The sequence below is a fragment of the Euprymna scolopes genome, chromosome 13 (assembly GCF_053919585.1).
Source record: "Euprymna scolopes isolate OS-2025 chromosome 13, ASM5391958v1, whole genome shotgun sequence".
NCBI classification, from domain to species: Eukaryota; Metazoa; Mollusca; class Cephalopoda; order Sepiida; family Sepiolidae; genus Euprymna; species Euprymna scolopes.
In genome coordinates this window covers 27,367,858-27,439,946 of record NC_136494.1, presented here as the reverse complement: position 1 = coordinate 27,439,946, position 72,089 = coordinate 27,367,858, and the positions used below count along the sequence as shown (strand labels likewise).

The 72,089-nt window shown below is 33.9% G+C and overlaps 2 protein-coding genes across 3 annotated transcripts in view; one reads left to right on the top strand and one right to left on the bottom strand.

The window, feature by feature from the left end:
• The window catches only part of LOC145291955 (oxidoreductase NAD-binding domain-containing protein 1-like), a 169,602-nt gene extending 149,189 nt beyond the window's left edge, over positions 1-20,413 (top strand). The window contains exons 3-7 of one of the 2 annotated variants that reach the window (XM_080137883.1): positions 8,048-8,151; positions 9,766-9,907; positions 15,603-15,848; positions 18,691-18,781; positions 19,712-20,413. In XM_080137883.1, coding sequence (XP_079994009.1) covers positions 8,048-8,151; positions 9,766-9,907; positions 15,603-15,848; positions 18,691-18,781; positions 19,712-19,878 — 750 coding nt within the window. In that variant the 3' untranslated portion in view covers positions 19,879-20,413. The remainder of the gene's footprint in view (positions 1-8,047; positions 8,152-9,765; positions 9,908-15,602; positions 15,849-18,690; positions 18,782-19,711) is intronic. The other variant, XM_080137884.1, reaches the window with a different exon arrangement.
• A 5,365-nt stretch (positions 20,414-25,778) lies between these two features.
• On the bottom strand, positions 25,779-50,008 carry LOC145291953 (ubiquinone biosynthesis O-methyltransferase-like). Its single transcript, XM_080137881.1, has 5 exons — positions 49,688-50,008; positions 39,491-39,776; positions 32,552-32,794; positions 29,763-29,922; positions 25,779-25,974 (listed from the first exon to the last, which is right to left on the bottom strand). The coding sequence occupies exons 1-5, from the start codon at positions 49,993-49,995 to the stop codon at positions 25,856-25,858; spliced, it is 1,116 nt and encodes a 371-aa protein (XP_079994007.1). The 5' UTR covers positions 49,996-50,008; the 3' UTR covers positions 25,779-25,855.
• Between the last annotated feature and the right edge of the window lie 22,081 nt (positions 50,009-72,089).

The following is a 72,089-nucleotide window of genomic DNA, read 5'->3' as shown; positions in this document are numbered from 1 at the left end:
TTAGAGACCCATAAAACAATTTTAACTAGCTAGAGACCCATAAAATAATTTTAACCAGCTAGAGACCCATGAAACAATTTTAACCAGCTAGAGACCCATGAAACAATTTTAACCAGCTAGAGACCCCTGAAACAATTTTAACCAGCTAGAGACCCATCAAACAATTTTAACTAGCTAGAGACCCATAAAACAATTTTAACCAGCTAGAGACCCATAAAAACAATTTTAACCAGCTAGAGACCCATAAAAACAATTTTAACCAGCTAGAGACCCATAAAAACAATTTTAACCAGCTAGAGACCCATAAAAACAATTTTAAGCATCTAGAGACCCATAAAAACAATTTTAAGCATCTAGAGACCCATAAAACAATTTTAAGCATCTAGAGACCCATAAAACAATTTTAACTAGCTAGAGACCCATAAAACAATTTTAACTAGCTAGAGACCCATAAAGCAACGATCTGTAAAACATCCTGTTTGTTTTGGAGAAGATAGAGTTTGAAAATATGAAGACCGACAAGCAGACATATAGCCGTTTATGTATTAGATGAAAGATGCCACTGTGGAATTTCCACAGGTACTGCTAGTTTGTATTGTTTGAACTACATTCTCATTTTGAGTGTTGTTTTCACAACTTTTCGGCTAATGTAACCACCAACTCCAGTGTTGAACTTGAGAATCTGCATGGGAAAGTACAGGAACATTAATACTACATTCTGATTCTAACCCAAAGACTAGGAACAGCCAGCAAGACTAAAATTGAAACTGACCTTGTGTCAAACTTTTTCCTTCTGAATAGGAGATTTAAATTCCTCCTTTCACTCTCGAGAGACAATGGTTACTCTCTGTAAGGGTGTCTGTGCGAGGTTTCTGTAGTGAAACAACGGTTGCACAATCACTAACCACACCCCTCCTGAATCCGTATTACTCGTGTCCAGCGGCAAAAATGTCACTCGCGACTGAAAATGCAAGGATAAACGAAAATAAACTGGTTTATATTATTTGGACTTTTTTAGACTACTGTTCTCATCTTGAGTGTTATTTGCACAACGTTTCAGCAGATGTAACCTCCCACCTTCTCCAGGTGAATCTTGACAAACTCTGGAAATCTTTGTCCAACTCGGGAATCTGCTCAAAATTTCAAACGAAACCCTTTATTTAATCCATGGTAGTAACATGCTCTCATTCCGTCAGCCATGACCAAGTAGAATTTTGTTCTTAGTTAATTAACTATCTATATATCTCTCTCATCGTCCATGACTCTATGTTGATTCAACCACTCTAATATTTTTAATGTCTCTGTAAGTATATATAAGAGTGACTCTTTTTCAAATCTCAAGATCAATAATATATATATATATATAAAAAAAAATGACTCTTTGTTTTTTCCGTATAAATATTTTTAGCTGTCAGCTAAATAGTGTTTAAATAAATAAAACAAATTTTTTTTTACTTATCAAGGCCCGAATGCCACTAGAGGATAAGGATTAATGAATGTAAGGTAGTAGTAATCGTTAATGGTGTAGATTGGGTAGAATTAGGTGATGGTTCAATAAAAACTTGTTTACATTGGACTTGAAAGCTACCATATTGTAATCGGCGGGGAAGCAGGTCAGTGGAACAGTGTTCCACAGGCAGGCAGTTCTAGGAAATAAGTTTTGTTCATGGAATCTGCGTTTAGATTTAGGCACAGATAGAGAGTGGGGGAAATTGTTGATAGCAGCTGTTGTAGCTAGTCAAGTGTTATTTAGATTACAGTTCTTATTTTAATTGTTATTTTTCGCAACGTTTCGGCCGATGTAACCTCCGACCTTCTTCAGGTGTATCTTGCTGAACTCTGGAAATCTTTTTGCCAAACTCTGGAATCTGCACAGAATTTCTAACTGAACCTTTTCTATAGTCAATGAGAGTAGCGTGCTCTTGTTTCTGGCAGCCATGACCAGGTAGAAGTCATGAGTAATTTGCAATTGTATTTTTAGAATGCCTGAACCAAGAATTGAACCTTCAATCTCCAGAAGATTTTCATTTTGAACCGAAATACTTAGTACTTTATCCGTTACACCATGCAAGATGAGAACAATAGTTCAAAAATCCAAATTATCCAAATTATCAATCCTCATCTCAAAAACTCAGGAACGTAATTGCCATAATCCGTAAGTCTACCATCTGTCATTTAGCAATCGACCTATTCCTCACCCCTCTTTCACTCTGTTGGTGAAACCACTCACTAATAGTTTTTTTTTTAAAAAATATCTCTGTGATCATTTTGAGAGAAAGAGTTACTCCCTTTTTTAATGTTCCTTCTTAATTGCTTTCTTCATGTTGCTATTTAATTTACATGATTTGTTCGTACACACCGTAGACACGTATGTAAATTAAATAGCAAGAAATAAGTTTTTTTTATTTAAAAAATTTTTTTTTACTTCTTTATTATCCATATTATTGTTCCAGTTTATGCATTTTTAAATGAAATAAGAGGTTTTGACTCAACGGGTCAATGGTAGTCTACTACTATCAATGCCTCCGTTCCATATCAAGAGACAACGGACACCTCTGTAAAGGTGATTGCATGTGTAATTGTGAGGCAAGAGTTGCCCAATCTTCAACCACACCTCTCCTGAATCGACACTGCTTGGGTCCAGTGCCAAAGAAGTTGAAGACTGGTTGGAAACGAGTGAATAAGCGGAGAGCACATACAACACTTGGAATTCCCTAATGATCATCCATTTTAGTACTGACCATGATCAACGTTGCTTAACTTTGATGATGTAATGGGAATCTGTGTGTCAATGTGATTATAACTACTATATGTTATGCATATAAATATATATCATCCACTCTATATTAAAAAACCAATGTGCATTTTTTGTATATTTATAAATATGTAATTAAAAAAAAAAAAAAAAAAAAAAATATATATATATATGTGTATATATGTATACATAAATATTATTTATGTGCACCAGTCTCGTAGCTTAGTGAGTAGAACTGCTGATTATCAACTAGATGGCTGTAGGTTCGATCCCTGGCTTCGGATAAGTGCTAGTCTAGCCACACTGAAGAGATGTAATACAGTGAAACAGGTTATCTGTGAATGGCTATATGAGCACCTCCTTCCTTGGGTAAAGCACAGTTGTTAAACAATATCGTCTGCTGCTTACTTAGCGTAATGCAAAGCTCTTTGCTTATAAATAAACAAAAAGTGCACTTTAAAATTAGCAGTTAATGTTTGTAAAGACATTGTAGATATCTTATAGCTCAGTGAGAAAAACTGCTGGCTATCGATTAGATGGTTGGAGGTTTGATTTCTGGTTTGAGATGGGTGCTGGTCTAGTTGCACTACAGAGCTGTGATACAATGAAACAGTCGATCTGTTGATGACTATATATATAAATATATATGTATCCTGTCATACAAAAGTCAGTGAGTAAAAAAACACAAAGCAAAAAAAAACAAAAAAAAAAAAACTGCCAGACGAAACTATTTCAAGTGTTTAGGGGGAAAAGAGAGAGAATAAAAAGAAATACCCATCCCTCCCTTGCAATCGTTAATAAATAAGAAAGAAATCCTTTACTTTATTTCCATAATGAGACGTTTTTCTTTTCTTTTTTTTTTTTTTTTTTTTTTTTTTTTTTTACTTATTCATATACCGATAGATATATTTTTTCTTTCTTTGTTTTTACTTTCCATATTTTTTTTTTTCAGACTTTACTGATTGAGATGTTATTTTATAGTAATAAGAATATTAGTACTAACACAAGTGAAGAATATTTTTTGGTCCCCCGACAAAAGGAAGGTGGACCTGTAAATTCACCCTTGTCTGTTCGTCTGTCCACACTTTTCTCAATAACTACGCCTTGGAATTTTTTGAAATTTTTGCACAAACATTAAACATGATATGAGTAAAAAAGTAAGAGAACGGATTTTCCGGGAAAACTCTGGTTGCCCCTTAGAGGTGGCTTTCGGGTTAAAATGGCTAAAATTGCCACTTTTTGCTTATAAAAAAAAAATTGATGCCTTGGATTTTTAAAAAGAAACTTTCTGAAAAGTTGTAATTAACTAACTTTTTAATTTTGCTTGTCTATACTTTGCGATAACTCCTGGATGTGCTGCAGGGGCTCTTTTAGGGTTAATAAAAATACTCCGTTTTTGGGACTATTTTACCATATTTGTTCAAAATTTTCTGTGTATTTCTATTTAGCAGTTTTGCATGATGCTGAACTCAAATTTAAATATGTCAAGGCATTGGGAACTTTTGGGGCTAAATGGGGGAGGGGAAAATGATGGACTTAGTCATTTCTTTTTTTTGCATGGTGCAGAACTCAAATTTACATATGTTAAAGCCTAAAACTGTACCGTTTGTTCATTTTCACCAGGAATTGACGTCCCCGGGGGACTTTTGGGGCCAAATGGGGAGGGGGAGGGCAAATGCTGAACTTCTACTCTCATATAAAAGTCACTTTGTGTGTGTGTGAGTTCCTTCCTTATAGGTTCCGAAACGGCTGAGCCTATCTTTTGCAAATTTCACACAAGGGTAATTCATATGTCTGGCAGTGTTCTTAGATACGTTTTGTACAGAAATTCATCTGATAAGTATCGAAAATCCAAAAAAATCCGATCTTAAAAATAGTTTCTCCTCTTATAGATAAAAAAAGATTTTTTACAGGGGAAATTTTTACGTTACACCAGTGTAACCTTGGCTGGTGTAACGTAAAATATTCCCCTATAAAAATTCTTTTTTTATCTATAAGAAAAGAGAGACTATTTTTAAGATCGTCAAGCCCAACTATCAGCTGACATCATATTGTAAACAAACACAGACGGAATTTGATGAACGACATTATCATTATTATTTTTTAAATTTTATTTTTCGAATTAGTCCAGCAGGCAAATTATAACTCATAATATTCAATAGAGGATTTATTCTATAATAATGGAATCTACATATATTAAAATATTATGTTTAAGTGTATTGTACGACTAGATAACACTGCGTATCCAGCTAGTTTTGAATAAAGAGTTTTGAATAGTTAGTGCCTGAGAGCCCAGTCTTCTCTACTATTTAATTCATAGATGAATGGGGACTATATCGTTTTATAACAAAGGGCATTATTGAATGAATAATGATAATTGATAGGGAGGAAATATAAATGAAAAAATGAGAAAAAAAAGATGGCGAACAGCAATACTGCGTACAAACAATTTTTTCTTTTGGATATTTTTTTTTTTTTTAGATAAGGATTGAATAATTCAGACTACTGTTCTCATCTTGGTTGTTATTTTATTTACCTTTTCTTCAGAAGGTTAGACACAAGGTCATGTGTCAGTTTGATGAAAGTGCTTCTGTGGAACGAACTGGATTTGGACTTGACTACCACCGAGAGACAAGGCCTGTTAACTGAAAAATGACATCACACATAGTAGGCAAAGTTTCTCGGTTGTGGTGACTTGGCACACTTAGGTTTTTAACCTGTGTTGTTAATCACTTAGCTACGATCTTGGTTGTTAATTCCATCATGCTTTCAGCCCATGTAACTTCCAACTTTCGAAAAGCGTTTGGAAGCATTTAAACTGTCAGATGAAAAGTCATTAAAAATAAAAAAAATTTGGAAAAATTATGCAGTAAAATTTTTATAAAAAATAAAAAAATTATGCAGTAAAATTTTTATAAAAAATAAAAAAATTTGGAAAAATTATGCAGTAAAATTTTCATAAAAAATTAAAAAAATTTGGAAAAATTATGCAGTAGAATTTTTATAAAAAATTAAAAAAATTTGGAAAATTATGCAGTAGAATTTTTATAAAAAATTAAAAAAATTTGGAAAAATTATGCAGTAGAATTTTTATAAAAAATAAAAAAAATTTGGAAAAATTATGCAGTAGAATTTTCATAAAAAATAAAAAAAATTTGGAAAAATTATGCAGTAGAATTTTCATTAAAAATAAAAAAAATTTGGAAAAATTATGCAGTAGAATTTTCATAAAAATAAAAAAAATTTGGAAAAATTATGCAGTAGAATTTTCATAAAAAATAAAAGTCAGTTTTATCATATTTTATCAATCCACCATTGATAAGAGCAGAAATACCCATAAAGCAGGGGGAGATAACTCTGTCATTTAACGAAGTAATAATGAATAGCAGATGGACAAAATATGAAACTGATTTTCATTTTTAACTGGTCGCAAAAAAGAAAAGAAAGAAAACGGGACTTGGGTGGCATCACCCAGAAGCGATACTGAAAGCAAAATTTTGTTAGCAAAAATAAAAAAAGAAAACATGCTGCGTGTGAACTCGCATAACTTAAATTAGTAAGTGAATGCCTTATTGATGTGCCCACAGAGACATAGATGTTATAACCTCGCAAATTTAGCTATTTAAAATGGAAGACCATAACAACGGTTTGCACATGCACTGTTTGCAAACCGTGTCAGAAAGCAAGGTTTTTATCTGACCCTCCCCGTCAAACAAAACAACATTTCTACACAAAATAATTGACAATTTTTTTCTAATTTGTCCAAGAGATCACTCTTTCTAATGATATTGTGTTTGTGCCTGTATGATGCAGATGACAAAAAAATGCACACACAAACACACAGACGTTTGAGATTTATTTAAGAAAAGAAGATTAAAATTCTACTCAATAATTTTTCCAAATTTTTGGTGTAGAAATTTATTTTTCTCTGGTAAGAGTTTTTATTTGAAAATTTGATTTTCATCTGTGTCGCTAGCTGTATATTGCCAAAAAGTAAAATAAAATAAAAAGTAGATGTTTTTCTTTCCATTTTAATGAAATGAAAATAAACATGAAATTAACTTAAATTTACTAAAACAAAGAGATTACAAAATGATTTTAGAATAGAATCCTAAAAAAAATGGATTCCAAAATTTTGAAAACACAACAGATTCCAAAATTTTAAAAACAAAGTACAAAAAGCAGCAGGAACTTAGTTGCCAACCCAATATATTGACTACATTCCATCTCAATAATAAAATTTGTGAAATGCATTCTTATGAATACCTCAAGGGAGATCTTCAGTTATGCACTGCCTTCATTGTTGATTTTGAGTTTCACAGGCACATGTTCTGATAATGCAAAAAGTCAGGTTCTGAAAATCTATGACCTTTTCAACAACAACAACAACTATAATAATAATACAATGGCTAGCAATAATGAAAAGGGCTGAAATATTAAGGAAAACCCTTGAATGCAGAAACTAATATGCATAAACTACAAACGATAATCGGTCATATAAAAACTGCAAGAGGATTAAGAAATATCACGTGGATCCAAGAAAACGATAATCGGTCATATAAAAACTGCAAAAGGATTAAGAAATATCACGTGGATCCAAGAAAACTGAAGAGTGCTTCTGCTCGATGGAGATTAAAGTTCTTGAAAAGAAGGCCACTGGCCAAGAATTCTGGGTTTGAGAGGCAGCGATGGTGTATTCTGAAGCATGTTTCAACCTCAAGAGGGATAGAAGAGTTTATGGCTACTAGAGATGATTTAGAAATTTCTTTCTTCAGGTTCTTAAAGGCGTCGGTTTGTTCCTTAGTGAGGGGAAACTTAGTAATTTTGATTTGGAGACAGTTTTTCAGAGAAGTTAGATATCCCATTTGAATAGTGAGAAAACACTCCCATAGCTCATCGAAAAGAAGGAAAGTCTTGATGGAAAGGCAAGTCCATCAATCCTTTGAGCCTTCCAGAGTCTGGTTTCACTGAACCTTTGCTTACAGTATACCCAAGCAAGTCTACAGAAGCAAGAGAGTAGCGACACTTGCTTTCGTTCAGTGTTAGTCCATACTTTGCCACTGCCTTCATAAAACTTTTAAAATTAGTATCATGTTTAGCCTATTTTCTCCACAAACTGTAACATTGTAAATGGATAAAGTCGGAATTTTTTACCTTAGTGACATTGGATTAATAGGACGATCCTATCATTTTAAACGTGTGTGAAAGATACATACATACGAACATGAAATTCCCTTGGTGTATTAATATATAGATATTTTAATGCCATTTCCTTGTGTTTTCTATTTCTAGGCAATATACTCTGCCCAAGTAACGGATATATCTGATTTGTCACCAACAGTAAAGTCCATGTTGCTCCGTGTAAACACAACTACATCATACGAGGCTGGCCAGTGGTAAGTACCGCAAATTTCATTTTACCGATTTATTTATCAAAATCTGTTGCAATATTTTTGATATAAGGGTATGATTACAGAAAGTTGGAAGGTTCTACTTATAGACACTGGTGATAGGAACTGACCAATCAAATGGAGCCATGTTTTGCTAACAACCAATCAGAAACAAATATTGCTCCATAAAAATATTGAATCTTTTTGCGTTCCTGCACATTTTTTCGTGTCAACACAAGAAAGATCTTTTGCTCTTTGCCTGCAAAATTGTAAAGTCCAAAACTTACACAGAACACCTACCCACCGAAAACTCTTCCTCTCCAAGGGCCCTGTCGGTGGGGCATTAGAATATGCCGACTGCCCCCCCCCCCTGCAGAGGGTAAAAGTCCCTCAATGGGGGTCCTGTATATGACCTTAAACTATATCCAGTGGTGAGGCCCCAGCTTGTGGACTTTGGGGAGCGTGGAGCCACCCTTTAATTACCATTGCTCCCAGGTCCATTCTGACCTGGAGTGGTAGTACCTGTTAGGGTCCCAACTATGGGTTAAATAGAAACCGACGTGAAAACAACAAATATATTCTATTAAAAAAATTTTCTTCAAAATCTTTGGATTCGGCATTAAATAACCCGAAAAGGGTTGATATGCCGTAAAACAAAAACAACCAACCAACCAATCCTCTCCAAGACTTGTACAAAAGAGCTACCCGTCAGAAACTCCTCTGGAATTAAACATGGCTTTAAATTCAAGAAAATCAAACTGTTTTAGATCCTAAGTAACCCACAAGGATCTGTGGCATAACAGATAAAGGACTTGGTAAAATTCAGTTGTAAGTGACACTCTTCTAGAGGTTAAAGGTTCAATCCTCAGCGCAGAAGATACTCCAAATATAATTGAAAAACTACTTAGGATTTCTACCCGTTCATGGTTGTTGGAACATAGCATACTACCTCTTGTGGGTTAAATAAAGGGTCTATTCAAGATTCTGTACAGATCCCTAACTTTGACAGAAAGATTCCTGAGTTCAACAAGATACACCTAGATAAGAAATGAATGAAAACGTTGTTAAAATAAAACTCAAGATGAGAAGAATAATTCAAATAATCCAAACATGAAAAGATATTTTTGAAATAACACGAAAGAATTTGCATTCAAAATTTACAATTCTTTATTTTATTTTAAGTACATGTTTCAGGCAGAGAGGGAGAAAGAAACAAACAGTATTAAGTATTATTTTGATTCATCGGACTTCTGTTCTCATCTTGAGTGTGATTTTCACAACATTTCGGTCGATATAACCTCCGACCTTCTTCAGGTGTATCTTGTCGAACTGGGGAATGTTTCTGTCAAACTCGGGAATTTGGACGGAATTTGAGCAAAACCCTTTATTTACTTCACGGGGGTAGCATGCTCTTGTTCCATCAGCCATGACTGGATAGAGGGCCTAAGTAATTCGCAAATGTAGATTTTAGTCGTCCACACTGAGGATTGAACCTTTAACCTTCAGGAGAATATCACTTTTACAATTAATTTTTCCTAGTGCTCTAACCACTGCGCCAGACAGTATTAACTATTATCAGTTTTAGGAGTTAAAGTCACTGCTTGTTTTATTTTGTTGTAGGTTGGACCTGATGATTCCAGGTTTATCCAAAGTTGGTGGATTTACAATGTGTACAAGTCCTTTGCAATTTGACAAAACTAAAATTCTACAACTGGCTGTTAAATTCAGTGAACATCCGCCTACATACTGGATACACACGCAAGTAAGTTTATGCACATTATTTTTATGTTTATTAAATAAAAAAAACAGCATGGTGATCTCACATATTTACTGATCCAAGCGACTTCTGGTTTTGAGACTCGTCAGAAGTAAACAGTGTACTTAATCTTGTTAGGTAAATGCCGGGCAACACCGGGTAGAAAGCATTTATTCAGTTATCTATCTATCGGTCTATCTATATATCTGTCTGTCTTGGATCAGAATGGATAGCAAATTGCATTATTATGACTAGGGCTAGGACAACAGCATATTCTTTTCATTGCTTTGACTCTAGAATGTGTATCCGTTGATATCTTATATAATTTTATATACAGTGATGTGGTTCTCGGTTGATTAACTGTGTTGGATATATACTCGAGAGTCAAAACAATGAAAACAATATTCTGTTGTCAGAGCCCTTTTATAGCGCGTTTATGACCTGAAAGTTTGATCTCTTTTTTGTAGACATCGACGATGTGAGACTCTAAGAAAGCAACCTCTGTCATCGACATGTGCCAGGAGCAGAGATGCATCATTGAATTCCTGGCAAAAGTGCATTGAGAATGGTGTTGACTATGTAGAAAAATAAATTCTGGATCCAAATAGGTCACTAATTTTAATGATATCACTCACATCTTCATAGTTCTTCAACATTTTGAATTAAAAAGAATAGGAGGATTTACTTTTGGAACAACCCTTGTTGTATTTTGTTATTAATTATTATTTTATTTTTATGCGACTGGTGCTAACAGATAAGGCTGTCTGAAGATATTGGTTTCCTGAGACGAAATGCACCTAACATTGATGTTTTTTTGTTTTTCTATTCTCTTTTGCAAAACTTAATTATGTTCTGCAAAAACAAAAACAACAGGCCACCTTTTCCCCCCTTTTCCTTTTTCCCCCACTTTCCTACTGGTTTCTTAACTTAAAATGTACCAAACTATAACTATATATATATATATATATATATATATATATATGAGCAAACAGTTAATAAAACATGTTAAAAAACACTTTGAAAAGAGTTAAAAACATATTATCTGAAAAAGAAACACTAGATAAGTGGATAGTCCTTAATCCGCGGAGTTTCGAAGAAATACTTTCCTTCTCATCAGAGGGTAGGAATTAGCAAAGTGTTTTTTAACATGTTTTATTAACTGTTTGCTCGTATTATAAGCTCTATCTCCTATTTGGTTTTATCGAGCTTTTTACATCTTACATATTAAATATACTTTAATTTTACCATCTTGGATCATTTTGGTAAATTTAATTGTAATTTTTTATTTTATATATATATATATATATATATATATATATATATATATATATAATGTTTTCCCTCTCCCATTGCAAAACTCATTCATGTTCTGCAAGGCAGAGAACAAAAACAAAAAAATCCACTATAAAACAACCAAACCAAACACTACAAACAAGTGATTGAAGATACAAAGAGCTTGAAGAATAAAAACTTGCAACAAAATGAATGCAACATGAATAACGCTAAGGGATGGATGTACTATACTGGAGTTAACATTAAATAATCCGAAAAGGATTGATATGCCGTAAAACAAAACAACCAAACCAAACTCTACAAATAAATATTTGAAGATATAAAGAACTTGAAGCATAAATTTTTCCAACTGGATTTGGTGTTAAATAACTCGAAAAGGGTTGATTTGCTGTAAACAATCAAATCGAACTAAACATGCGACCCATGGACTGCACAGAAAGCAATTTAAAAAAAAATTAGGGGGAGGAGGAACCTAACAAAATACAAAAAAAAAAAAAAAATGTGAGAATTTCTGATCTGATCCTTATTTTTGGAAAATTTTTGTCAACATTAAATCCACTGATTGAAACTTTAAAACATGCTTTTTTCAAGCTATCGCTATGTTTATTATTAAGTTACAGGCAGTTATGTTATGAAAACTCAAGGGATTTACAATAATTCATGCAATTCATGCAGAAACTTTTTGGATAACTAGGTTGACTGGTCATCACTTATTTTATCATCTGATAAAACTCGGAACGGCACAGAAATTTCAGCCTGACAAACCAACGATTGTTGTCAAGCCTCGGGACAAAATATGAAAAGTTTCCATTTATGTGCACTGAATTTGTTGCTGCTGTATTCAGTCCCAAAATAGAATTTAACCATTAATTTAAATTTTCGTTATATTGAAAGCACACATTTATATTTCATTGTTTTCGTTATATTTTTTGTCAAGCTACATATACGTTTGTTTCTCTTTCAGTGGAGGAGAAATCTTTCACGACTTAGACAGTTTTTATTTTTGTACCTTTTCCCCCACGTTAAAAAACGACCCTGGTGTCTTACTCTTTCCTGTGGGGAGGCATTTTAAATAGGTACATATACGTTTGTACTTGAATAAGGCCAAACACAAATGACTCCTGTGGTTCTCATGGGGCTCAGTTTGATATGGCTGATCTAATCCAAGGGAGACAATCGTCATGTCATTAATATAATGTTTGGAAATTATTTTTGATGAGAATTGGTAAGAAACAAAACATCAAAATAATAAAAAAAATCTAATGAATTTTGACAAAAGTAGTTTTGACGGCATTTTATCTGTTTATTAAAAATTTCAAATTTCTTAAAGATACTTTCGAAAACTTTTGCTAGTTTTACGACACTACAACATCAACATGCTTAAAAAAGTTCATATAAAAAAATGTTCTCCATTTTACGTTGATGAATAACGTCTACACATTGCCTAAACGACACGAGACAAGGGCATTTCTAATTGCAAAAAAGTAAATAAATGAATAAATAAATAAAGGTAAAACTTAAATCAATTTAATGTTTTAACACTTTCTCTGATGATGAATATTTTATAATCCGAAATTTAAAAAAAAAGTAAAATATACAGGGTGACCCCCCCCCCCCAAAAAAAAAAACCAAAAACCAAAAGCTAAATGCAGGCCATCTAGAACATATGCTGTAGAACGGAAAAAAAGGCCAAAGATCCTTGTGTTTTGATGTGATGTTTTGAATATAATAAACTAGTTATGACCAAAGTTTCATTTCATTCGGACAAAATAATAAGAAACAGGGCCTAATTAGAGTTGAGGCTCGTGTTTTTGGGCCACCCTTTATATATATATATATATATATATATTTTTTTTTATTGTGGTTTCAAAGGAATTTTAATTGTTTTTCCAAATTCCAAATTTCTTAAAGACGTTACATTTCTGAATCTTTTTAGATGAGGTATGAATGTTTGTATCATTTAAATTAATCAGACAATTGCTGTCATCTTGAGTGTTATCTGCACAACATTTTGGGCGATGTAACTTTTGATCCTTATTAGGTATAAAAGTCGGCATGTTTTGGCAAGTGAAAAAGTTTCCAAAACCTTTTATCAAGTTTTATTAATCCTGATTATCCGGAGTACCGTTCCCATCACGTTTCGGCTGATGAAACTTTTGACTTTATTCAGGTGCATCTTGTTGAGCTCATAAATATTTGTCGCGATGGATAAAAGTAATAATCAGTTCAAAAGAGACAGTCTTTTAGACCTTGCAGGTTCAATTCCCAGTAGGAGTGATACTATGAATGCAACTAAATGGCTGACTGAACGAGAGAAATCTACTCTCGTGGGTTAAATAGCATGTTTATTTCAAAATTTCAGAACTCCCTATCTGTGTCCAAAACTAAACGAGAATTCCATGAGTAGAGTTTCTTTTCGTAGAAATGTCCATCTGTGAAACACAATACCATTTGCCTGCTTCCTAGCTGACTATAACATGGTTGGATCCGTACCAAATGATATATTATTTTTTATTGAAATCCTTTGGGACGAGTAATTTGTATATGTTTCATTTATTTACTTGCAGAATGTTATCCTCATCTTCAAAGTTGTTTCACGTTTTGGCCAACTATCTCTCTGACTTTCGTCAGGTGGTTAACCGCGACAGGATAGCCATGCTGATTCTTGTAACTGTATCCTCAGTAATTACTGCCTTCCATAGTTGTTGTGGTCTCACTGCGTTTGGATCAACTAATCCTCTTATCTGCTTTGGGTAGGATTGAAACTGTTATCTTCAGACAATGCTCACCTGGAACTGTAGAGATTCAATGCCTATATCCCCTGCACCACAGCCCTGAAGGCTGAAGAAGGCCAAAGGAATAGTTGGCCAAAATGTTGTGAAACAACAACAATTAAGATGAGGATAACAGTCTTCAAATAAATAAATAAAACATGGTTGTGTTCAAGTCTAATGTGAATAATTGCTCTCGTCTTGGGGAGGCTACATATTTTGAGCTTCTGGGCTTGACCTTTACTCTTGATCTGAAATGGAACACGTACATCAAATATGTTGCCAAAGTCGCTGGAAAAATGGTGGGATCCTTCTATTGATCCAGTAGATATCCCATTGCTGATGTATAAAAGCCAGGTACATCCAATGATAGAACACTGTTGTCACATAGCAGGAGCTGCTAGAAAAACCTTACCCTGCCTTGACAGTTCAAAATAGACTTCATAGCCTCGTAGTAGGGGATGCTCTTTTCTCTTCCCTGCAACTTCTTTCCCTCAGAAGAGACGTTGTGAGCCTGTCACTGCTTTATCATTATTTTCATGACAAGTGCTCGTCTGAGCTCCAATCTATGGCCCCCCCCCTTGCCAAACTTTCACGAGAAGCACTTGTCTAGCTGAAAACACTATCAATAATTTCCACCACTCTTTATCTGTGCCTAAACCTAAACGTAGATTCCATGAACAAAGCTTCTTTCATAGAACTGCACACTTATGGAACTCTCTTTCATTTGCCTGCTTTCCAGCTGACTACAATATGGTCGTCTTCAAGTTCAATGTAAACAAATTCTTGATGAAACGTTCCCCTTAAGTAATCTGATTTGCCAAATTTCCACTAACAATTATTACGACATTGTCCCATTGACTACTGTACACTCTTTAACCCTTAAGTCTCTTAAATGTATCCTCAGTAATTACTGCCTTCCATAGTTGTCGTCGTCTCACTGCATTTTGGCCAACTAATGCTCTGGTCTGCTTTGGGTAGGATTGAAACCGTTATCTTATGACAATGCTTACCTGGAACTGTAGAGATTCAACGCTTCTATCCACTGCACCACGAAGGTTAATCACCTGATGAAGGCCAGAGGAATGTTTGCGAAATGTTGTGAAACAACAATAACTCTTAAGATGAGGATAATAATGCAAATAAATAAATAAAAATATAACATGGTTGTCTTCAAGTCTAATGTGAATAAATTCTTATTGAGTCATCCTTTTAGATAATCTAACCTTACTCAAGTTTCCAGCATGACTGATTGTCTTACCATCTACCTAACACTTAACCCTTATCCTTCAGTAGCCTTCGGGCCTTGATAAGTGGTGAAAAAGAAAAGAAAAAAAAAATTTCGAGTTCAACAAGATGCATGTGAAGAAGACCAGTGGTTACATTGTCCGAAACATTATGGAAATAACATCAAACGTGAGAAAAGTAGTCCGAATAATTGAAACTATTAATGTATATCAAATGATAATGTGTCAGCTTTTTTTTTCCTGCCTGATTCTCCGGTCCTAGATTCGGCATTAAATAACCTGAAAAAGGTTGATATGCCATAAAACAACCAACCAACCAACCTGATTCTCCATTTAATGTGTTTGCTTTCTCTTATATCTCTATTTCTCTCGTGTCTTGTATATTTTCAGAGTAAAGTTGGAAGTGAAGTGTCAATCCGTTTTGGTGGGGATTTTGTTTATAATCCTAAACCCGACGATCCTCCCCAGGATGTTTTATTACTTGGAGGTGGGGTTGGTATTAACCCCCTTTATTGCATAATGAATTATATTTCTGACCTGAACAAACTGAAGACACCAAAGCAGTTAAACGACGGCACCCAAATCAACACTCTTCTGCTTTACTCATCAAGTTCGACTGCTGAGCTTCTGTTCAAGGTACGACATTTTATTCTTCATAATTTGTTAATGAAGTTGATGGCATCATTATCATCATCATCGCGGGATTATTTTTGAGGGTAGATCTCCTAGAACTGCACATGATCATAGCTCAACCAACAGAGAACAAGCCATCTCAATTCTGTTTGCTGTTAGGAACACGAAAAAACAAAGGAAAATTCTTTGCAGTTGTGGTAGTAAGATGAGTAAGGGCAAAAAAAAAAAGTAAGTTAAATATTAAAAAAATGATTTTTATGTAAAAATAAATGATCTTTTCTTAACTTAATTTCAAATTTATTTCAATTTCTGCTGAATAGGTCTCTAGCAACGGTCTCCACATCTCACATTTGATTGAAAGTTGAACACACTTCTGATGAGGGGAAATGTTCCCGAAATGTCATCTCACACTGACTTCAGTAAGAATATAATATAATGTAATAATAGTATAAAAAATACTTATCTTATATTCTATAAAAGTGAGAATGTGTGTATGTGGAGACACTTCTCAACACATTTTTAATCTACAGATTGAAATTCGGTATACAGGATATTCCGGAAAAAAGGGCTGCTAAATTGGTAGATGGGAGGCCACCGGATTTTTATCTGTATTCAACTGTTTCATGACTGCCCATGCGCGGTCATGAAATATGACTACTTTCTTATGTTAAGTATGAGTTGGTTTGAAAGTCGTGTCAAGCTGGTGTGATGGTTATTGTACTTGATGTCTTTAGGTTTTGATTTCGATCTCAGCTTAAGTATTTTTTAAAATTTACTTACAAGAAATGAATTCTTTAGAAAAGACATAATACTCGCATGCACGTGTTTCGATTTCAGTCCGATATTTTTTTTTTTTCTTTTTAAAGAATTTAACATTATGTTTAATACCTATGATATTTCTGCTTATAATAAATAAAAATTCTGCATTGATTAAAATATAATATTTATGCAAATTTTACGACTGGGCAACACCGGATATATCTGGTGTGTATGTATATATATATATATATATATATATATATATATATATATATATATATATAAAGAGCAAATAGTTAATAAAACATGTTAAAAACACTTTGAAAAAGAGTTAAAAACATATTTAATCTGCAAAGGAAACACTAGATAAGTGGATAGTCCTTAATCCGCAGAGTTTCGAAGAAATACTTTCCTTCTCAACAGAGGGTAGGAATTAGCACAATGCGGGATCGGATTTTGCATACAAAAGTATTTAATGAAACTGCAAGTAAGTCAAAGATCTTACTTGATAACAAAAAGTGAAGCAGAGGAAATATGGCGAAGAAAAAGGTGATTTCACGTGAATGGATAGTCTGGTGAACGATAAATAATCCAATGACGGTAACATCCAAAAATGTAAATCCAAGAAAGTTAATTAAAAAAAAATATATATATATATATATATATATATATATATATATATATATATATATATAGTCATCCACAGGCAGACTGTTTTTCTGTTAGACAATGCTTTAGTACTGCTCGACTAGCACCCATCCCGAATCAGAGATCGAACCCACAACAATCTAGTTGATGGTAAGCAGTTCTATCCTCTGACCCATGGGATCCGTGCTTGTAAACGATATCATCAAATGTCTATTTATATAAATATTTTCCCGCTCAGTTTGTTTATTTACAAAGAGCATATAAAAAAGTTGGAATCTGCATGACTCATTTCACTGTTTAAATTTGTGACTGTCCGTTACACCTCTGCATTGTATTGCTTTCTGTTAATTACATTTATATACAATTAGTTTATTAATGGTCATATCTAATGAGATGTAGTTTTTAACTTTTATTTACTATCAAGAAAACATTTTGCAGAATTAAACAAAAACTTCTACATTTTTCTGCACCTAACATCATCATCATAGTTTTTTTTTTTTTTTTTTATCACTCCTGTAGTTTCTTTCCACCTTGTTTTATCTCTGGCTCAGCACAACCAAGTAGGACCTAGCTGGCTGTTGAGATTGTCTTTTTGCCAGGTTTTTGGCCTTTCTCTACATCTTTTCCATTGTTGTCAGAATCCATTCTGTTTTTCTCTACATCTTTTCCATTGTTGTCAGAATCCATTCTGCCTTCGGTTGTTTGTATATCTCAAAAGGTAATTTGTATTGCCATTCACTTCAGTTTGCTGTCTGATCCAGGTGTTTCTTTTTCTTTCTTGTAGACTGATACTGAGGACAATGCATTCGGCCACTCTTAGCTTTTCTATTGCTGCATTATAAAATGCCCATGTTTTGCTACCATATGTCATGACTAGGTCTATGACAAGAGAATATTCTTTTCATTATTTGAACTCTCGAGTATATATCAGTTAACATCTTATGTTTTTAGAAAGAATGATGTGGTTCTCGGTTGATTAACTGTGTCGGATATATACTTGAGTCAAAACAAAAATATTCTCTTGTAATAGCCCTAGTTATGATGCATTCATTCACAACAAACGCTCGTCCGGCTGCAACCATTATCAACAATTTCTCTTACTCTCCATCTGTGCCTAAAATTAAACGAAAATTTTATGAGCAAAGTTTCTTCCTGGAACTGTCTGCTTGTGCAACACAATACTGCTGAAGTACTTCCCACCTGACTACAAAATAGTCGCTTTCAAGTCCAATACAAACAAGTTCTCATTGAGCCATCCTCTTAAATTATCAAATTCTACCGAATTTCGATGACTACAAATCATTACATTGTTATCTGGTGGTCATTAACCCTTGAACCTTGATAAGGATTTCATTTCGTTTTATTATTATTAAAGCTCCAGATTTTTGGAATCGCTAGAATTCCATCAAGTATTATTATCTGTGTATTTCTATTGCAGAAGGAGATGGAGGAATTGGAGAAAAATAATGAAAACATCAAATGTCGGTATTTCGTAACAAGAGAAAAATCCACACAAGAAGATATTAAAGGTTTGTAAAATGATTACTATTTATTTGCCATGATAAATTAGGATCATTGTGTTATATAATAAGTACAGGTCGAAGTGACACAAAGTTAGAATAATAAATGAGTTCCCACAAAATTTTAGTTTTACTGGTAATTTAAAATCAATGAAATTTTACCATTAGTACCAGCAATGGAAAATTCAGTTCTAAGCAAGAATAAACAAAAAAGAATTTGAAAAAAAAATCAATTTTAGGATGATTGATCAGAAAAATTAACTGTTTTTTTCTTTTACAGAATTACAAAAGATTTAACTTAATTTCCAATGCCTTTTTGGTATTGGATATTAAGTTAAATCTTTTGTAATCCTGAAAAAGAAATGTTTTAATTTTTCGATTAATCATCCCCAAAATTGATTATATATAATATATATATATACACACATACACACACACTAGTGTCGGGTAGATTAATTGGAATAGAGAATCACAAAAACCTGTGCTCTTCAAGGTATTGGAATTGGAAAAATTTGTGCTTATTTTCTGATGTTAAAAAATATTTTTTTTTTTAATCCAAAATTTAATTTTCCATTGCTGTGATAAAATCATAAATATTTATTGAATTTAAACTATAAATAAAAATAAAATGTATACATTCACCCCACAAGTATATTTTTCTTACGCTTCTGAAAATATATGTATATATTACATGAGTTTTTATGGTAATCTTAAGATAAAAATAAAATGAAATCAACTCTTTAGCTAAATATTTAGAGATTTAAATGAATTAGAATCAGTAACTGTATTGGGAAAAATATAGGAATTGTTTCATCACTTATGTATACGACGGCACTATAATATATACAAATGAATGTGTTACTCTTTATGAGGTCGATGTTAGGGTTAGATAACTTTGTCTTTAAATTAATGTTTTTTTTTTTTCTGTTTTGTTTACAGAACATCGAATCAACAAAAATGACTTGGAAGATGCATTCAAGTTTATCAAGAAAGATATGTGTGTGGTGTACGTGTGTGGGCCAATTCCGATGATTGAAACGATGGAAAAATTATTAGAAGATTTGGGAATAAAGAAAAATCAAATACGTGTAGACAGATGGTGGTAACATTCTAAAAATTGCCTCAATCGAACTTTCCAAAAAAAAAAAAAAAAAAAATGCTTAACTTTTTTTTTTTTTTTTAAATTTTGAAACAAACAAAAAATGAAAAGGATAATTTATAAATATAAATGAGATGAACAAAGAGAAACTAAAAAAAAAAAAAAAAGTTTTAATGAAATATTTTTTCAGAAAATCTCAAAATCAATGGTAAACTTAAACATTGTTAAATAAAACCTGTGGTTATTAAATTTTTAAATTCAAACTTAATAACCTATAGTTTCTTTTTCATGTAATATTTCTTCCAATTCAAAACGCGGATTGCATGTTGGCCATGGTGACTTTTTTTTTTTTATGAAAGTATCATTTATATTGGTTTCAATGCACCATTGCAATGTCCTCATTTTTGGGTCAGTTCAAGTCTTTCTTGGTTGCCTTGTCCTTGCTCACCTTTGAGATCTGTGTACATTTGTTTATCCAACATGTCTGCATTAGTCTGGGCATCTTTTAGTCTCAATAGCAGAGTCAGAAGAAACTGTCGTCTTAATCCACTGAACGACAGGTGTGCATCCTCAGAAAGACAGAGCTACTGGGAGCCTTTTGGCTTCTCCGAATGCCAAACTTCTTCTCCGAATGCCGAACCGCTCTTAGAGCTTTGCCGGGGACCAATGTCCTCGATCAGCCAAGGAAGAAACTGTATCGGGATTTAGTGGAGGGGACCGCGAAGGATCCACTTTGTAAGCGGATGGGATGGTCGATGGAGGTTGTCCGTTCTCAATGGCGTTGGGCGCCGGGACGGGAGATTCTGAATAACTCGGAATTCTCCCTGACTTGGCGACTGGTCCGAAATGCGCTGCCCCTCTTCGACGTACTTTTCCGGTATAAAGAACATACCAGCCGCTTCTGTCCGTGCTGTGACGAACGCGAGCCCGAAACAATCGAGCACGCATTTTTTAGTTGCAGCCGGATACAGCCCCTATTAAGGTACGTCGAGGGGGTAACAGCTCGCATCGATGCCGAGTGTCTGCTCGATCTCGACGTAGGAACTTTTGTGTACAACATGGAGCCGCCGTTCCCCAGGGAGGAAAGTTTGGTTTTCCTGGCGATCCTAGCAGTAGCGCGCATGACCATTTGGATCACGCGCCTCAAGTTGGTCCACAAAGGGACATCTGTTCCTGATCGGGATCTGATCGTTTACTTTAAACATTTGCTTAAAGTAAAGATCAGATGCGATTGGAAGAGGTTGCCTAGAGTGGTATTTGACAAGAGGTGGGTGCACAGCACTAGTTTGTGCATCCGTCGAGGAGCCAAGTTTCAATACGTGTTCCCTCCTTAGGCATGGCATGGGCGGTGCTGGGTCCTACGGAACCCATCCCGCCTAGGTTAGCATTATAAGTTCAGTAAAGTAACTCTTGACTGGTGGTACAAATGAGATCCTGTTCCTGATTTTATTTTTTGGTATTAGAGAACCTCTGAGTCTGCCCAACCCCCCCTGCTCCTCATCTTTATTTTCTGATGCCCCCGGTCACCCCCCCACTCAGAGGTCACCTTCCTACCCCCTCCATCCGTTGCTTTATTTTCTCCCACCTCCATTAAGGCGACTTCCCCAAACCCCATTAGGGATGCTCTGCTTGTTTTCGGTTCCCCGGAAAACAGTGGGGGATCTAGCCACATAGAATAGTACAGGGGGGTCTTACTAACAACACATTAGTAGTTTTTTCCTTATTTTTGAAATGAACATTTTCATTAGTTTTTTCCCACTCCACGAACATTTTATGCCAATTAATTCAAGAACTCTTTCTAATGAAATCGAACTTTATTTTCTCACACATACACACACACACAAAAAAAAAAAAAAAAAATGCACACACAACATACAGAAATGAATATACAAATTGTACATAGTTAAATTTTACATTGAACGCTGGGGTTATTAGTTAGATTAGGATCCACAGTGATTGAGGTATTTTGGTAAATGTTGCCAGTCAAGAGTAAGACTTCAAAGTCTCATCTGTTACATAGTCAAAAAGACCCTGTACCCTCCTCCTCCCAATTTCTTGTAGGGCCTTGTGCCTAATTTTGTTGAATTGAATTTTTTGTACGTTTTTTATGTTCAATTTTTTCTTTCTCAATAAAATATATAAACAAGATCAAAGTGTAGTATCTGTTCTGGCAGATACTGCAAGCTATGACTAGCAAAGACCAGATGTGGGGGCAACCCCACATGCCTGACCATTAACCAGCTCCCATTTCCCACCTCTCGGGAGCTGGTCCCCTTTTTCCCTTCCCCCTCCCTTCACTCCTCACATTAAAAATCGGCCTTGTGCCTAATTTGCTCGGTGGGGGAGCAAATAAATACCATCTGTTCCGGCAGATGCTGCAAGCTATGACTAGCTATGACTAGCAAAGACCAGATGTGGGGGCAACCCCACATGCCTGACCATTAACCAGCTCCCATTTCCCACCTCTCGGGAGCTGGTCCCCCTTTTCCCTTCCCCCTCCCTTCACTCCTCACATTAAAAATCGGCCTTGTGCCTAATTTGCTCGGTGGGGGAGCAAATAAATACCATCTGTTCCGGCAGATACTGCAAGCAAAGACCATATGTGTGGGCAACCTCACATATAAGACCTTGGTCAATGTAGGGGCAACCCTTCATACCAATTGTCACTATCCAACTCCCCTACTCCCCGGGGAGTTGGTCCCCATTTCCCCTTCACTCCTCACATTAAAATTCGGCCTTGTGCCTAATTTGCTCGGTGGGGGAGCAAATAAATACCATCTGTTCTTCAGATGCTGCACTTCCATTTCTTGTTCTCTTTCGGTGAAGGAGCAGTCCTTCACGACTGAGACAATTTTTTATTTTTGTACCTTTTCTCCACGTTAAAAAACGACCCTGGTGTCTAACTCTGTCCCGTGGAGAGGCATTGTAAATAGGTACTGGGAGCCTAGTGTTCACTCAAATCTGACTCTATTGTCAAGGCACACACTACAAATTCACAAAATCATGGTCCTATTGTAACAGAGTGTGGATGTGCATATGGCGACTATATACAAATGAGCCGTGTGCAAAATGTCGTTGCAATAAGGAAAATGAAGAAGACTATAAAAAGGAGACGACGTTTAAGAGGTCGGAGAGAAGGAACATGATCATGTTAGAGACGTGGGTGACATCGCAGCTATAAGGAGAAGTCATGTGGTGGGAGAATGAGGAATAAAGATCTAAAACTTGAACAGAAGTTGAAGTTCTTTCCTATTCTTTGTTTGCTTTGCGACTGAGTCTATTATACAATGTGTGGCTCTGGACGTCTACGTGTATGGAGCATGCGTGCAAACATGTATGCTACGTTGCTATATGTTTTTTTTTTTTTCAATCTTTCTGAAGATGTAAAAAAAAAAAAGGTTTTTACATTTTCAGAAAGATTGAACCATTGGGAGCTCTCCACCTCACCTGGTAAAACATTCATTTCATAACAAAGTATCGTCCAGCTGCAACCATTGTAAATAATTTTTCTTTCTCTTTCTCTCAGACTAAATGAAACTTCTATCCTTAAACTGCTCATCTGTGGAACAAAATACCATGAGGCTGCTCCACAGTATACTACAACATGGTAATTTTCAAGTCCAATGTAGATAAATTCTCGTTGAGATGCCCTCTTTAATTATCAAATTCTGCCCAATCACAACCATCATGGTATCCTCGAGTGCCTTTAGAGCTTGATAAGTGATAACATCTTAGTAAAAAAAAACAAAAAAACAATAAATCACTCACAGGTAACATGTCATCACAGACATAACTGTTATAAATTCAACCCCGAGTACCAAAAGGTTTTGTAATTTAACTTGCCAAACTTTCATGAAAAACACTCGTCTAACTGAAACTATTATCAATAATTTCCCAAATGATTCCATAAACAAAGTTTCTTTCTTAGAACTGCACGCCTGTGGAACTCTGTTCTGTTTGGACCTAGTAAAGATTAGATACCCTGTAGCAGAAGACGAAGATTAGCGAACATTTCAAGTGACACCGGTTGTTCGACCTTGACATTGCCGGTGGTTGTTTGTAAACACGTCAAATAGCAGACATAGTCAAATGTTCGCGAGCAAGACTTTTTAAAATATATTTAACAAAACTTTAAGATTTAAAAGAAAAAAATATATATTTGCAAGACATGTTTCTAAATATTAAATATTTACAAAACTTTTAAGGATTAAAAAAAAAACAAAACTTTTTTCTATTTATACAAAATGTTTTAATGTAAGTAACAAAACGAACATATTTAAACAAAATATATTTAAATAAATGGGTATCTTTCTGAGTGCTTTCTTAAAAAAATATTTTTACAGAACTTTTTAATAAAACTAATAATAATTATAATCATGATAAAAATAAAGAAATGAAGAAACTAACTAAATAAAAAGAATGAGGTATATTAATCACAAAATATTAAAACCAATATTATAACTGAAAATTTTGGACGCTGATCTCTTCTTTCTATTAAAAAAATACAAATTTTTAAAAGCTTTTAAATAAAATTATTTAGAACAAACTTTTTAATGGCAGAAACAAATATAAAATAACTGACTTGTTCGGATTTTTGCGAATGTTTTGCGGGGTTTTGCGACCAAGATTGATTTTTATATACAGTGTGTGTGTGTATTGAAAGTGCGATGTATGTCGGTGGTCAGTGAAGGAGAAATCCTTCTAGACAGAAGCAATTTTTATGCATAATAAAATCACAAGTATAAGCAACAAGTATAGACAATCGAGATTAAAAATATATTTTATTCACGTCTTTTTATAACTTTTATTTTTATTAAAACAAAAAATGCTTGCTATTTGCTTACTTCTCCTCAAGGGCAAATTAAATACAAATAAGTTTTAGCATCCGAAATTCTCAGTTAATATTTTGTAATTAAATTAGTTTTATTAAAAAAGTTCTGTGAATATATTAAAAACAAACGCATTCAGAAAGACACTCATTTTAAATATATTCAGTGGTGAATTATTAGAACATCACAGAACGTGATGTCATATTCCAAAAACCATGTAAATTGATCAAGTAGTTTTTTTTTTTTTTTTTTTTTTTTTAATTACATGACAAGTGAAATGGGAGCTGCCATATTGTTTTAGAATTCAAGGGCAATAGCTCAATTTGACTACTGAGGTTTTCTTTGTATTTAAGATAAATAAAAATCATTAATCACTAAAAAGCGTAAATTATAATTTTCTTAGTGAAAAAATAATACTTGATCAATTTATATGCTTTTTGGAATGTGACATGTTCGTTCCGTAACTTGTGTTCATTAAAGATTTTTTTGTATTTTTTTTTTTTTTTTTAATCAAATTGAATTTAAAAAAGAACCAATTTTCACTAAAAAAAATGTTTCTTTAAAATCAGTTCTTTCCTTATAATCTTCTCCCAAACTGGGACCCCTAAAAGATGAAGTTAGTTTATTTTAATTACATATTTATCGTTCAAACTAAATTCTTCCTTTTCTTTCTTTTTTTTTTTTTAAGATGGCTTCTCAACAAAAAGTTTTGTAACTATTAAAAAATTTTAAAAGTTTTGTAAATATTTAATATTAAAAAAATGTTTTGTAAATATATATTTTTTCTTTTAAATCTTAAAAAGTTTTGTGAATATATTTTTAAGAAATCTTGCTCACGAACATTCGACCATGTCTGCTATTTGACGTGTTTGCAAACAATCACCGGCAATGTCAAGGTTGAACAACCGATGTCACTTGAACCAAATTTCCACTAACAATTACTACGATATTGTCCCATCAACTACCATACATTCATTAAACTTTATCTTCGAGTGGCCTCTGGGCCTTAATAAGTGGTAATTCTTTTGTAAAAAAAAACAAAAACAAATACAAAGTTTCAAAGAGATTAACAATGTAATGGATTCTGAAATTAAATTATTTTATTATTGCAACTAAGATTAGAATCAAAATTTCCACTGGTTATATGCGGTAATTTCACTCTTCATTCTTCACAAAGTGCAGAGCATAATTGATGCTTGTATCGGAAGTCCAACTCCATTGTTTGTTGAAGGGGTTGTATTTCATGCCATGCAACAGTCGTGTTGAGAAGCCATCTAAAAAAAAAAAAAAAAAAAAAAAAAAAGAAAGAAAGGGAAGAATTTAGTTTGAATGATAAATATGTAATTAAAAATAAACTAACTACATCTTTTAGGGGTCCCAGTTTGGGAGAAGATTATTAGGAAAGAACTGATTTTAAAGAAACATTTTTTTTAGTGAAAATTGGTTCTTTTTTGAATTCAATTTGATTAAAAGAAGTCAAAAATACAAAAAAAAATCTTTAATGAACACAAGTCACAAAACGAACATGTCACATTCCAAAAAGCATATAAATTGATCAAGTATTATTTTTTCACTAAGAAAATTATAATTTACGATTTTTAGTGATTAATGATTTTTATTTATCTTGAATACAAAGAAAACCTCAGTATTCAAATTGAGCTATTGCCCTTGAATTCTAAAACAATATGGCAGCTCCCATTTCACTTGTCATGTAATTAAAAAAAAAAAACTTGATCAATTTACATGGTTTTTGGAATATAACATCACGTTCTGTGACGTTCTAATAATTCACCACTGATCTGTTGACAATTTTTTTTATATTCTGTTACGTCATCATCTCCGCTGCTCTCAGCCGATTTGAGTTAGCATAACAACCAAATTTGTTATGCTAACTAACAGCCAATCATAAAAAACGTCTCTCCGTTCCTTACAGATTCTGAGAATTTTTGAACACAGTAATTTTATCATAACTTTTGTTTTATAGAACGAAAATTAAAAATTTTTATTTTCAAAATATATATATGAATTGTAAAAATTGTTTGTAATTTGGTCGCAAAATGAGTGAGTGGTGAAGCCTTTAAAGCGGTTCTAAATGAGTAAAACTTACACTTAACCATATATTCAAACACGGTAGCATTTGAATGATATATGTTAAAATGGAAGTTTATGTAAATAGGAAAACATAGAATACTAGAGAACAAGTTGGGATATTGAAGTTCGAATCAATAATTTAGGGATCGTGAATTATCCATATCTGAAAAATCGTGATCAAACCTTCCTCACTCAATTAGACAAATTATATTTGATTAAAATTCAGAAAAATGCATCTGATTGGCTTAGAATGTTATTTCGTTTTCCTTTTTGTTTCATTTTCCTTCAAAGTCCTCAAAAATCAAATGTCTTCCTGGAGCTAACATTTGATCTATATATAAGATACATAGATATTCGAAATGTTCCATTAAAGTTCGCCTTTACATCTCAAACACTGAGTTAGTAAAGAAGTTGAGAACATAATTTTTCTCTCCCTAATTAACCATTTTCATACAAGTTAGAAAAGCATTTCATCCAAGGCATGAAAATTGTTAAACAAAATGTTTTTACTATATGCTTTAAAAATAAAGGTACATGATTCAATTTGAAATTTATTTATCTTCAAAGTTCACTTTTATAAATTTTACAAAGTAAGGTATAAAAATTTAATTTAAATTGAATCAAAAAATTACCTTGGATTTATTTTATGTAATGTATATTCTGTTGCACTTAAAAAAAAAAATCATTGAAAATTTTATATCTATATCATTAATTGCTAGATGAACAATAATGTTTTTTGGAGGGAAGGGGTGATTAGAAAATTAGATTTAGCAATGCTCTGGAAGTCTTCTTATGCAATATCTCAGAGTTATAATCCAAAGTGTTTAATATCTTGGATAGAGCAGATAGTATTCCGAAAGTGAGTTTTTTTTTCACTCCTTACAAAACAAAAGATTCCTCTTTTTGAAGGTGATGGAACCTTCACATACATTTGTTTGTACCCACGTTATCGCCTTTCACACATTAGTGTTTGTACCCACGTTATCGCCTTTCACACATTAGTGTTTGTACCCACGTTATCGCCTTTCCCACATTAGTGTTTGTACCCACGTTATCGCCTTTCCCACATTAGTGTTTGTACCCACGTTATCGCCTTTCACACATTAGTGTTTGTACCCACGTTATCGCCTTTCACACATTAGTGTTTGTACCCACGTTATCGCCTTTCACACATTAGTGTTTGTACCCACGTTATCGCCTTTCACACATTAGTGTTTGTACCCACTTTATCGCCTTTCACACATTAGTGTTTGTACCCACGTTATCGCCTTTCACACATTAGTGTTTGTACCCACGTTATCGCCTTTCACACATTAGTGTTTGTACCCACGTTATCGCCTTTCGCACATTAGTGTTTGTACCCACGTTATCGCCTTTCGCACATTAGTGTTTGTACCCACGTTATCGCCTTTCACACATTAGTGTTTGTACCCACGTTATCGCCTTTCACACATTAGTGTTTGTACCCACGTTATCGCCTTTCGCACATTAGTGTTTGTACCCACGTTATCGCCTTTCACACATTAGTGTTTGTACCCACGTTATCGCCTTTCACACATTAGTGTTTGTACCCACGTTATCGCCTTTCCCACATTAGTGTTTGTACCCACGTTATCGCCTTTCCCACATTTGTGTTTGTATTTACTTAAGATTTCTACTCGGACATGACTGATGGAACAAAATCTTCCTCTCTGAATTAAATAAAGAGTTTCGTTTGAAATTCTGTACAGATTTCAAAGTTTGATAAGGAGGACCCAAAAAAGGTCAAAGATCTCTTCTTAAAAGCATTGGCCATCAAGCTTTGATCTTGGGCAGCCATTATAATCCTCAACTGATCATAGTGGAGCGATCCTCTTTTTAATTTGTTTAGAGAACCATACTTTTTTTTTTATTTATATTCTTGGAATAATTTTTCCAGAAAATATTTGGCACATTGTTGGTTGGCCCATTCTTCTAGTTTTCTACTTATTTATGCTGACTCTTTTGAGCAATTTCTGTTAAGCGTATTCACTTACATCATTGCAATGCCTATGAATTCCCATTAATCACTCAAAATAATTTTTCTTTATAAATGTAAAACTACTCGAATAATTCAGGTGATTTTTGTACAATATTTTCTTTCTATCCCAGACACATATAGCATAAAGGTTTTTCTTTATTTTTGTTTTTTTATTGGGTGGAGAGGAGTAATGGACTAGCACCATTGAATGTTTTAACTTCTTTTCTGTCAAAACTGGAAAGACAACATGTTTGGCTGAGAGCAAAGTGTAGTATCTGTACTGATACTAAACTTATCATTTAAACATGGCAAAAACAGAGAATGGTGTTTTCTGAAATTTTCATTGTAGAAAAAAAGTTCAGTGAGAAAAGTCGATAGTATTCAAATACGTTTATTTATTTAAAGTTAATGAGTTATGTGTATGTGTGTATATGCTTAGGACTGTATGCGTGAGTTGAGAAATTAGCTTCAATTTAGATTAAAAAAATATGTAAAAATATTTGTTTACATTAATGATCTTTTAAATGAACATATTTCAGGTGAAAACATTATTATGTACTTATGTGTCGTGTCGAAATTAGTATAAAATCAAAAAATTACCAAAAAAAGAAAAAAAAATTGATCTGGTACATGCATTTTTAATAAAAAAATCAGCTACAATTACGTTTCCAGATATCTTGTTTAAAGTTGGTGGACCCTTAATTTAAGCCACTTTATGTCAAGTGTTATCTCCCTTGTTTATCGTACTAAATTGGTTGCATGACTCTTCCACATTAAAACATACGATAAAACTCAATCATTCAATAAATTCTTGTTTTACTTGTAATTATTTTTCTACCAGATCATTTTTCGTAATTTTCAGAATTTACTAATTTTAACAGGACGCGTAAGTAGAAAATAATGTTTTCACCTGAAATGCGTTGGTTTATAAAATCACCAATGTAAACAAGCACTGCAGATATTTTTGCTTACGATTTTCTGTCAGGAACATAAGATCATCGGGAGAGATGAATTTTTTCCAATCATGTGTCCCAGGAGCCACCAGCCGTAATACTCTCTCTGCTACCAAAACTCCAAGAACATAAGACATTGGGGTCTTATTAATTGTTGTAAAGAATAAAGAACCACCAGGCTGGCAAACACAAACAAAAAGACATATCTGTTATTAAATATAAATAAAATAAAAAAATAGAATGTCCTACGCTTTTAGCAATCATGTATTTGTGTTATATGCGGTATAATAACGTTGACACCCCAGTTCTCATCAGATCACCGAAGTTTAGCAACGTCGAGCCTGGCTAGTACCAGATGGGTGACCATTTGGAAATTCTAGGCGCTGTATGTGCTTTCTGCTTATCTCGGCGTTGTTTTCCAGTTGTCTTGAACCTCCACTTGCCACTGATATTTAACAATATCAGCTCAGGAGAGGTGTGGTTGCGCAACACTTGCAACAAAAATTTCACATGCAGGCACCCTTACAGTAGGTATCCATAGTCTGTCAAGACTGAAGGAAGCCTTTTTTTTTTTTGTGTCATATATTGGAACCCTATGCTAGTAAGCATCATCAACGTTCTGATCCCCAGCTGGCATCAATTGTGATGGATGGCTCTCGTCTGGGTGAGGCCCCGTGTTTTGACAAGCTTCTGGGTTTGACCTTTACTCCTGATCTGAAATGGAACACGTACATCAAGTCTGTTGCCAAGATCGCTGGAAAGATGGTGGGATCCTTCTACCGCTCGAGAAGATATCTCACTACTGATGCAATTCTCTATCTATATAAAAGCCAAGTACGTCCAAGGATGGAATACTGTTGCCATATCTGGGCAGGAGCTGCCAAAAACAGCCTATCATGCCTTGACAGAGTACAAAATAGACTTCGTGGCTTAGTGGGGGATGCCCTTTTCTCTACCCTGCAACCCCTCTCTCACAGAAGAGACGTTGCGAGCCTACCCTTGTTTTATCGTTATTTTCATGGCAGGTGCTCGTCTGAACTCCAATCCCTGGTCCCCCCTCGCCAATCTTTCACGAAAAACACCCGTCTGGCTGAATCCACTGTGGAAAGTTTCCCCCACTCTATATCTGTGCCTAAATCAAAACGCGGATTCCATGAACAAAGCTTCTTTCTTAGAACTGCACGCCTGTGGAACTCTGTTCCGTCTGCCTGCTTCCCTCCGGACTACAACTTGGATGTCTTCAAGTCTAATGTTAACAAATTCCTAATGAACCGCCCCCTTAAGTAAACACTCCATCAAATCTCCACACTAACGTAATGTACTTGCAATAACCCTTATCCCTGAGTGGCTTCCGGGCCTTGATAAGTGGTGATCACTGTGTAAAAAAAAAAAAAAAAAAAAAAAAAAAAAAAAGTAGCGATTATGTTAACTAGTATAAATTAAGGAGGGTTAAATTAAGGAAATGTCAGGACAACATGATGGCAAATAGAAATAGATCAAAAACCGTTAGTGTAATTGATGCGAGAGTTAAAACAGCAGCTCCTTAATAAAATGCACTAGAAAGTCAGGTGTCAAAAGATGTTACAAAGATGGCCGTCTTCAAGTCCAATGTAAACAAGTTCTTGATGAGCCGTTTCACTTAAGTTAACAAATTTACCGAATTTTCACTACTAATGGTTATTAGGATTCTGTTATTGTACACTCTTTAACCCTTATTCTCGAGTGGCCGCTGGGCCTTGATAAGTGGTGACTCATATGTAAAAAAAAAATTACATCATATGATAGAATAGAGTTTTTTAACAGTTTGAGTCAGGGAAGCAGACAGACAAGATGTGCCAAATAATATAAAAACCAAGTGAATATTTCCCTGACACTCTGTGCGACACCACGTGGTCCCAGTGACGTTGCCCACTGCAAACGTTGTGTGCCTTGGCTATGTTCTCCATCTTCTATTGTTCTTGTTCTGGTCGTGTCGTTGTCTTCTTTTTTCACGCTGACAACTGTCGATGAGGACGCAGGGGTCCACAAATAGAAAATTAAAACAAAGTAAAAATAAAAAAAACACAGATTCCGATTCTTCACATATATGTTGGTTGGACTCTGGGTGCTTGCGTCTCTATATTAAGGTTCACATGTATGTGCTTTTCAATTATTCAATGCTGAATCCATTGATTTTGGAAAAAAAATTTTATGCTTCAAGTTCTTTAAATATTCATTCATGAGGTTTGGTTTGGTTGTTGTGTTTTATGGCATATCCAACCTTTTGGAGTCATTTAATATTGAATCTAGTAATTTTGGGAGAAAAGTTTTTATATACCTCAAGTTCTTTGAATATTTATTCACGGTGTTTTGTTTTTTTGTAGAGAAAAATTGTTTTGTTTTTGCAGAACATGATTGAGTTTTGCAAAAGGTTGTTTGGTTGTTTTACGGCATATCAACCCTTTTCAGTTTATTTAATGCCGAATCCAATGATTTTGAAGAAAAATATTTTAATAGAATATATGTTTTTTTTTTCAAGTCGGTTTCTATTTAATCCATAGTTGGGACCCTAACAGGTACTACCACTCCGGGTCAGAGTGGACCTGGGAGCAATGGCAATTAAAGGGTGGCTCCACACTCCCCAAAGTCCACAAGCTGGGGCCTCACCATCGGATATAGTTTAAGGTCATATCCAGGGCCAGTTTTGCAAAAGGAAAGGCAAAAAATCAAAAAATAAACATGTCAAAGCACAAAATAAATTTGTTTTACTTTTAAGAAATTTTTTAAAAAGTGATGGTGGGGAGGAGGTTAGTATTTTTTTTATCATACCTTGACTAATTTGCAGCAATGTTCAACAAATACGTCAACATCGGATACGTGTTCGATGATTTCGGAAGCAACGAGGGCATCAAATTTATTCTCTTCAGTTGCGGCGATGTCTTCGACCGTCGAGTGAATATACTTCACTTTGCAGATAATGCTTGGATCTTGAAGTAAATGAGCTTGGGCTGTCCTAACATTCTCTTCGGAAGCATCAACACCAATCATTGTGGCACCCAATCTGGCAAGCGGCTACCATAGAAGAAGAAAAACATAATACAGTTAGAAAGTGGCACAAAACATGGACTTTATTCATCTGTTACGGAATTTTTAATTTTTTTAAAATCAAGGTTACATAAAGATAAAACATCACAAACAGATTAATTTATTTTTATTTCGGACTATTAGTCTCATCTTTATTAGTTGTTGTTTTTCATCTTTTATTGGTTTGTTTATTCACAACGTTTCGGCCAACTATTCCTCTGGCCTTCGTCAGGTGGTAACCGCACCGGATAGGAATTTTGAATCTCCTAACTGCATTCTCAGCCATCACTGCCATCCGTAGTTGTTGTCGTCTCACCACATTTTGACCAATTAACCTCTGGCACGCTTTGGGTGGGATTGAAACCGCTATCTTCAAACAATGCTCATCTGGAACCGTAGAGATTCAACGTCTCTATCAACTGCGCCACGGGCCCCGAAGGGCGATCAAGATTGGATTCTTTTTGATCTTATAAATCCACGTTTATTTATTATCTGATCTTCCATAGTCGGGTCCGTACCGATTGGTATATATATATATATATATATATTATTCCTTAATTGGAATTCATTTTTTGAGATGAGCATTATATATATTAATTTATTTTTATTTCGGACTATTAGTCTCATCTTGTTTATTAGTTGCTTTTGATCTTTTATTGGTTTGTTTATTCACAACGTTTCGGCCAACTATTCCTCTGGCCTTCGTCAGGTGGTAACCGCAACGGATAGGAACTTTGAATCTCCTAACTGCATAAAAGAAAGATCAAAAGCAACTAATAAAGATGAGACTAATAGTCCAAAATAAAAATAAATTAATATATAATGCTCATCTCAAAAAAAAAAAAAAAAAAAAAAAAAAAAAAATGAATTCCAATTAAGGAACAATATATATACCACAAACAGAGTTTACACATTGGTATCCAAACCATGTAGACCATTGCTGTTGATAGGAGAATCAAAATCAGTCTCACAAACAGCAAGAATGTGATGATATTTGCATAAGAGAAAGGACTGAAAATCAGGAAAGTTTGACCTGAGACTTCTGATTGGGAAAAAAGTTTAAAAACCGAAAGAGGAATGGGTTAATGACATGTTAGAACACGTTTGTAAAAAAAAAAAAAAAAAAAAAAAAAAAATGCTGCAAAGTAGTCTAAATTCAGAGTAGTGTTTTCCGTGTTAGAAGCGTTGATTGAATTTGAATTTTAAATTGAAACACGTACGAAATATGTTTGAAAGTTGAATTACGACGCAATATTATGGAATAAGTATTTGCTTGTTCAACTTAACATTATAGTAAAGAAAAAAAGAAAAAGAAAAAAAATTCTGACAAAGGAGTATAACTCCGAAATATATTAATTTTAAACAAGTAAATACTCGTTTATTTTATAATTGCGTTGTACACCATCCAGTACTTGTTTACATTTTAGCAGAGAATACGATAAGAAATAGCAAGGTACTTGTGTGGATCTGTAGAATGCATGATAAAATAAGTCTGTACTCCTATAAATGATTTTTTTTGTGTGTATTGATATTCATATTAAAAACCCTTTTTTCTATTTATTTTAAAAGAAAATACAACTTTGTTATATATGGGTCATAGAATTGCATTCATCTGCAAAAGATCTAGCTAATTTGCATATTTTTTTTAAATATTCATTTTAATTAATTTAGTTTTTTCGGTTTTCTTATGGGATGATCATCTTTTGATGCTTCTGTTCAGTCTGGAAAGACAATGGATACCCCCTGTAGGGCAGCTGCATGCGTAATTGTGAGGCAAGGGATGCACAATCCCCAACCACACTTCTCCTGAATCAGCACTGTTTTAGTCCAGTGGCAAGAAGAAGTCCAGGACAATTGAAAACAATGCAGAGATAAGTGGAGAGCACATGCAACACCTGGAAGTCCCAATTGGTCACCCATATAGTACTGGCCAGGCTCATTGTTACTTAACTTTGGTTATCTGATGGGAACCAGTAAACGTGATTATGCTGTATATGATCATCTTTAGTTAACAATTATTCATGCAGATATTCTACATAATTTATACTTGCGTAATATTTGCATAAAATAGGTTATAGTAAATACAAACCTTTTTCTATATATATTTTTACGTAAGCGTATATATATTTTTGTTTAAAAAATGTTACCTACCAAACTCCTCTGTCAGTTTTTTGCCTACAGACATGAAACTTAATACATAGGGTATTCAAACCCATGCAAAACTTTATATTTGCGTTTTAGCCAGGGAAAAAGTCTGTGCAAAAATGTGAAAATTAAAAAAAATAGAATTTGTTAGGTGAAGGTCGAATGACGGCATTACAAGTATGCATGTATGACGTAATAGCTACTGGTTCAGGTTTTAATTGCATCAAACATGTCTTCATAGCTCAGGCATTAACGTCTAAAGAAAAAATAAATCGTAAACTAAACGTTTTGTTTTCAATTCTTGATGGTGTCATTTTTTAAAAAACTTTTTAAATCATTCCTGCATATTGGGTTTAATATAAAATAAGAAATTAGAAATCTGTATTAATTAAAAGATCATTTTTAAGTGTATTTTATGACCGGGCAATGCTGGATGTTCTGCTAGTAAATAAATAAAAAGGAGATAAAGGTAGAATTACTTCAAGACAAATAAAGGCGGAAGAGACTGCATTCACTCCCCTAGACTCCAAACAAGCTATCTAAAAACATAGGCCGTTGAATAGATCAATAGAGAAGAAAAGGATTACTAGGCTGGCCGACAAAATGTCTATCACAAAACTGGTTACGTGTCTAACCAGAAACCGGTGTTTTTATTGTGACACCATCACTCTTCAACAAAGGCTAAAGATGGTCCAGTCCCCCACAGTTAAAATACCGGACTGGCATTTTAGAAGACCCAGTCTCAAGAATGATAAGAAACTATACAGGGTGGCCACAAAGTCACGCACCAATGTTAATTAAAAAAAGTTAAAAAATTAAAAAAGTTATAGTAGTAACATTTATTCAAATTCAAAGTTCTTTACAAGGATTACAATTGCTCGATATGTTCGCAGCTATGCACGAGCCAATACTTAATTCAAAGTTCCTGTAGACACGATTCAGTAAATCAGCATCAGCATCAATTTGAAGACAAGCATCAATAATACGAGTCTTCAGATGATCCAAATCACGAATCTTCGTTGAATAAACAATTTGCTTAATGTGACCCCAGAAATAAATAAATTATATTAATAAAAAATAAATATTAACATTGGTGCGTGACTTTGTGGCCACCCTGTATTATATATATAAAGGCTAAAGATGGTCCAGTCCCCCACAGTGAAAATACCAGACTGGCATTTTAGAAGACCCAGTCTCAAGAATGATAAGAAACTTTATAATATAATGTAGAGAAGGGTCAGAGAAAATAATAATAAAAGAGAAACTAAGTTAAGACAATATGAACGGGCTGTGGTGATAAAATCGAAGAAATCAAACTTGTGTCAAGTAGTAAAGCCGAAACGAGGTTGACATCCTGCATCGTTATGATGACTGAACTTATACATTCATATATGCAGTATGTTTATTTATACAAGTATTATTCGCTACATATGTGCATACATGTTTCTCGTGCAATTCCTCTACAGAAACGGTTTCCTTAGGCCAGATCTTTTTACAACATATATAAAGGGTATTATTTTTTAGAGGCGGCGAACTTTGAATTAAAATAAATCATAAAAAAAAGTATTTTTATTATTGAAATATGTGTTTTATTCCAAAAATTAATTTTCAGCATTTATAATTTAAGTACAATTTCGGGCATATATGGTTCCACTGATCGCGTGTATATGGCGTAATCAATTTTCACAAAGTATGCATTAAATTAGGCTGTATTTTGGCAATAAGGCATCGAATGTTGTCTTTGAAATGGTCTATTGTGTCTGGTTTATCAGTGTAGACATGGCACTTTACATATCCCTAAAGAAAATAATCTAATGGGATTAAAATCACATGAACGAGGTGGTCAGCTCGCATGTCCATTTCATGAAATTATTCGTTCATCAAATACTTCTCTCAGTACATTGATCGTAGCATTTGCAATTTGTAAATGCTGCTTGAGCGTCAGTCACTTCTCGATGAATTGCCAAACCAAGCTGAACTCAAAATAATTAATAGTTGCCAAATCTGCAATTAAAGAAAATAAAGTTGTTATTATAAAGTTTGCTGCCTCTAAAAAAATAAAAAACAAAATACAAAAAAACAAAAAAAAACAGTTATATATGTTTTTATACTCTTATTACATTATATTATATTCTTACTTGCATCAATGTGGTCTGATGGAAGTTCTGCATGGTATAATATTTCGGGAACATTTCCCTTCATCAGATGGGTGTTCAACTTTAATTCAAACGTGTATCATATGGAGGCCATTATTAAAAATAGCTATATGGTAGAAATTGAAAAAGATTTGAAACCATGTAATCCTGAATCAACTTCACACTCATTGGACTTGAAAAAAAAAAATTTGATTCCCGAACGTTACTTTTTAATCTGTAACACTATTTTGAAAACAAGGACCCATGACATAGTGGATAACGTACTTGGTAAAATTCAGTTGTAAAAGTTATTAAAAGCTGTAGATTGAAGGTTTAAACCTTAGTGTGAGTGACACTCAAAATACAATTGCGAATTACTTAGGATTTCTACCCAATCATGGCTGATGGAACAAGAGCATGCTACCCTCATGTGTTCCATTCGAAATTCTGTGCAGATTCACACGTCTGACAAGATACACTCAAAGAAGGTTGGAGATTACATTGACAGAAATGTTGTGAAAACAACACTCGAGATGCGAACAGTAGTCCAAAGAATTCAAATATGAAAAACACTTAATAATCTCAAATCGAATAATAAAAAACATACCAACTTAATAATCTCAAATCGAATAATAAAAAACACACCAACTTAATAATCTCAAATCGAATAATAAAAAACATACCAACTTAATAATCTCAAATCGAATAGTAAAAAACACACCAACTTAATAATCTCAAATCGAATAGTAAAAAACACACCAACTTAATAATCTCAAATCGAATAATAAAAAACACACCAACTTAATAATCTCAAATCGAATAGTAAAAAACACACCAACTTAATAATCTCAAATCGAATAATAAAAAACATACCAACTTAATAATCTCAAATCGAATAATAAAAAACATACCAACTTAATAATCTCAAATCGAATAGTAAAAAACACACCAACTTAATAATCTCAAATCGAATAGTAAAAAACACACCAACTTAATAATCTCAAATCGAATAATAAAAAACACACCAACTTAATAATCTCAAATCGAATAGTAAAAAACACACCAACTTAATAATCTCAAATCGAATAGTAAAAAACACACCAACTTAATAATCTCAAATCGAATAATAAAAAACACACCAACTTAATAATCTCAAATCGAATAGTAAAAAACACACCAACTTAATAATCTCAAATCGAATAGTAAAAAACACACCAACTTAATAATCTCAAATCGAATAATAAAAAACACACCAACTTAATAATCTCAAATCGAATAATAAAAAACACACCAACTTAATAATCTCAAATCGAATAATAAAAAACACACCAACTTAATAATCTCAAATCGAATAGTAAAAAACACACCAACTTAATAATCTCAAATCGAATAATAAAAAACACACCAACTTAATAATCTCAAATCGAATAGTAAAAAACACACCAACTTAATAATCTCAAATCGAATAATAAAAAACACACCAACTTAATAATCTCAAATCGAATAGTAAAAAACACACCAACTTAATAATCTCAAATCGAATAATAAAAAACATACCAACTTAATAATCTCAAATCGAATAATAAAAAACATACCAACTTAATAATCTCAAATCGAATAATAAAAAACACACCAACTTAATAATCTCAAATCGAATAATAAAAAACACACCAACTTAATAATCTCAAATCGAATAATAAAAAACACACCAACTCAATAATCTCAAATCGAATAATAAAAAACATACCAACTTAATAATCTCAAATCGAATAATAAAAAACACACCAACTTAATAATCTCAAATCGAATAATAAAAAACATACCAACTTAATAATCTCAAATCGAATAATAAAAAACATACCAACTTAATAATCTCAAATCGAATAATAAAAAACACACCAACTTAATAATCTCAAATCGAATAATAAAAAACACACCAACTTAATAATCTCAAATCGAATAATAAAAAACATACCAACTTAATAATCTCAAATCGAATAATAAAAAACACACCAACTTAATAATCTCAAATCGAATAATAAAAAACATACCAACTCAATAATCTCAAATCGAATAATAAAAAACATACCAACTTAATAATCTCAAATCGAATAATAAAAAACACACCAACTTAATAATCTCAAATCGAATAATAAAAAACACACCAACTCAATAATCTCAAATCGAATAATAAAAAACACACCAACTCAATAATCTCAAATCGAATAATAAAAAACACACCAACTCAATAATCTCAAAGCGAATAATAAAAAACACACCAACTCAATAATCTCAAATCGAATAATAAAAAACACACCAACTCAATAATCTCAAATCGAATAATAAAAAACACACCAACTCAATAATCTCAAATCGAATAATGAAAAAAACAGTAGAGACTTACCTCGGATAATATGCCACCTCCGCTTCCAATGTCAAGAATTTTTAAACCTTGTAGTGGCATGATAGAATTGTAATCTTTGTTAGTAACCATCTTGTCTTTTAAGGCGTCTCGGATGAAAGGAACACGAAGAGAATTCATTGAATGCAGAGCTTCAAACTCGCCCGTTTCATCCCACCAGAGATTGGCCAAAGCTGAGAACTTACTTATTTCTTCCTCATCAATTGTTGTTTGGGCTTTTGGTCTGTCTGGACGTGGTCTATTGTTTGAACGGTATGTTGTGGCGAATCTGACAAAAAAAGAAAAAAAGAAACTGACAGCGGGGTAACAATCAGCTAACATACTTCCTAACTTTTGGTGTGTCTGCTACCGGAAGCAGAGACTAGGCAAATCAGTTTTGTCATATTTTTCTTTCACGCCTATATTTCCCCTGTGCACATACTCTTTTATTTTATTACGTTTTTCGAATCATTTTTTTTTTTATTTGATAATCATTGGAAAGTTTTTTTGGTCTTATTTTAATAAAGAATTATTGAAATAAGTTTTTTTTTTAAATAAATAATTGAATTTCAAATAAATGTGATAAAATAAAGGATTAACTTTGGTCAAAATCGTGTTCCTTCTTTCATCGGATTTTTTTGATTATCAATATTTATTGAAGACATTCCGCTACAAAATCTTTTTAAAAACACTATCAGGCACATAAAGTACATTTCAAAAAATCAGCCCAGCCGTGTAGGAGTCCATAGGTCTAGAAGTGTAAGCCATGTTTAGTTTCAGAACAGTTTCCGATGGTTCTACAAGTCCTGGGAGTTGACTGGTTTGCAGCAGACAGTTCTCGAGTTGGAATCCACAGAGCAAAAGATTCTTCCGGTGTTGAGACGGAAAAGGCATATGTGAAATTGCTACAAATAGGTTTAATATTTATCGAGCAATTCTGGTTTCTGATTGGTTGGTAGCAGAATGGGAATTAATTCGATTCGTCAGTTCCCGGCAGCATCGTTTATAAATAGAATCTCCTGACTATGCGAGATCATACCCCATTATAATCCAAAATATTGTAATAATAGGGAATGAACTCACACACAGACAAAGTTCCTTTTATATATATATATATATATATATATATATATAATTCTTCAGAATAATGTAATTCAATCGATCTACTGGTATATATATATATATATATATATATATGAGTTATATATATAAAAGGAACTTTGTCTGTGTGTGAATTATATATATATATATATATATATATATATATATATATATATATTAACCTCGGGTTCATTTTAGCTCTCGTTAAAAATGGCCTTAAAAAAAAAAAAAAAAAAAAAAAAAGGTGCATGCAAGGTAGGTGTAACAGGGCCATTAAATGTCAATTAAAATCCCTGCCCCCCCCTCCAAGGTTGTAATTATTTTATTCATATGTTTTAATGCAGATTTTCAACATTAACCTCCAATTGATTTTCAAGAAATTAAAATTCTTGGAAAATTTGAGGAAGAAGGTTTCCTTGACCATTTTCATCAGTTCCTGAATTTCCTCCCAAGTGAGCGATCGAGTTCTTGAACTCCTTCTATAAGAAATATATAGACATAAATATCTCCTAGCGGACCAGCCAGAAGAAGAGAACAGGAAGAAGATTTTTTCGTTTTGAAAGAAATTTCCTCATCTTTCATGGGAACTTCTACAAAGGTTTTTATTATTAATAACTAGCATGGGTGCTCAGCGTTGCCCAAGTGTTTGGAGGTGTGTGTTGAGCCCCCCCCCCAAAAAAAAAATGGTAGTAGGCAGGTAGGCTAGAACCCATACTGTGAAAGAGGAAAAGAATGTGAAAAAAAAAAAATGTGACGTCTTTGCTGTTCCGTCCATCGCCAAACCGGAAGTGACGAAGGTTTAAATTAAGGCTAGTCAATCGAAAAAAGTGGATGACTTTCGAAAATATTGACGAAAAAAGCGACCTCTCCTTGTAGAAAAGTGCCCAGTTGAGGGTGAAGGAATTAATGTTTTTAGCCAATTTTTCAATATTTGTCGTCCAAAGGGCTGAGCTTCAAAACGGTACCAATCTTGTGAAAATCTGTTGCCTCTGTCAAAAGTTTTTGTGAAACATACATATATCTCAACATACAGGTGAGATTTACATTATAGATGATGATAGAGTCATACCCGAACAATTTCAACAGATTTTGTTTCACTCTTCCTGAAGTAAAGGGGGAAAAAAGGTCCTACAAACGAAAATTATTAAAAAAATAAAAAAAAATTAGCTACATGTCCTTAAATATGTTATCTGATTTGGAAACTAGCGATCAACGTACATTGCATTAATATCAAAGCTGATGCTCATTCTAAAACAACTTTCTACAAAATTAAAAAAAAACAAAACAAACTAAGCCGACTTTTGCTAGACTAAGCCTGAAACTGGGGATTACTTTTGCAGTTTACGGACCGTGCTGAAATAATAACCATATTATTTAAACAGCAATTCTTAACATGGTGGAGGGGATTTTAGTACTTGTGTATTTCATGTTGCCTCGCAAAAATAATAGCTTTATTATGTAGAAACTCATTCTTACCATGGGGAGGGGAAAGCGTTTTGTAACTATTATATATACTTTCATCTCATAAAAGAAACAAATATATTGAAAAAATTGAATTCAACTTGAAAATACTATTTAAAAAATAGTGCGGTAACATAGATGCGTAAGCACTGAATTAAAATAAAATACTATTCTGCAGGGTGGAATGATAAATTTGTTGCCCTAAAGAAAAAAACACTTCAGCTTTATTTTAAAATTTTTATTGAAAAAAATCAATTCAGGTAACTTGATTATATAGTAGAGCTGACATTTATTCAATGTAGCCACCTTCAGCCTCAATCACTGCCTTGATACGGGTTTGTAACTGGGAGCATGCCTTTTCCACAAGTGCCGGTGGGATCTTGGTGAATACTCAGCAGATGTTGGCAATCAGACTTTGGTGTTGTGGGAGGTCATGTTGGTGATGTTTTTGATGTATAACGAAACTAACTAGTCCAGCGGGTTCAAGTTAGGGGAAGAGGTGGGCAGTGAGAGAAGACTATAAAGTCATAGCACTCCTTCTGAAGCCAAGCCTGAATCTCTTTGGACTTGTAGACCCGCACGAGTTCTGCTACCATACCCAGGGCCTGCTAATGGCTATCAGATTCCGCCAGGGGATAACCACACTCTTCATTACATCCAGGTACACTTTGGTGTTGACTTTTAAGGTGATTTTGAAAATGTGAACATGATGTGGCCCTCACTTTAAACCACACCAAAGACATAACCGTGGCTGGAAACTTTGTTTTCATCACCCTGGGCACATCCCTGTTATTTGTGGCAATCCAGTGATTCATTTTGAGGGTGCTGGCAATGGTCCTGTTGTCATAACTGGGATTGGTAGAGAGCATGAGTTGTACAGCAACGCATCTTTGATCTCGTTTGTTGAACATTGTGTCACCTTTCAGACATGATAGAAGGCTCCTATCGCTCTGGGGATTTGTATACAACTGGCCAACTAATAGATTGTCTGCAACAAAAAAAGAAAACTGGTTTTCATCAAACGGAAATGGAATCATGTTGTCTTTTCTAGGACGACAATTTTAGCATTCCACCCTGTATACTTTTATCTAACAATTTAATAAAAGATACCGCAAAAAATTAAATTTAGTTTGAAAAAAAAAAAAAAAAAAAAACCTATCTAAAAATAGCACGGTCTGTATTCTGCACAAGTACCGACTTATGTTAAAGTTAGATTAAACCCTCGTCTAGCTGAAACCACTATCAATAATTTCCCCCACTCTTTATCTGTGCCTAAACCTAAACGTAGATTCCATGAACACAGCTTTTATCAGTTTGCTCTATGCTAGCTCAACATCAATATAAAAAAATGGAGACACGAAAAAGTCGCTCAAGTTCTACATTGGAATATATGCAAACTTTATTAAGTTAGACTACAATGAGAAGTGGTATGAGCATAAACCAGAAGTTGTACAGGAAAACAACAATGTCAAACTTCTTTAGAACATGCGCATACAAACTGATGATGTCCTGGAAAATTCCAAATCGGACATAACTTTTCTAAACAAAAACGAGAACTTGATCAATCATTGACATAAGCTGCACTTTCGATACCAGAGTGTAAGAGAAAAAACACAAAAAAACAAATATCAAGATCTGAAATGGAAATTAATTAGACTCTGGAAATGTAAAACAGTTAAGGTGATTTCCAGTGTAACTTAAACACTTGAGACCATAATGAAAAGCCACCATAAATGGTTTTGACAAGACAATTTCTTTTTCAATTTTACAAAGGGCTTGCTTATTTTATTTTTAATTTTTTTATTTTTATTTTTTCATAAGCATCACTACTTATCAAAGCCAAGAGGCCACTCAAGGATAAGGGTTAAAGAGTGTACAGTAGAAATTGGACAATATAGTAATCATTAGTAATGAAAATTTGGTAAATTTAATAACTTATATGGAACGGCTCATCAAGAACTTATTTACGTTAGACTTGAACACAACCATATTGTAGTCAGCCGGAAAGCAGGAAAACGGAAGACAATTCCACAGGCGTGCAGTTCTAAGAAAGAAGATTTGTTCATGGAATCTACGTTTAGGTTTAGGCACAGATAAAGAGTGGGGGAAATTATTGATAGTGTGTACAGCTAGACGAGTGTTTCTTGTGAAAGTTTGGCGAGGGGGGACCATAGATTGAAGCTCAGTCGAACACTTTCCATGAAAATAACGATACATCAGAGACAAACTCGCAACATCTCTTCTGTGAGATAGAGGTTGCAAGGAAGAGAAAAGGACATCTCCTACGAGGCTACGAAGTCTATTTTGAACTCTATCAAGGCAGGACAAGTCTTTTCTAGCAACTCCTGCCCAGATGTGGCAACAGTATTCCATCCTTGGACATACCTGGCTCTTATATAGATAGAGAATAGCTTATTACGAATGTATGGAATTCCAGAAAAATCGGCTCAGCAGTTTTTGAGTTCATAGCAACGAACTTACAAGCACACATAAAGTAGAGAAGAGATATAGGAGTTAGAGTGATTTTAAGAATTTTCGTAAAGTAAAACTTGAATGTCTAAAATCAAAGGAATTGTTCAAGAAAAAAAAAACTAAAAACATCAAAAAGTTATGAGTACTTTGAAATAACAGTAATAATACCCTTTTATGGTTCTTAATTTTTCAGATTAGGAGTGATTATTCACATTATTTAACAAAGACCCATGGCGCAGTGGATAGAGTACTTGGTGAAATTCAGTTGTAAAAGTTACACTCTTCTAGAGATTGAAGGTTCAATCCTCAGTGCAGGCGTTACGTGAAAATAATACTAAAGACGAGTACAGTAGTCCGAAGAATCCAAATAATACGGATAATACCCCTTTCGGTAGTAATTTAGCAAAGAAGCCAACAAACAACTATAAGTGAAAAAATATACAAGAAATAAATGTTATCGAAAGCCGTTCTTAACATGGGTAGGTTAGGGGTGTTTATTTCTAAAGCCGTTCTTAACAGGGGGAGGTCGGGGTGTTTATACTACGCTGGGTACTCTCATAAAAAATACCAAAAAAATTCAAAGCACCTGTAAACCTTTAATTCAAAACGAGGCTTGCTTCTTCTAAAGAAGAAGATGCCACCATTTAATATTTTTTTTTCAAATCCGCTTGGAAAAACTGAATTTTTGAGATTAAATAAAAAGCAATAAAAACTACTTGAAAACCAAAACAAATGAGCCAGGTAGGTATAAAATTAACTTTTATTGACTACAGTAACATTTATTTCTTGTATATTTTTATTTTTCATATAGTTTTTAGTTGGCTTCTCTGCTAAATACTCCATGGGGGAGAGTTTTTTTTTGTAACACACATTTGCATTAATACTTTTCAATTTGGAAAAAAAAACATGGCTGTAAGTAAAAAACATAATAGATTACATTTTTTTTTACAAAGGAGCCACTACTTATCAAGGCCCATACTTACAAAACTGTTTAAACGTTGTCTTAAGGAGAATAGTTTCCCATCTCCCTGGAAAATCTCATCAGTATGCCCTGTATTTAAGAATTCAGGTGATCGCTCATCCCCCTCTCAGTACAGGCCAATAAGTCTCCTGTGCATCATGAGTAAGTTGCTAGAATCTGTGTTAAATACAGAAGTAATCAACCATCTCAACAAAAATAACCTTCTTAATGACACTCAATATGGTTTCCGGTCTGCTAGATCTACAGCAGATGTGCTTACAGTTATATCACATAGGATTAGCAAATCTCTCGACGGTGGCAATCTTTCTAGGGCAATTGCTCTTGACATATCTAAAGCCTTTGATAGGGTATGGCATAAAGGTTTACTTCATAAGATCGCGAGCTATGGTATAGCTGGAAAAGTCTTCTCAATTATTAAATCATTTCTTTCTGATAGGTTCATAAGAGTAGTAGTTGAGGGGCAAAAATCAGAAGCTCACAGTATTAATGCCGGTGTCCCTCAGGGGTCCATCCTGGGCCCAACTCTTTTCCTGATCTACATTAATGATCTTCCAAATCACATCCTTACATCATTTGTAGACATTTATGCTGACGACACTACCATTTATGGTACCACATCTAAGACAGTAAACGACCAAGTTCTCTCCAATTCTCTCTCCTCTGATCTTGAGCATGTAGTACAATGGGGAAAGGAGTGGCTGGTTACTTTTAATGCATCTAAAACCAAGCTTCTCTCCTTACATCATCAACATTCTAATCCACATTTGGCATCAATTGAAATGAATGGCTCTCGTCTTCTGGAGGCCTCAAGTTTTGACAAGCTTCTGGGCTTGACCATTACTCCTGATCTTAAATGGAACACGTACATCAAATCTGTTGCCAAGGCCGCTGGGAAAATGGTGGGATCTTTCTATCGATCCGGTAAATATTTCACTGCTGATGCTATTCTCTATCTATATAAGAGCCAGGTACGTCCAAGGATGGAATACTGTTGCCACATCTGGGCAGGAGCTGCTAGAAAGGACTTGTCCTGCCTTGATAGAGTTCAAAATAGACTTCGTAGCCTCGTAGGAGATGTCCTTTTCTCCTCCTTGCAACCTCTATCTCACAGAAGAGATGTTGCGAGTTTGTCTCTGATGTATCGTTATTTTCATGGAAAGTGTTCGACTGAGCTTCAATCTATGGTCCCCCCTCGCCAAACTTTCACAAGAAACACTCGTCTAGCTGTAAACACTATCAATAATTTCCCCCACTCTTTATCTGTGCCTAAACCTAAACGTAGATTCCATGAACAAAGCTTCTTTCTTAGAACTGCACGCCTGTGGAATTGTCTTCCGTTTTCCTGCTTTCCGGCTGACTACAATATGGTTGTGTTCAAGTCTAAAGTAAATAAGTTCTTGATGAGCCGTTCCATATAAGTTATCAAATTTACCAAATTTTCATTACCAATGATTACTATATTGTCCAATTTCTACTGTACACTCTTTAACCCTTATCCTTGAGTGGCCTCTGGGCCTTGATAATGTGGTGATGCCTTTGTAAAAAAAAAAAAAAAAAAAAAAAAAAAAAAAGGCCCGGAGGCCACTCGAGGATAAGGGTTAATGAGTGTGCAGCGTACATGTTGTAGTCATATTTAGTAGTGGAAATTTGGTAAATTCGATTACTTAAGAGGATGGCTCATCAAGTTCACGTTGGATTTGAAGACAACCATATTGTAGTCAGTTGGAAAGCTGGAAAACGGAACAGAGTTCCACAGGCGCCCAGTTCTAAAAAAAGAAGCTTTGTTCATGGAATCTATGTTTAGGTTTAGGCACAGATAAAGAGTGGGGGAAATTATTGATAGTGGTTTCAGCTAGACGAGTGTTTTTTGTGAAAGTCAGGACAGGAGGGACCATAGATTGGAGCTCAGACGAGCACTTGTCAAGAAAATAATGATAAAGCAGAGACACACTCGCAATATCTCTTCTGAGGGAAAGAGGTTGTAGGGAAGAGAAAAGAGCCCCCCCCCCCCGACTCGACTACAAAGTTTATTTTGCACTCTGTCAAGGCAGGATAAACTGCTTCAGGCAATTCCTGCCCAGATGTGGCAGCAGTACTCCATCCTTGAATGTAATTAGCTCTTATACAGGTAGAGAATTGCATCAGCAGTGAAATATCTACTGGAACGGTAGAATGATCCCACCATTTTTCCAGCAGCCCTGGCAATGGATTTGATGTATGTGTTCCATCTCAGATCAGGAGTAAAGGTCAGACCTAGAAGTTTGTCAAAACATGGAGCCTTACCAAGACAAGAGCTATTAATTTCAATTGGTGCCAGTCAGGGAACAGAGCGTTGATGATGGAAAGATAGAAGCTTGGTTTTAGATGTATTAAAATTAACCAACCACAACTTTCCCCATTACGCAACATGATCAAGATCAGAGGAGAGATAATATGAGAGAACTTGGTCGTTTACGGCCTTTGAAGTGTTGCCATGGATGGTAGTGTCGTCAGCATAAATTTTTACAAAGGATGTGATTTGGGAGATCATTGATGTATATCCCAGGATGGATCCTTGAGGGACTCCAGCATTAATACTGTGACCTTCTGATTTCTGCCCATCAACCACTACTCTTATGAACCCATCAGAGAGAAATGATTTAATAATTGAAAAGACATTTCCAGCTATATCATAGCTGGAGATTTTGTGGAATAGACCTTTATGCCATACCCTATCAAAGGCCTTTGATATGTCAAGGGCAATAGCCCTAGAAAAAAAGCCTCCATTGAGAGATTCACTAACCCTATGAGATATTACTGTTAGCACATCTGATGTAAATCTATTAAAACAGAAGCCATATTGCATGTCACTGAGGAGGTTATGTTTGCTGAGATGGTTGATTACTTCTCTATTTAACACAGATTCTAGCAACTTATTCATGACACACAGGAGACTGATTGGTCTGTATTGAGAGGGAGATGAGTGATCACCTGAATTTTTAAATATGGGACATACTAATTAGGTTTTCCAGGGTGTTGGGAAGCATTTCTCCTTAAGACAATGCTTAAATAGCTTTGTAAGTATGGGGGATAGTTCTGGTTGAAGCTTTTTGAGCACTATAATAGGAATGCCGTCTAAGATAGTTGCTTTATTGGAATCGAGGTTTTTGATAAGCTTGGCAACATTCATGCGCAGATATTTGCATAGCGGTTTTTCAGATACAGGAGAAAAGGTCTTAATATTTAGAAAACTACTTGTCTGCCTTAAATTTAAACGTGATATTCGTTTTTAGCATACCAGAAAACCTTAACAAGTCGTCAATTTAACGTTGAATGCTGAGGTGAAAAGAAAGTATCCCCCCCCCAAAAAAAAACTCACTTGTTTCACGATTTATTTCCCCCTGAAGTTTGTTCTCTTGCCTTTCTTCGTACAAGCAGTGATTTTTTTTTTAATGCAATAAATTTTAATATCACAGTAAATAAGAAAACTTGCCGCTTCTACAGAATTAGGACGAAATTTTGTAGTCGATAAATAGAGTTTTCAGATAAAAACAATGGTTTCAACTGATTTTTTGTTGTTGTCAATTCTAATAAGTTACAATGGCAGCTAATTATGCAGTCAAAATTATCTGAATATTACTGAATTATTAAAAAAACAACAAAAACAGCAAATTAAAAATTTGTTTAAAACGAAATGGAAAATTACCTCCCTTTTGAACTCTCCTGTGTATTTAATCGTTTTCATCAAATCTTATTTTTTATTTTCTTTAAAAAATAATTTTCTACCACATCGATTTTCGTAATTTTTAGTCTTAAAATACGAGAAACACGATAGGATATAATAGTCTTAAAAACACGAGAAACACGTAGATTTCATGTGAAATTCAGTTTTATGATTTCCGAAATTTCGTCCTAATAGTGTAGAAGTGTCGAAAACTTTTTGGGAATATTGGGTACTTTTTTTTTTATGATGCCTGACAAGCCCGCAGAAAGCGTCGGGCGGGGTACCTTTGTTTGAAGGAAGCCGACAATTAACTTACAAAACAAATTTCATATCTTTGACAAAATAAACCAATTTGATGAACAATGAACGTGTTTACTAGATGAGCAAGTAAGTTATCATTGCGTATATCGATATTTTACCCGCGTGGATACACGTAAACAACAAAAGCATGACATCAATGTTCGCCAAATTTATTTCTTACCTGCAAGGACGAAAGAAAAATACTGGAAAATCATATTTTAACAACGAGTGAGACGTTGACCGTCTTTCATAATGATGAAGGTTCTTTCTCTGTGTTCCCGAACAAGTAGAAAACAACCGGCTTATCAAAGGTCCCGAAATAAAATCGCATTTTGTTCCCTGGCTGCTGCTTCTTGGAGGTCGCGTTTTCCTATGAAGCTCTGAAGCAAATTGACTGTTCAGTGGGCGAAATAAAGGAATAACTCGATAACATTGAACAATCGTCCTTAACGAGGCCATATTTTCATGTTCCGCTTCTGCAAAAAACATTCATTATCTCCCCTTAATATAAAATAAATAAATATAAAATCTTATTACCTCCCTTGAAATTAAAATAAAGCAAACATCTATTAACTCCCTTACAAAGTTGCACGTTCTAAGGGAGATAACTCACAACTACTCTTGACTACTGTATCACTTTCCCTAAACTCATACTGATATTAGGGGAGACTAGATTACAAAGTCATGGTTGTGCAACCAGAAAAGAAGAACTTCGAAATAGAACCGGCATTTCGGTAGTTTTGAGATGAGGATTGATCATTGCACTATTTGGAGCCATCTTGGATGTTATTGTCACAATGTTAGAATTAAATGAAGAGTTCCGTTCGAAATTCTGTACAAATATCCCCGAGTTCGACAAGATGTGCATGAAAAAACGCGGTGAGAAACTCACCCAAGACTAGAACCGTAGCTTGAATAACCAAAACAAAACGTAGCCTAGCGGGAGATGCTCTTTTCTCTTTCAGCAACCTCTTTCCCACAGAAGATACGTTGCGAGCCTGCCACTATTTTATAGTTATTTTCATGGCAAGTGCTCGCCTGAGCTCCAATCTGTGCCTCCCTCTGGCCTGACTTTTATGAAAAACACTCGACTATCTGAAACCACTATCAATAATTTCCCTCACCTTTTATCTATGCCTAAATCTAAACGTAGATTCCATGAACAAAGCTTCCTTCTTAGAACTTCATGCCTGTAGTACTCTGTTCCGTTTGCCTGCTTTCCAAGTGACTTCAATACGGTCGTCTTTTAAGTCCAACGTGAACAAGTTCTTGATCAGTAATCCATCTTACTGAATTTCCACTACTAACGATTACGACGATATTTCCCATTGACTTCCGTACACTCATTAACTCTTATCCTCGAGTGGCCTCTGGCCTTGTTAAATTGTGACTCCTTTGAAAAACAAACAAACAAACAAACAAAAAACAATACAAACGAGTTTTTATCTACTTGTCCATGCATTTTCAGATTTTCGGAAACCTTGTACAGGGTGGAACGATGAAATTGTCGCCCTAGAAAAGACAACATGATTCCATTTCCGTTTGATGAAAACCGGTTTTCTTTTTTTGTTGCAGACCATCTATTAGTTGGCCAGTTGTGTACAAATCCCAAGAGCGATAGAAGCCTCCTATCCTGTCTGAAAGTGACACAATGTTCAACGAGCGAGATCGGAGATGCGCCACTGTACAACTCATGCTCTCTCCCAATCCCAGTTATGACAACAGGACCATTGCTAACCCTCTCAAAATGCATTGCTAGATTGCCATGAACAACAGAGATGTGCCCAGAGTGATGAAAACAAAGTTTCCAGTCACAGTTATTGTTTTTGGTGTAGCCCCACTCCTCCACTGACCTGAATCCGCTTCGTTTTGTCATGCATTGAGAACATCACCAACATGCCATCATACAACCCCAGGGCCAGCCTGATCGCAGCCATCTGCTGAGTATTCACCGAGTTCCTGCCGATCCTTGTGGAAAAGGCATATTCCTAGTTCCAAACGTGTATCGAGGCAGTGATTGAGGCTGAAGGCGGCTACATTAAATAGATGTCAGCAGCCATATATAATCAAGTTACATGAATTGATTTTTTCAATAAAGTTTTAAAATGAAACTGTAGTGTCGTTTTCTCTAGGGCGACAACTTCATTGTTCGGGCATCACAATATTTTTAGCAGAGATAACAGGACCATGGCTGTATATATATATATATATATATATATATATATATATATATATATATATATATATATATATATATATATAAAATAAGAATTACAGTTAAGTTTACCAAAATGATCCAAGATGGCAAAACTAAAGTAAATTATAAATATTAAAGAATTAATATTTATGAAGTAATGTCAACCAGATGTAAAAGCTCGATAAAACCAAATAGGAGATAGAGCTTATAATAAGAACAAGTAGTTAATAAAACATGTTAAAAAACACGTCGGAAAAGAGTTAAAAACATATTTAATTTAAAAAAAAGAAACACTAAATAAATGGATAGTACTTAATCCGCGGAGTTTCGAAGAAATACTTTCCTTCTCATCAGAGGGTAGGATTTAGAAAAATGCAGGATCGGATTTTGCTTGTAAAAGTATTAAATGAAACTACAAGTAATTACTTGATAACAAAAGGTGAAGCAGAGAGAATAGAGTGATTTCACGTGAATGGATAGTCTGGTAAAGGGTAAAATTTCCAATTACGGTAAAATCCAAAGATGCAGAATCCAAGAAAGTTAGTTAAAATTCCATTCGCACATGTAAAATCCAAAGGAACCGCGTAATTCGAAGATGATCCAAAGTAATCCAAAAGGCAGAAATCCGTGGAATAATTCACAAATAGGTACAAGGAAATGGGAAAGAATTCCAATAATATTATTAAAAGAAAGATAAAATGTGCGTAAAAAAGAAATGGATCAAATATACAGCTCGGCTGTCGAGTCGAGCTTTATATTTGATCCATTTTACCCATTACCAGACTATCCATTCACGTGAAATCACTTTTTTATTCACCCCATTCCCTCTGCTTCACTTTTTGTTATCAAGTAAGATCTATGACTCACTTGTAGTTTCATTTAATACTTTTGCAACCAAAATCCGATCCAGCATTTTGCTAAATCCTACCATCTGATGAGAAGTAAAGAATTTCTTCGAAACTCCAGGAATTAAGGACTATCTATTTATTTAGTGTTTCCTTTTTAAAATTAAATGTTTTGTACTCTTTTTCAAAGTGTTTTTAACATGTTTTATTAATTACCATTTCTACTATATATATATATATATATATATATATATATATATATATATATATATATATAAATGTAAATTTGGTTCGTTCCAAACGAATAAAACCATATTTCTACGTTACCAATTTATTTGAAATTTTCAGACAACCCATCTTTAGAGTCGAGGCATGTTTTTATGTTATTAAAATAAATTTACCTCGCGAATTATTAAAATATTAAATAAAATAAATATATATTTTTAACCGTGGTGCGAATCTGTTCTGTTGATAAAACTGAACTTCCGGTTCGATTCATTTCACAGCCACCAATTGACGAAAGATTTCATTTTCTGTTTAGTAAGTAAAAAAAAAACAAACTAAAAAACATAATTCATTTATTAATCTTCAAAATTTTTTAATTTACACATTTTTTCTTTATTATATAAGGCAAAAAAAAAAGTTTGTCGCTTGCTTTTTGAGTTTTTTTTTGTTTTTCGATATAAGATTGGTTGGAATAAAAAAAAAACACGATTTAAAAAATAGCGCGGACCACTCTCTGCATTAGCACCGAAAAATGTCACTAAACATTTATTAATAATTTCTCAATTTTACAAACATTTGATTTTAAATTTCTTTTTAAATGACGACTTTTATCGACTTTTTTTTAAATATCCCCCCTCCCAAATGGTGTTTATTAGCCCCCCCTCCAAAAGTGATGTTTATTCCGGAAGCTGTTCTTAAGATTTGGAGGTTGGGGGGTGGTGATTCCAAGGTGGACCTAATCTAAAAAAACAACAAAAAAAAAAACAAGTTTTTTATGCGCACATAAGCAACTATTTTTTATCAACTTTTTTTTTTTTAACTTTTTTATTTAAAAATTAGTAAATTTCATGAATAGAATAATAAATCATTTATCATTAATATGTGTTTTTGGTTTGGTGTTGAATGAAACTTTTTTTTTTTCATTACAACAATAATGAACCAATTAAAATCTTCCGGCATGCGTTTAAGGGTTACGAAATTATCAATAAATCGTTTAGTTACTAAGCCAACGTCAGTAAATAAAAAAAAAAATGTTACGTGCGCATGCATTAGCCTTGACTAGGGGGGGCTAAGGGAGCGACCATTAAATAATTATGCTGGTCGCCATGGAACTGAACGCCCAAGGAGTACCTAAAGTGGCACTTATGCACTTATGTTATCGTGCTATTTTTTAAAATAGTATTTTCATGTTAAATTCAAATTTTACAATATGTTTTTCTTTTATTAATTTGTTAAGTGAAAGTACAGATAACACGGTCAGTTTCTAATGTGAGGAAAATCTAGCCCCCCCCCCAAAAAAGGGGTACTCTGGATAATAACAAAACATTAAAATTGCCTCAGTCTCGAAAGATTTCTTCTCTACTGAACGAGGAAACAAACGGTTAAGTGTAGTTCACCTTCTGTTTCTCTCCCCGTCTCTCTTCCTCTTTTAATATCTCTCTCTATCCATCTCTCCCTTTCTCTCTCTCAATCTATCTTTCTCTCTATATCACCCTCTCCATCTCTCTTTGAGGCCCTTTCTCTCTCTAACTCCCTCTATCTCTCTCCTTTCCTCTGTCTCACCCCTCTCTGTTTCTAACTCTCCCCCTCTCTCTGTTTATCTATCAATCCCTTTATCTCTCTATCTCCTTCTCTTTCTCTATTTTCCTCTCACTTTCTCTTTCCTATCTATATATCTTCCTCTCTATCTGTCCATCTCTAATCCCTCATCCTATTTTAGTCTCCTAAATTAATTACAGTGAATAAGGCATTGTCAAAACATGGATAAATCCTATTTTAGTCACCTAATTTACTGACTGTGAGAATAGAAGTTATTTGGAAATTACTGCTACCTTGAACAGCACCAGAAGTAACTCGTAAAACCTTTCTAATTAAATTGATTTTGGCAGCCATTTGGTAACAAAATGACATAGCCTTAGCCCTTGCTGCACGAGGAATACCTGCGACCTTGCTGCCAAGTAGAAGAATTATTTATTCTACTTTAAAACATTCAATTTTTCAAAAATCTCATGTTCGACATCTCCAAAACATCCAATATGGGGAAAAATATTGCAGAAATGCAAACTTATTGTTTAGGATGAATGCACAATGGTACGCAAAAAATCACTTGAGGCTCTTGGTCGATCCTTGCAAGATTTGCGTGGCAATGTCAGACCATTTGGGAATGAAGTAATATTGCTTGCAGGAGATTTCAGACAAATGTTACCTGTTATTCTTTAATCAACACCAGCAGATGAAATAAATGCTTGCCTCAAATACTCTACTTTTTTGTTCCATGTGAAGACATTAAACTTAACTCAAAATATGCATGTCCAGTTGCCGACTGTTCGATCCGCACAAAAACTTTTGCATCACTTGTGGGAAATTGGGTACGAAAAAGTGCCAGCTGATCAAAGTTAAGGGCAAAATTAATTTCTGTAATTTTATTTCATCAAAAGAATAGTTAGTTTAAAATGTTTTTGCAGATATTCAAATTATAAGAATTCCATTTGACTGAGTGAATGAGCTATTCTTGCAGGTCAATACAAAGATGCCCATGAACTTAACGCTATTATTCAATGTAAAATTCCAAGTGAGGTAGTCAAATACAAATCCATCGACACTGTTGTGAAAGCAGATAAAGTGGTTAATTATCCAACAGCTATATTTGCCAGGGATGCAACCGCATGTATTGCAACTGAAATTTGGTGTACTAATTATCATGTTGTGAAATATAAACCAATCCAAGCTTTGCAATGGCACATAGCTTGCAGTAAAAAAAAAAAAATTAACAAACAATATCATAGAAACAACAATCTTAACAGGACCTTTCACAGATGAATATATCTTCATTCCATGCATTCCTATGATTCCACCGGATACATCATTACACTTTAGGAAATTGAACTTTCCAATTTTATTGTCATTTGCAATAACCATCAACAAAGCACAGGGAACGATCTTTACAATTGTGGGCCTTACAGTTACACACTAACTGTTTTTTCACATGGATAATTTATATTACGTATTCAAGAGTCACCAAACCGGAAAATCTCTATATCAGCTAAGAAAATGGAACAACAAAAACTGTGTACCCATGCAAAATGGAAAATTAAACCTATAAGAAACATGCTTTTTCTCATTTTGGAACTTTTTCCATTGCACCAATTTGAGCCACAGCAACGCGTGGCAGGGTACAGCTAGTATATATATATATTTATTTAGTAGAAATATATATATATATATATTTATATATATTTAGTAGAAATGGTAATTAATAAAAACTGAAGAGAGTGCTCAATACTGTTGTAGAGCAAATATGCGTTTTATTTTTTATTACCATATATTTCTGTTAAGTTATATTATTGTTTCAGCTACCCGGCCGTTTTTTTGGCCGTCTGTAGCTTCCTCAGACTTTTACAGATTTTTGTAAAAGTCTGAGGAAGCTATAGACGACGACGACGACAAAAAAAAAAAAAACGGCCGCGTAGCTGAAACAAGAATGTAACTTAACAGAAAGATACTGTAATAAAAAATAAAACGTATATATATATATATATATATATATATATATATATATATATATATATATATATATATATATCACTTTCAACTGCTCTTTGTATCAATTAAATCAAACTAGCAAAACGTGACTCACATTATTTACATTTACACTTAGCAACCGTGTTTCAAAATTTATAATGATCGGTTAATTTGTTTAGGAGCGAATCTTGTCCGTACAAATATATATATATATATATATATATATATATATATATATATATATATATATATATATATATATATATATATATATATATACTTAACTAACTATATATATATAAATTGAGATATTTCCGAAAAAACAAAAAACAAAAACAAAACAAAACAAAACGAAATAAAAACGGAACTTTACAAAATGTAAAAACGTTTTTTTAAAATCTAAAATATACAATCATTTATCCATTGATTGTAATCTATCTTATATATATATATATATATATATATATATATATATATATATATATATATATATATATATATGAAATGAACTCATTTTTTCCCCTCCGACTTTGACCTTAATAGGATTAAAAATGTTGTAATGCGTACAGTGTAGGTTTGCTATAGGCCTATTACCTATACAGTTCCTCGACAATGATACACTCCTATATTTTTTCCGGCGAGAGTTCACTGCCAAAATCGCTTAGATTTAATGGAAGTTGCAACATTCTTTCTCTCTGTTAGATTCCTCCTCTTTCCCCTCTCCCCATTTACGCCGCAGCGGATGCGTTCATAAGGAACACTATGAGGAAACACACCGGTTTGGGATCGTACAAGGTTACTTATGCCGTTTTTTTTTTAAATCTTTTTTTCTTGATTTATGCTTTCTGTTTTTTTCATAATAAGATAGAAAAAAAAACTAAAAAAATACGCGAAAACGTGATTGCTATTATTGTTTTCTTTTTGCTTTTTTCCGTTAGTGTAAGACACAATCTGCGAGACTAATCGGATTTTACTTCCGGTTTTAACGACTCTAACCATGAAATCTAACTATGACCTTTATTTATTAGTACTTTCAACTCAACATTTATTTTTACACAAAGATTACAACGCAACGATATCGTGAATTCACTTGCATTACACTTAAATTAAAATTAAAACAATTAAATTCATTTAGAATTCGAGAAAACAAAAACATTCATTTAGAATTCGAGTCTGATGTGACTACTGAAACTAAACCAAAACAAACTTCACTGCGGAATTGATATTTGACCTAATTCACTTTTTAGTTAATTCAGCACGTTTTTTTAAAATTTTTTTTTTTGCGCTTTCGCCTCAATGATTCGAGTTCAAATCTTTTTCAAACACACGGGCATCGCCGGCCGTTCGTATTGCATCACGTTCATTTTTTAAAATTTTTTTAAAAATAGTTTTAACATTGTTTAAACAGGGTTATGACTTCGCTTTGTTTTCATTTTACAACTCCCCAACCACACACGCCTCTAAAAACCAGGGCAACGTCGGGTACCCCCGCTACTTCTAAGATAAAAAACAATTTCACTTTTTGCAAGGTTTTGTTTTCTGTCCAAGAATTTTTTCAGTTGATATCTCTGCTGAACTTTAATATAACTAACGTGTAAACTTGTAAGATTCACTGAGCTCATATATTTGAGGTTGATTACATAAGCAAGGATTTTTCATTTTTTTCCAATGTTTGTACTGTGGTAAAGTTGCTTTCATTACACTCGCACCAGCGCATCATACTACGGCTATCAGTCATTAAAGAAACAATCGAATCCGCAATCTTCGGCAACTCTGTAACATCTCGACAATGAAAAATGCTTGCATCACGGACGAAGGCTTATTAATCGAAAATATAAAAAATATTCGTATCATTTGGATTCATTAGACTACTGTTCTCATCTTGAGTGTGATTTTCACAACGTTTCGGTCGATGTAACCTCCGACCTTCTTCAAGTGTATCTTGTCCAACTTGGGAATTTTTCTGTCAAACTTTGGACGGAATTTCGAGCGGAACCCCTTATTTACTTCACGGGGGTAGCGTGCTCTTGTTCCATCAGCCATAATGGGATAGAGTAATTTGCAATTGTATTTTTCGGTCGCCTACACTGGAGATTGAACCTTCAACCTTCAGAAGAATATCTCCATCTTTTTTACAATTGATTTTACAAAGTAACTAAACACTGCGCCACGGGTCCTTGCAGACAATTCTAGTACGAATTTCAGGAGTCTTACACCTATTTTTATTTCTAGTTGTAAATATTATTATTTAACTTTAATTATAACTATATCTAACTTATCGATTTTCGTAATTTTTGGATATAATCATCTTAAAAATACGAGAAATACGTAGATACTATTGTTTTCATGTGAAGTTCAGTATTATGATTTCCGAAATTTCGTTCTGATACTGCAGAAGCGCATAAATTGTTTGTATCATTCTAAAGAAGGCTTATGAAGACAAAAATGAGGATAAAAAATTCATATATAACACAAGAAAAAAATGCATTCATATATATATATATATATATATATATATATATATATATATATATATATATATATATATATATATATATATATATATATATATGGCAAAGCCACTATTTAACCATATTTATCGTTAAAAAAACAACAACAAATCCAAATTTATAAGCGATAAAAATAAACAGTAAAGTTATCTAGGAGTTCATGGTGGAACAGTTAACGCGCCGGACTGTGGTAAACATGGTCTGGAGTTCGATTCCTAGAAACAGTCAAACTACGCTGATGAGAGGTAGTTACCTTGAAACACGCGTGTACGTAGATTACTGTTTTAAAAATAATAAAAATAAATAAAATGTTATATACGTCAAAACAAATTATGGGCGACTTTCTAAGTAAATAAAACATGAGGTTCGAGGCGAAGCCACTATTTAACCGTATTTATCGTTAAAAAACAACAACAAATCTCTCTCTCTCTCTATATATATATATATATATGGGTATATATATATATATATATATATATATATATATATATATATATATATATATATATATATGAAATATGTTTATTTAGGCAGCATTTCTTTCTCTTAAGCATATTTTATTAAACAATATAGACGTTTTGTCTATTAATTCTGTTTTTGAGCCTTTCCGACTTCCGAATAACTGTTTTCACCTCTGGTTGAACGGGTGAACTGGTTGATGTCATTGCCATATTTGTCATACATCCGAGTAATTTTCAATCCTTTTGGATTCATAGATTAATCTAGCTGGTTTTGAAAAATTTAAATATTTTTTTTTTGTTTTCTTAATAATGTGTATATTTATTTCATTGGTTAATTATTTTAATAACTTTACAAACATTTCAGGATGTTATTACTATTGCTAAAGTTTATTTTATTGATAAGTTTTTTAGTTTTTATTATTAATGCTTCTAGTATTTCAAGTTTTCCTTTATTATTAGTCTGTTCGAGTGTAGATGTGTTGTGACCTAAAATCTCCCTAAATTGGGACACGGGACAGTACTGGTTAAATTAGGTGATTAAATGAGGTGGTCAAATGAGGTGGTTAAATATAGCATTGTTTTCGGAGTGATGCATGGTTAATCTCCTCGCCAAAGTCGTGGTAGTCGAACCTATGTATATGTTTTCACCTTTACTGTCGGAGACACAGACTCCCAAAGGGCACTGGAACTCAGAAACTAAGTAGACTTCGTAGCCTAGTGCGGGATGCTCTTTTCTCTTCCCTGCAACGTCTCTCTCACAGAAGAGACGTTGCGAGCTTGTCTCTATTTTATCGTTATTTTCATGGCAAGTGCTTGTCTGAGCTCCAATCTATGGCTCCCTCTCGCCAAACATACACGGGAAAAACTCGTTTGGCTGTAAATATTATCAATACATTCCTCCACTCTTTATCTGTGCCTAAACCTAAACGAAGATTCCATGACCAGAGCTTCTTTCTTAGAACAGCGCTCCTGTGGAACTCTCTTCCGTTTTTCCGCTTTCCAGTTGACTACAATATGGCCGTCTTCAAGTCCAATGTAAACAAGTTCTTGATGAGCCGTTCCCCTTTAGTAATCGAATTTACCAAATTTACACTTCTAACGATTACTATGATATTGTCCTTTTGACCAATACACACTCATTAACCCTTATCCTCGAGTGCCTTCTGGGCCTTGATAAGTGGTGATTCAGTTGTGAAAAAAAAAGCAACTCAGTAAAAGAAGAGGAGTTATTAATTATAATTAGGTTAGAGGTTTTACATTTATTTAAATGATTAATTTTATTGTTTATTGTTGTATATATATTATTGTTTATTGTTGTAAATGATTAATTTTATTGTTGTATATATATTATTGTTTATTGTTGTAAATGATAAATTTTATTGTTATATTTTTATTACTTTTTTATATCTACTAAGAATAATGCATTTGGGTCGGATAGAATAGTTTTATACATCCTTACTTACGACGAATATAGCGATTACATCAGCCAGTTCCTGCCAAGACTCATGTGAAGACTGTTATTCAGAAGTTGGGAAGGTTCAAAAACAGAATTAATATACAAAAAACGTTTATTTTACTTAATGAAATATATCGTTCGCCGCTGTCCGGCCATAAAATACGCTTAAATATGATATTTTAATTCATGTGCAAGATTTTGTATTTATTATCATACAGCCAATTCTCTAGTATACAAGGTTTCCAAAAAGTCACTGAAGGGTTTTGAACTTAAATAGATTCTTCATTTTTGAGCAAAGTGATTTCAAAAGTTAAAAAAATATGACTTGATTGCAATCAGCTCGAATAAAAACCAAAATATTTAGTGCACCAGCGTTATTTGCTTACCTTCTGAGCTAAGACGACATGCATATCAAACCATTACAAATGTATAAATGTATATTTGCGCATGCGTAGAGTAGCACTTTAAGTCGATTTATGCCTGACAAGTTAAAAATTTTTTCAATTGAGACCCTTTAGTAGCTTTTTATCGGATAAAACCCAAATCGAATTTGTTCCACATGTCGGAATCCTCGAAAATTTCAAGTCTTTAGCTACTAAATTGACAGCTTAATTGCCATATATATTTTCATAACTTACTACCTTGCTCTACTTATGAATTTACTTATTGATGTAAATACTGAAAAATTACACATAAAATCATATCTTATTATTAATTTATGTGATTTAATGAAATAATAATCTAATATATAAAAAGCAAAATGGGCACGTGCGTTTGTGTATGTCCACGAAAGGCCTTTTGCGTTGGGGGTTCTCGCGTTGGTTAGATCCCAGGAGAAGTTTTCTTATACTTCCTAGACCGTAATGTCTCAGATTTGCAAACGGACACGATTTCTTTAATTTTTTTTGATCGAGTTTAAAAAAATTCCCACTGTCCCGTCGTGTCGGCTGTTTGTTTATCTTTTTTTGTATAAATAAAGTGAAACTAATCGAATGCAAAGGCCAACTCCCGGCCTTCGCCCGGGTAGTATCTGTTCTGTAATTCGTCCTTGGTCAATGTAGGGGCAACCCTTCATACTGACACAATTACTATTTATTTGGATACTGCCAGAGTGTCCCCTTTTTTTTGGGTGCAGCATTTACCCCCACATTAAAACCGACCTTGTGTCTTATTCACTTTCATAGGGAAGCAAATAAATACCTACTATTCATATATATATATATATATATATATATATATATATATATATATATATATATATATTCCTCTTATTCTTCGTCATGATGTTGAATAGAAGAATTTTAAGTTAAGTTTTTCTGTAGCCGGATAATTACGCGTGGTCGCGCGTGATTTGAAAGTCTGGGTAGGTTTATCCATTAAAGGCATTGATATATATATATATATATATATATATATATATATATATATATATATATATATATATATATATAACACATACACACATATGCATATATATATATATATATACATATATATATATATATATATATATATAACACATACACACATGTGCATATATATATATATATATATATATATTTATATATATATATATATATTTATATATATATATATTTATATATATATATTTATATATATATATATTTATATATATATATATTTATATATATATATTTATATATATATATATTTATATATATATATATATAACACATACACACATACACACATGTGCATATATATATATATATATAAATGTCTCAAGATATATGTATACACGCTTGCGCACACATTCAAATAATTAGTATACTATATCTCTTTATAAATTCGTCATGTGAACATCTTCAAGACATTTCAAAGGTGCGGTTACATATATCTAGCGGACATTTTGGTATACGTTCTAACTTAGTTTTATGACATCATCGCCATGAGATGCACTTCTGAAGGTTAAATATCTCATTTTTTCAGGAAATCTCATCGTCACAGGTATGGCTTACATAAAAACACCTGGAAGAAATCTTGCCTCTGGTCTATCGCGCTCGATATGATGTAAGAGAAATTATAACACTGATATATGTTTTGCGTTGCTGTAATCTGAGTACGTGCAAAATGAATGGCTGATCCTTAAAATGTATAAACATTTTCATCCCTCCCCTCATTCAAAAATTCACCAATTTCTCTATTTTTTAAGTCGATCTATGCCTGAGAAGTTAAAATTTTTCAATTGAGACCCCTTCATACCTTTTTTTTTATCGGCTAAAACCCGAATTGAATACGTTCCACATGCCCGAATGCCCGAAAGTTTAAAGCTTGTAGCCCCCAAAAGTCAACCAATTTATATCTCTCTTTTTTTGTTTTTAAAGATTAACTTTAGGTTTTAATTTTTCAAACACCATCAAAACGTAACCAAAAACCTAGAAAAAATTATGACAAACCGATTTTCAAAACTGTGTCTCGTTATAAGTTTCCGTCATTAATAATTTCCCACACTCTTTATCTGCGCCCAAACCTAAATACAGATTCCATGAACAAAGATTCTTTCTTAGAACTTCACGCCTGTGGAATTCTCTTCTGATTGCCTGCTTTCCAGCTGACTACAATCTGATTGTCTTCAAGTCCAACGTAAACAAGTTCTTGATGAACCGTCCCCCTAAGTAATTCAATTTACAAAATTCCCACTACTTATGTTTACTACGCTATAATGACATTGACTAATGTATGCCCATTAACCCTTGTCCTCGAATGGTCCACGGACCTTGATAAGTGGTGATTCCTGTGTAAAAAAAAGAAAAAGAAAAATTGCACGTACCTACTGTACTCCAAACAGCATCATGATGCTCGGTGATTCTACAAAAGTTTTTATAAAACCCTTAATTGGACTAGTTTTAATGATGAGTAGTAGAAACCCCGTGGTCCAAGTTAATGTCTGTCCAGATAAAACGCCATATAAGATCTCTTTCCCACTTTTTCTCGCTTAATGAGAAAGTTGGCTCTCTTTACCGTGCTAGAAAATAACTCATACCAGAGAGTATCCCATAAAGCCACAATTCGCTCATGGTTGTTTATGAAAGTGGACAGATCCCAATAATTAGAGAAAGAACATAAATAGGATTGAAAATAATTTATTTTAAAGAAACGGATGGAATCGAACCCAGTATTAAAGAGTTGAAAGGAATACATATCGCAATTGAGATCTAATCCTGGGAAAATGGAGTATTATCCATTGTGTTAGGAATAACGATACAACTAGAGGTCAGAGTTAGGACAATGAGAATTAATTTTAGGAATTTTCTTTTCATTGCCAAAAACGTGTTGGTTGGTTGGTTGTTTTTGTTTTACGGCATATCAACCCTTTTCAGGTTATTTAATGCCGAATCCAAAGATTTTGAAGAATTTTTTTTTTAATAGAATATATTTGTTTTCACGTCGGTTTCTATTTAATCCATAGTTGGGACCCTAACAGGTACTACCACTCCGGGTCAGAGTGGACCTGGGAGCAATAGTAATTAAAGGGTGGCTCCACACTCACCAAAGCCCACAAGCTGGGGCCCTCACCACTGGATATAGTTTAAGGTCATATCCAGGACCCCCATTGAGGAACTTTTACCCTCTGCAGGGGGGCAGTCGGCGTATTCTAATGCCCCACCGGCAGGGCCCAAAAACGTGTTGGAGACATATGTAATATGTAAAACTCACGTGAAGAGAATCACACGTCTGAGCACGTTTTGACGTCACAAAGAAAGATAGATAACAAATATTCAGTTAAGTCGAGTCAGTCAGACAGAGAGAGAATTCCGAAGGGAATTGAGTTAGCCTAACTCTTTTGGAAGCGAACCAGAAAGGGAAGCAAGACAATTTAATTGTGAAAGATATTTGAATACTTGATCATTATCATCATGACCAGCGGAAATAATAAAGATGAAGTCTTCGTTTGTCATATTTCAACCGAAAAGGTAATGTGTTGCCCTGTAAAAGAACATTTATATGTAACACGTTTCCAAAATGTTAACTGCCTGTCCCCATCCTCAATAATGTATCCATCCCCTATGTATTAAAAGAACTGTCTACGTCTCTCTTCATATTAAGCTCCTATTATAAATAAGAACTATGTACCATCTGTTATAAATGTCGTTAACCGTCCCCCATTATGTACCTCACAACACAACATCATGCATGGAGTATTACTGCCACATTTGAGCTGGTGCGTCCACCAATAGTCTCTCACGCTTAGACAGGGTTCAGAAAAGACTTTCAAATCTAATAGATCCCCCACTATCAACCAAGCTCCAACCTCTGTCCCATCGCCGAAATGTTGCAATCATGTGTCTGTTTTACAAGAACTTTAATGGAATGTGCTCTGATGCCGTGTATCTCCTTGACATACATACTCCCGACTAACTCGACAAGCATCAAATTCCCACCCCTTCACTATTGAGATCCTTAGATGCCGAAAAGCCTTCTACTCCAATAGTTTCTTCTCTCAAACAGGTAGACCTTGGAATTCTCTCTCTGGTTCCTGCTTTCTGGACTGTACTAACCTGCAGGAATATAAATGGATATCTTTGCTGCTGACAGTGTTGTCGTGTCGAAAGATATCATCTTGCTGCTGACAGTGTTGTCGTGTCGAAAGATATCATCTTGCTGCTGACAGTGTTGTCGTGTCGAAAGACCAACTTGGAAACTTCCGATCGGGAGTTTTGGTTTGCTCTGGATTTTCTTTCTATTTGATCATCTTAGTGGTTTTATGTGAACCCCACGCGTAAACACTGTATACATCACCATCTAGAATTTTCTGCTTGATCGAGATGGACTTCATTGACGACGACTAGAGAGCAATTAACGGTGTGCAGTTCATATAATAACGCTATAAGGCATTTCATATTTGTACGTGCGTACACACATTAAAAAAATCAAATTGTCCGATGATAATTTGTGATTAATTTGATATATGAAGTGACTTCAATAAGTCAGAACTTTTTGTAAAAGTATTTAAAAGTTTCGTAGACTCTTGAAGATTCAGTATCTTATTGCTATACATCTTATGAGATGACTGACCATATTTTATGATTTCAGGTTCAAATAAACAGCTACAACAGGAATTGGAATACACCCTACTAAAGTCTGATTGTCACAGCTGATGAATTTCAAAAATGCACTTTAGAAGAACGATATGGAATTAAATTCTGTTTTAAACTTGGAAAAACTGCCACAGAAACGTATGGAATGCTTCAGACTGCTTTGGACCATCTTTTATAAATCGAGCAGTAATTTTTGATTGGCATAAGGGATTCAAGGAAGGCAGAGAGTCTGTGAGAGATGATGAGAGATGTGAAAGAAGTAAGGAATTCAGAACATCAGAGTTGATTGGCCAAGTAAAGAATTTTATGGATAAGGACCTTATGGTCCTTATCCATAAAATTCTTTATTTGGCCAATCAACTCTGGCAATAAGTGCACAGTTTGATTTCAGTGTTGGAACTGTGCACTGTGCACAGTTTGATGTCAGTGTTGGAACTGTGCAGGAACTGAAAAATGCCGAAGATTTGCCCGAAGTTTGTCTGAAGGGTGCTCAGAAGCGATCAGAAAGAAGATAATGTCATGACAGCAGGTAGATGATCGAGCGGATTAATTCCCTCTCTGTAGTTCAGACCTTGCTCCCTGTGACTTTTGGTTATGTGCTAAGCTAAAAAAAACAACCTTAGAGGCTGTCGTTATGAGAAAATTGAGGAGATGAAACTAGCTGTGACGAGGGTCATTGACACGCTCACACTAGAGAACTTCCATGGGGTCTTCCAGAAGGAGCTGGAACGGTACACAAGTGCATTGCAGCCGGAGGAGGTTACTTTAAAAAGGACTATAGTTTCATGTGTGTACTATCAATAAAATTGGCCATATGAAATAAGTCTGGAAATTTATTGAAAACATCTTAATATTTCCATAAGCCTTACAAAATAAATTTTTTCCAAAGTTTTACCAAACTCTTTCTATTTAAAATATGCGCCAACTACACACATACACATTGACCGTCAGTAACACCGGATGTATCCCTTTCTCCCTTCACAACGTAAACACTGTATACGTCACCTATCTAGAATTTTGTACTTGATCTAGGTGGACTTCATTGACGACGACTAGAGAGAAATGGACGACGTGCAGTCTATATAATATCGCGATAAGGCATTTCATAGTCGAATTGACTTGGGGAGTAATTGTCTGTATTTTTGAGATGAGGCTCTGGGAAGGCAGTGAGGAGTAACATTCAAAACAGAGAATCAGCAACTATGTCCCAGAGCTTTGCTGGAGCCCGAACACGGTACCCTCGTAATAATAATAAAAGGTTGGGTTCGAGACTCCTAACAAACGGTTCCCCAGTTCGATACAAAACACCTGATTAAGTCCGGAGGGCAAAACGGCCGAAACGTTGTGACTATAACAACCAAGATGAGGAAGTCAGTCCGACAATCTCAATCAATTGACTTGGGGAGATCATTCGTACGTACATTGCCACCTTTTACACACATTAAAAAATCAAATTGTCCAATGGTAATTTGTAATTAATCTATATACGAGGTGCCTTCAAGAAGTTTCCAGGTATTTTTTGTACAGACATTTAAAATTATCGTAGACTCTTGAAGATTCAGTATACATCTTATGAGATGACTGACCATATTTTATGATTTCAGGTTCAAATAAACAGCTACAACAGGAATTGGAATACATCCTACTAAAGTCTGATTGTTACAGATGGTGAATTTCAAAAATGCAATCTGGACATAAGGACACTTTTGAAGAAAATATGGAATAAATATGGATATGGAATAAAACTCTGTTTTAAACTTAGAAAAAAATGTCACTCACGATTCATACTACCAGAAAAACGAAGAGAAACAAAATTATAGAAACGAAACCAAAAACAAAACAAAACAAAAGAAACAACAAAACAAAACAAAATAAAACAAAACAAATAAAAACAAAACAAAACAAAATAAATCAAACAAAAATACAAAGCAAATAAAAAAAAACAAATCCAAAAAACAAAACAAAATAAATCAAACAACAAAACAAAACAAATCAAAAACAAAACAAAATAAATCAAATAACAAAACAAAACAAATAAAAAACAAAACAAATCCAAAAAACAAAACAAAATAAATCAAACAAAACAAAACAAAACATCCAAAAAACAAAACAAAATAAATCAAACAACAAAACAAAACAAATCAAAAACAAAACAAAATAAATCAAATAACAAAACAAAACAAATAAAAAACAAAACAAATCCAAAAAACAAAACAAAATAAATCAAACAACAAAACAAAACAAATCAAAAACAAAACAAAATAAATCAAATAACAAAACAAAACAAATAAAAAACAAAACAAATCCAAAAAACAAAACAAAATAAATCAAACAACAAAACAAAATAAATCAAAAACAAAACAAAACAAATAAAACAAAACAAAACAAAACAAATAAAAAACGAAACAAAACAAAATAAATCAAAAACAAAACAAAACAAATAAAAAAACAAAATAAATAAAAAAAACAAAACAAAATAAATCAAACCACAAAACAAAACAAATCAAAACAAAACAAAAAGAACAACAGTCTCCTTAAAAAAAGTCTCGGAAAATAGATTTTAATCATTTAATGAATATCAGAAATCAGAATATTGACCTAGAAACCACCGTGGAATTTCCACGGAGTCTCGCTAGTCTATATACGAGGGTTGTTCTAAAAGAAAAGGCCTCCTATTTTAAACTAAAACCTAAAATGTTGAAGAGCCACAAAACGGGAGTGGTACCCTTACAACGAGCAAACTTTTGTGCTCCGGAACTTATTTTTCTACATAGTCACCACCATTCTCCATGCTCTTTTCCCAGCCTCTTTTATGCCTCAGTCGTAACAATCCGGAGCAGGCTTAGCCACTTACATATCTGTCGCCACTCTAACATCGACGAATCCATCTATGCTGACATTAACTGCACCGACTTTGTAAACGTTCAACAGGCGTCGGTAAATATTGATTGGTTCAATTTTCTCTTGCTTTCTTAGAGTCTCACACCGTCAATATCTTCGACAGAGAGATGAAACTTTCAGATCATGAATGCATATGTTCAGTCATCATAATAGTATAATTTGCAATCACCTCTGATCCATTTGGGCGGATTGAAGGATAGGAGGCCTTACTTATCGAACGCCTCATGCAATAATAAGCTGAACACCTTTCACACGCATAAAAATGAGATCATCTGATTATAAAGGTAAATAATTCTGACGTTATCTATTTTAAAATGAATTGTTCCAAAATCAAATTACGTCTTCCTGTGGATTAACGCAGTATAATTTTAAATAATTACATGTCAAAAGTGACATACGTTATATATATATATATATATATATATATATATATATATATATATATATATATATATAAAAATATATATATTTAGCTGCCGAAAAACAAAACTAATGTAGAAAACACCGTGGAATTTCCACGAGATCTTCTTGTTAGTTCATATTAATATCATACTAAAATGGATTAAAAAAATCAAAAGACTTTTTCTTTCTTATTCATTTACTAGCAGGGATACTCGACGTTGTCCGGGATTGAATGATGATCAATGAATGTTTCACACTCCCATATTTTTTTTTTAAATTGTCATCGAAATGCAATCACCGATTTACAACCAAATCGAGTGGACGCTTCACATGCTTCCCCGCAGTGACTTAATCCACAATATATTGTAGTCTACATTGCACTGTAGAGAACCTACTCTTAATTTTATAAAGTTATTTTTTTTTATATAATGGTTTGAAATCAAGTTTAAAATGCAAAATCATGCTTCAGTTGTACTCTAAACAGAAACATTCATTTTGAACGTGCCCCTGTCATATCAAAGAACCTACTGTTGATTTTATATTCCTAGTCTTACTGCTTGTGCGATGATAATGGCTTGCATTTAAGTTTAAAATGAAAAAGTCAAATATCATGTCCTTTAAACAAAGCATTCATTTCGAATGTGCCTCTGTTATATCAAACACCCTACTATGGATTTTATATGTCGCGCCTTTCTGCTTGTGCGGTAGTAACACTTCAACTGCACTTGTAATGCTAGACTGAATAAAGTGTTAACTTTGGTCAAAATCGTTTGTTCCTTCTTTCAACGGATTATTTCGATTATCGATTATCGATACTTATCCAAGACATTCTGAGAGAAACCCTATCTAAGAACACTGCCAGGCATATAAAGTACCTTCGTGTGAAATTAAAAAAAAAATCGGTTCAGCCGCTTAGGAGTCCATAGGAAACGAACTCACACAGACACATACAAAGTTTCTTATATATATATATATATATATATATATATATATATATATATATATATATAGAGAGAGAGAGAGAGAGAGAGAGAGAGAGAGAGAGAGTCAGAGAGAGATGGATGGATGGATAGATAGATGGATAAATAGATAGATAGATAGAAAGATGTTCAGAATGTTGAGTCCGCAATTTTTATCACCCGAGCAATGTCTGCCTTGTCCTAATTATTCATAACTCGCGCTAAAAACCCGTAGGGTGGGGTGGAGGCTACAATTTTATTAAATCCCCACCAGCAAACTTTGAAGACGAATTCGTATAGGCGGGAAAAATTTCTCCGACGAAGCAATGACGTGATTACATCAATTACTCGAATGTCTTGAAGATATTTCAAGACATTCGAGTAATTGACGTAATGTTTTAAATGAGATCCGCTCTCCAGGGAAAAGCAAATGTATGAAATTTATTCAAGTTTTTCGAATACTCTCTTAATGCCATAATTCTCTGTAATGAGGCGATCATTCGAGTTGGTGCCATGTTGATCATAGCCGTTTCCCTATTCAACGTCTACTACTGCTGCCGAAACTTAGTTTAATTGAAATAAAAAGTGTTTGTGTGGATTGGTGACTTCTTAAACCATCGCATTTCAGGAGAAAACATTATTACGTACTTACGTGTGATGTCAAAATTAGTATAGATTTCAAAACATTACGAAAAATGATCCAGTATATGTACTAGATGTATTAAAAAATCATCCACAATTACGGTCTGAGAGTTTTTATTTAAAAACGAGGAACACTTATTATAAGACAATTTAAGTCAAGGGAGATAAGTCAGTTGGTCATAGTGAATTGATTGCACAACTCGTCCGCATTAAAAACATACAATAACACTCGATAATCCGATAAATTCTATTTTCTTGGAATTATTTTTTCCACTGGATTATTTTTCGTAATTTTTGGATTTTATACTATTTTCGACATGACACGTAAGTACGTTATAATGTTTTCATTGTAGCTGGAGGAGATTACTTTGAAGAGGATTAGGGGAAAAGTCTGGAGACTTATTGAAGGTACCTCGTTTGTTTTGCAATTCTTGCAGGAAGATGTTGACGGCCTCTCACGTGCAGCGCCTCGTATTCCCAAATGTTTACTCATCTGGCACTGACCAAGCTCAACATTGCTTAACTTTGGTGATCTAACGAGAACCGATGTGTTAATGCGATTATGCCGTCGGCACTTTTAAAAAGGAAACCATCTTTAACCACCGATTGCCTTGACTACTAAGAGAGAGCTCATCGTTTCAACTCCTTAGCTTAACATTCATAAGCAGCATGAATTGGAACAACTATATTGGAGACATTGCAAAGGCTGCTGAAAAAAAGGTGAACTCCCTCTACCGTGCTAGAAAATTACTCACATCTGCCAATGTTCTGTCTCTGCACAAAGACATTACGTATAGAGTATTGTTGCTATATCTAGGCTGATGCGTCTGCCACTCATCTCTCCTTCTTATACAGGGTAAAAAAGAGTTTATAATCGGTTTTAACAAAACTACAACCCCTGTTTCATCGCTGCAATGTTTACAAGTACTTTAATAGAATGTGTCCTGACAAATTTGTAGCACTTGTGCCCCTTCAATGTAAATACCCTCAATTAATCTGACAAGGAGCAAAATCCCGCCCCTTCATTTTAGAGGTTCTCGAATGCCACAAGGCTTTATGTACGGTAAACGCCGGCCAACGCCAAGTAGAAAGCATTTATATATATATATATATATATATATATATATATATATATATATATATATATATATATATATCTAGCAGAGTAAACAACATATTGAATCGTGGGAAATGATAAGTTAAGCGAGTATGTAGGGGCAGAAAGGTTCAAAGGGTAATGTTGTGGCATGTATCAAACTTTGTGACCGATCATTTTTCACTGGAAATATCCTAATGGGGACCGGACGTGACGTGCTAGGTGTTCGGGTTTGAATAAGCTGAGTTGTTTAGTGAGTTGGATCCGAGAAGTCGAGGAAGCAAGATGGTTTAAACAGGTCTCCCCA

Bases quoted from the DNA above. Each gene is read 5' to 3' on its own strand.
- LOC145291953 (XM_080137881.1), bottom strand. From the start codon at position 49,995: ATGTTTTTTGCAGAAGCGGAACATGAAAATATGGCCTCGTTAAGGACG. The intron at 39,777-49,687 runs GTAAGAAATAAA...TTTTTTTGTCAG, and splicing joins TTTTTCTTTCGTCCTTGCAG to ATTCGCCACAACATACCGTT. The intron at 29,923-32,551 runs GTATGATAAAAA...TGTGTTTGCCAG, and splicing joins ATTGCTGCAAATTAGTCAAG to CCTGGTGGTTCTTTATTCTT.